The 65,999-nt window shown below is 40.4% G+C and overlaps 3 protein-coding genes across 4 annotated transcripts; 2 read left to right on the top strand and 1 right to left on the bottom strand.

Annotated features, from left to right (window-relative positions):
* Positions 1-6,197: 6,197 nt before the first annotated feature.
* LOC129104606 (glycerol kinase-like) lies at positions 6,198-25,679 on the top strand. Of its 2 annotated transcripts, XM_054615373.1 has the most exons (20): positions 6,198-6,347; positions 10,419-10,492; positions 11,680-11,786; positions 11,915-11,992; positions 14,944-15,023; positions 15,329-15,466; positions 16,055-16,164; positions 16,506-16,572; positions 18,093-18,128; positions 18,384-18,451; positions 19,385-19,427; positions 19,531-19,611; positions 19,737-19,815; positions 19,959-20,055; positions 20,902-20,986; positions 21,237-21,357; positions 22,762-22,905; positions 23,147-23,233; positions 23,402-23,476; positions 24,846-25,679. In XM_054615373.1, exons 1-19 carry the CDS (start codon positions 6,294-6,296, stop codon positions 23,473-23,475), a joined length of 1,623 nt encoding a protein of 540 aa, XP_054471348.1. In that variant the 5' UTR covers positions 6,198-6,293; the 3' UTR covers position 23,476; positions 24,846-25,679. The 2 variants fall into 2 exon arrangements, with proteins under 2 accessions (XP_054471348.1, XP_054471349.1); XM_054615374.1 differs by lacking the exon at positions 23,402-23,476.
* Positions 25,680-25,719: 40 nt separating this feature from the next.
* Positions 25,720-32,429, bottom strand: ddx18 (DEAD (Asp-Glu-Ala-Asp) box polypeptide 18). Its single transcript, XM_054615380.1, has 14 exons — positions 32,250-32,429; positions 31,635-31,811; positions 31,357-31,548; positions 29,761-29,896; positions 28,994-29,094; positions 28,346-28,545; positions 27,935-28,049; positions 27,545-27,684; positions 27,298-27,459; positions 27,056-27,208; positions 26,802-26,915; positions 26,616-26,672; positions 26,289-26,466; positions 25,720-26,159 (listed from the first exon to the last, which is right to left on the bottom strand). The coding sequence occupies exons 1-14, from the start codon at positions 32,362-32,364 to the stop codon at positions 26,014-26,016; spliced, it is 1,986 nt and encodes a 661-aa protein (XP_054471355.1). The 5' UTR covers positions 32,365-32,429; the 3' UTR covers positions 25,720-26,013.
* Positions 32,430-36,544: 4,115 nt separating this feature from the next.
* On the top strand, positions 36,545-52,790 carry LOC129104634 (actin-related protein 3-like). The gene is made up of 12 exons (XM_054615412.1): positions 36,545-36,797; positions 40,832-40,887; positions 41,200-41,324; positions 43,014-43,124; positions 43,467-43,562; positions 43,918-44,025; positions 45,064-45,207; positions 47,631-47,804; positions 47,957-48,049; positions 48,892-49,017; positions 50,409-50,492; positions 51,660-52,790. The coding sequence occupies exons 1-12, from the start codon at positions 36,754-36,756 to the stop codon at positions 51,753-51,755; spliced, it is 1,257 nt and encodes a 418-aa protein (XP_054471387.1). The 5' UTR covers positions 36,545-36,753; the 3' UTR covers positions 51,756-52,790.
* Positions 52,791-65,999: the final 13,209 nt, after the last annotated feature.

Below are 65,999 nucleotides of genomic sequence, written 5' to 3'. Positions count from 1 at the left end.
ACATTAACATTCGAGCTATGTCCTGCACTGGAAACGCAGTCGATCGTGAACCAACTGTGTGGGATATAGTCAAGACCTCCAAGCCCTTAGCTCTGACCTGTATGCACAAACAACACACGCACCGTGGTACCAATACGCATAAAATACCATTTTAGATATAATAAAGCAGTCCTGTGTTACACGAAACATTGTTCAACCCTTCTCTGAATCTATTTATTTATTCGTAAATCTTCTATATGATTGGTATAGTTTTGATACATGAAAACAGGAAAGGGGCACAGTTATTGCCTGGATTTGCCTAATGCACTTAATGAACAAAGAATAAGTACTCACATATTTGTTAATCATATCCCCATAAACATAGAGCACATCTGAATAAGTGAAAACCCTTTAGACAAGTTCAAGGTTTTCTTAGGCTCGTTCATTAAGGGAAGACACTACAGCCCGAACTGGTAGATTTCAGATTTTGGGCTGTTTTATTTCAAACTAATGGACAGAAAACACACAAAATACACATTACGGTGTTTATTTTACTACTTTGTCTATTTGTTTCTGTAGATTTCTCCTAAAGTAACAAAAGGTTACCATTAGATAATGCCGTATTTGCATATTAAAACATAACATTTCAGAAACCTTGTATAATATAATGGTCTTAATGTCAGTAATCAACTGGGGAAGTTTCATGGTGATATCTATGAGTGATTCATTTTTTACCCTTTTCTCCTGTAGTGTCTTCAAAATGTATAACATTTTACAATCTATATCTTTAAAGGCCCATTTCTCTAAATTAGTTTTTTCTCAATCTCCACTTCAGTAGTACTGGATTTAGTTTTACATTGCCATCCTGTTTTTTAAACTGTTGAATTAAAGCTCATGTAATGTTTTTATAATTTTTTTTACACCATAAAACACCATTTTTACATATATCATTCATAGCCTGATATATACAACATTTTATTTCTTAAAACATGGAGAAAATGATACATTTTTTGCCTGTTGATAGTATTTTCTGATTTATGGAGTGAAAAAATATTCAAATTTCTAAATTCTATATTCAAGAATTTAGAACCTGGCTTTATCCAGTGTTCAGATTTATATACTGTACTGTATGCAAATGAGAACATATTTAATAAGACAATGCCTCCTTGGCATATTTAATCACAAAATTTCAGAAACTTGCAATGCAAAGAGTAACTTAATGGCAAACAACTGTTGAAGTGTCCTGGCGATGTCTATTAGGAACATATTTGACCCGATTCACCTGTAGTGCCATAACATATTTGACCCGATTTACCTGCAGTGTCTCCCCTTAATGAAGAAAAGTTTCTGACCTGACTGAAGTATCTGTGTAGGAGGCAGCTGGCGAGGTAGGAGGCTCCTTTCACCAGCTTGAAGAAGTACACAAAGTTGTTGCTGTTGACTGCAGCGACTGCATCCACAGCAAACCTCACCTCTGGGGAATTGCGCACCTCGTCACGGAATTGCTGCACTTCCCTTTGTGGACATGAGGGATGAAGAAATGCAGTGAATGCAAAACAAACATGCCAAATCAAAGCTGAAGGTGTTTAAAATCATTTCAAAGTGCTAATTTCTTGAAGAAGAAAGACACAAAACTTGGCTTTAAACATAATTCAATGACATTCCCCCAACATATTTAATCATATGTGTATGTGTGATTGAATGGACTGACTGTAGGACGTCGCCTTCGTTGAGTTTCAGCAACACGTTGTACTGGCGGAACTCTGCTTCCAGGGGGGAGTAGATGAGACGCGTGGCCAGGTCCTGGTACATCTCTTTGAGGCTCTGGAGGCACTTTGCCATGTTCTCGTTGTTGATCTTGGCGTCGAAAGCCGACACGTGCTCCTCGCAGAAGTGGTGGGCGCAGTGCACGTGGAAGCGCGTGCACTTCTCAATCAGCGACACTGTTCGTGGGCAGCACAGGCGCTGCTGGGTGATGTCCTGTGGGTATGATGGAGGTCAAGGTAACGGAATATCCCATTCCTATTTATACCATTTGAAGCCTTTGAAGCAACTCACACTCAACCGTTGACCAGGTGAGGTCAGTAAAGTCCCCGAGTGTTCAGGATTTGGAATGGGGCCCAGCTCACCTGCAGCGCGCCCTTACCTTGCGGATGCCGCGGGTTCTGTTCCAGACGAAGTCATACCAGTCCCAGCAGTTGTCATGGCTCTGGTCCATGATCTGAGTCACCAGATAGTCCCAGGTCATGCTGAGCACAAGCAGGGGACGCAACTCATGGGGCAGAGGCTCTTCCTGGTCTGCCGATGAGCGACTGTATTCCTTGACGGCTGCTGAGTGATCCACCTGTTTGGGGACAAGAGGTCTCATTTTTTGTCTATAATGTCCCTTATTCCTGTCTTCAGCATACCTGTAAGCTCCCACTTGCAGAAACATATTTTGTTATTATCCTTTGAGCTACAACATATATTTATAAATTCATGATTTTATTCCACCAATGTATTAATATGCAGACGGACCAAAACAGTATAGCAAGAACCCTGTGCTGCAAAAGCTTACAGAAACATAAAGAAAGTGAAATAGTGTGGAAAATAAGTACTAAGGACGTTACCATCTTAGTCACTGGGGAGACCTCGTACATGCTCAGGTGATTCCGTGTTTCCCTCCTGTACCTCTCCTTCTCTGGACACATGTCAGGACACGTCCCCACAAACACCAGGTCCAGGTGTGTGCTCTTGGGCCGACCTGTGCGGGCAGATTGTGCGCACAGTTAGAATGTTTCTCCTGTTTTTAGCCATGCTAATAGACTGATGTTAAAAGCTGGCTTCACCTTGACGCAGGATCTTGTCTCTCTGCTCCAGGAGGCGGAACTTGTCCTCAGCGGTCTCGGCCACCTGGCCAACGAGGTCGAGGAGACAGGAGGGGGCCCGACGCTCCGACCCCTGGGTCTCTGTGTGGCTCTGTTTCTGGGGCTCAGGGTCAAACTGCAAAGACTTGGCTAATGACCAATTCTTCAACAGAGAACTGAAACATGGAAAGACACATGTAGGACAGTCACAACACTACAGTACCTAAGTCAACTATTTTAGGGTGTCCATTGGTCCAGATTTGAGAACTGGAGGTAGTTAAAACTAAAGTTAAATCTAAAACACTGTGCAATGATGACACACACTTTCATACAGGTGTGAGTGTTACCTGCTACTGAAGGCCATCATGCTGCTGACTGCAGGACCTCTGAGTGTAGGTCTAGGTCTTTCTTCTTTTGGGAAGAATGGGAATTTGTAGAATGGAAGGGGATGCCACAGACTAAACCTGCTTGGAGTAAGAAAGAGAATTACAAGTCCAAACAACTGGCAGTAAAAAAACAGTGCTCTACGCTGTCCATATTAAACTGAAAATAGCAGTGAGATAGCAGACACTATGAGTAATGAATACAATTTACTGTAGCAAAGGAAGTGTGCTGAGAGAACTAAGCTGGTTGAGGACCACACTTGGAGAATGGTTCATGCATTAACGGCCTGTTTAGGTGAAGCCACGAAACTCAAAAGAAGCAGATTTGCTTTACAGGAGGTAAGTAGCATTGATTTATCTCAAAATGAAAGAGAGCAGGCCCTCTGATGATGGTCATCATCGGCCTGCTTAGATAGACTATTTAGTTTTTTTCTACTTATGTCTTATACTTATTTATCATACATGATTTGATCGTGTTTTTTATTTATGTCTCTTGTTAGAACTATCCACTCTGCTGCTGTAATCCTGTCATTTTCCCCACTGTGGGACTAATAAAGGATTACCTTATCTTATTTTATTTAAATTTAAATGTTGGGAACGGAACGTTAGACAGGTAATTTAAATTGAGCACAAAAATCCATTTCCACAATGTTAAAAAACATTTTGCATTGAATTATGGGTACCTCTCCACAAGTGTAACCAAGAAAACGAGACAAATTCATGTTTGACAAACGTGAGTTTTTACAATTCCTTCGGACAATTCATTATGTTATTTTTTTTTACCACAAAGTCAGTTCAGCCCGGCACACTCCACCAGACAGCTGGATTATAGCCTAACTATGGAGACTATAAATCAGTGGTGACAAAACTCGTGTTCGACTCCACATAGGCCTAGATCACAAACTCTTTCATATATGAACGATTCGTTAAAATCGGTTGAGAATTGTAAATGTCATAGTACTTTTTATGCAGAAAACCCGCAGCTCCCTGTGTTTTCTGTTTGTTTACAGGCCCTAGCAACGGGCAGTCAATGCATCATCAATTCAATTCAATTCAATTCAGTTTATTTTGTATAGCCCAGAATCACAAATTACAAATTTGCCTCAGAGGGCTTTACAATCTGTACACATGTGACATCCTCTGTCCTTCCCTCACATCGGCACAGGAAAAACTCCCCTAAAAACCCCTTTAACAGGGAGAAAAAAGGAAGAAACCTATGGGAGAACGACAGAGGAGGGATCCTTCTCCCAGGATGGACAGAATGCAATAGATGTCATGTGTACAGAATGAGCAGCATAACAGAGATACAACACATTCAATGTATATGACATAAATGAATTGCCCCCTCAATTGCCCCCTAAATTGTTAAAGTTAAATCCTTGGGAATACTGCAGTTGTGCAACTTTGATATAAAATAAATCTCACCTTTCACAGTCTTGTTTCAATTCCCTGTTGATTGCTGACCAGCAGATATAGTTTATTATAAGTAAATTACTACTACTGTACATGAAATGCCTTATAAATATGATAAAGAAAGCATTAGGAGTTCAACAGTATGCCGCTTGTTTCAGTTCAATGTTTAGTAGAAATAGAATGAGAGCCAAACGGACGGTGTGTGTTGTGGTGGTACGGACTAGTTTGAGTTCTAACGAAAATTGCAATTATTGTAATTACTATGGTGACAACACACGTCAGTGGGGCGTTGACGTTTTTTTTCAAGAATTATTTTTAATTGATTTAATTGATCAAAAAGACACATGTCATATCAGAATACAGTTCACAATAACAAAACAACCGCGCTAGTGACATTAATAATAACAAACCATTAAATTCAAAATCACGAAAATAAAAAAAATAACAGGTAGGTCAATCATGTACGTAGATATTCATAAAGATAAAGACATTTTTTTACAACATTATTTTTTTTAAATACTATCTCGTTTAGATACGCAGTAAATAAATTAATCGTTTTTTGTTTTTTTAAACCATCTGTGAAATGTATTGCCAAAATAATTAAATGAATATCCACAAACTCAGTTTTCTTCCCCAAAACTGTTTATTTTCAAACGTTGGACTGGGAATACTTTGATCACTATTCTATTTTATCCAATATTGAAAAGCATCCCAAAAGCTCCTACTTCATCTGTTTATGGTTTCATGGAAGTTCAAACGTTCAAGCTTTTTTTTTAAACAGTAAACATTACATTTTCCATCTATAAGGCATTCGTGGAATATTCACTAATAATAATAATAATCAGCAGTTTTTAAAAAAAATTAATAGCATCAGTGCTTGCGGGATTGCCTTAATTGCCGTGTCGTAAAGTAAAGTAACAGGACGTTCAGAGGAGAATGTGATCTAGTCTGTATCATCAGCGACCGCTAGAGGGCTCCCGATCAAAACAATAACAAAAGACGGACTTTCATGAGGTCGTGAAGTAGCTTGGGGGGGTATCTGTTGAGTATCTGTTTTAGTATATTGAAAAAGGGATATTATATTAAGTGTAATTTTACTAAATGTATTTTGTTTTTGTTGACTCGCATTTGAGTGACAAATCCTGGCAATGATCACATGGAAACCTTTGTTAGATAACACTCTGGCTACAAGGATACAGGACTTGTATTCTAGGTCGACTTTTTAGGGTCAAGTCGACAGTGATAATCATGGGGAACTTGTTGGCTTAAGTACTTAGTGGATGTCAGATTTTGGCTTATTTTGGTTGTTTTGTTTATCTTGTATTTATTTAACTTTCATAGAATGTAGAAAAATGTGCAATGAACTATGAAATATACAATATCTATAAAGTATGGGGAAAAAAGAGTGAGATCAGGGGGGGCTACTTTAAGTGGCCCAGTCATACAGGGGGTTAGGGTCTTCTTCATTGATAAAAACGAGCCCCCAAACCCGATTGGACAAAGCGAGGACAACGCCCACTGACGAGCAGCCAATGGGAAGAACACCGGTCAGTATTCCTCATTCAGGACCCGACCGGCTCCTCCAGCGGAGTTTTCTTTGACCGGTGTTCGATAAAACGAGGAAAATATCACTTGGAAACAAAAAAAATAAAAATAAAAATAAAGTACAACGATGGATCCGCTGGTTGCTGCAATTGACCAGGGAACGAGCTCGACGAGGTTTCTGGTGAGTGACGTCACAGGTTGCCTGTAAAGTTACATTTCAAAAACTCTGTTGATGCAACTTCTGTGTTTTACTTTCCTTCGACATTTGCTGTCTTATTTCACCACACAACGTCAGCCGAGAACACATAACGAAGGCTTGGGACTGAACCCCCCCCACACACACTTTATTCCACCTTGTGTAATAATTAACGCTGCTTTAATTAGTCAGTCTACAGCTGTGGATATATCTATGCGGTATCACGTTCTGTATTAACTAGCTGCAGTTGTGTTTATTCTCTTCTCAAATAAAACTATTTTGCTGAGCGAATGACACATTACACTGTGCAATAATAGTTAAAATAGTTGTTGTTTTTTTCTCTCTGTCTGTAAATATAATATTTCAGTTATTGTTGTTTTTTCTACTGTTTTTTTTTATTGCTTATTTATAATACTTGTTTTATTTTATTTTTATTTTTCATTTTTTATTTTTTATTTTTAGCTTGTCTTCTTCTACTATGTCTCTTGTGTGCACTTTATCTATCTTATGTTAGTCTTAAATTATCCCCGCTCTTATCTTATAAATCTTATTTATCTTATCTTATCTTATCTTATCTTATCTTATCTTATCTTATCTTATCTTATGAAAGTGATCAACATAGGACCCACGTTGCTCTGTGCGCTCCTATTGGTAAACGAGCTGGTATGCATTATGATGTATGGATTTGACTTTTGGCCACTGGGTTTCAATGTGCTTAACTGTTAGCACAAAAGGCTATCTTCCTAATTTTGAGCTCAAACTATCATAACAATTCAATTCAATTCAGTTTATTTTGTATAGCCCAGAATCACAAATTACAAATTTGCCTCAGAGGGCTTTACAATCTGTACACATGTGACATCCTCTGTCCCGGAACCCTCACACAGGAAAAACTCCCCTAAACCTTTTAACAGGGAGAAAAAGGAAGAAACCTCTGGGAGAACGACAGAGGAGGGATCCTTCTCCCAGGATGGACAGAATGCAATAGATGTCATGTGTACAGAATGAACAGCATAACAGAGATACAACACATTCAATGTATATGACATAAATGATTCATATAATAAGAGTAGTAAGCAGAGTAACGAAGGGGAAAAAAATTAAGACTACTTATAATGACAACAGCAATTATTATAGTAGAATTATAATTATGAAATAGTAATGTGACTAATAATAATAATGGAAGTAGCAGTGGGAGGCACGACCACGGTCCAGGTACCACAACGATTCATGGAAACCTGCAAAGCGAGAAAGCAAAAAGGGCTTCAATAACAGCATGCAACTACATATTCATTATATCAAAACATGCAGTGCATCATTTATCTGGTTTATTAAGAGCATCACAACAGTATGCATATCATGCACGTCAACCCCTCATTGAGTTATGAAACAAAATGGCCGATCTACACAGTGCAATAGTTTCTCAAAGATTAAACAAATAGCATTGAGAAAAAAGTTCAACACTGATTGCCTTTTTAAATGTAGCACAAATGACTGTATTCTGAGGAATGAGCATGTGATTTAATGTTTGCACTGTGTGGTAAACACATCAGTGTGTGTGTAAAGACTAATTCAGCGTTGAAGTTCATGAACCCTTCAAGGCAAAATAACTGACTCATCCTTTTTTTGTGAAATTCTACTGTTGTGTGTAGTTCATACTACTCACTAACAAAGACACTCCCGTCCTTTAAATCACCCCATTCCTAGTTCTGCCTGTGCAAATACCGCAGTCATTACTTCAGAGGTTGTCAATAAACCAGCAGATTTCTCCACTTGTTGTTTTGTTTTCACTGTTTAGCAAACTGAGTCCCGATTAGTGATCCATTGTGAATAGAAGTGGGGTTCCTCAAGTAGGTCAGCCGGAAGATTCAGACCTGGCACAGAATACAGCAGTTCGGAGGTCTGTAGAGAAATAATTTCATCTTGCTGGTAGATTATCAAGGAATAGACGCAGAGGATGTTTGATGCCCGAGCAGATGTGGTACACATTTTGGTGAAATGTGACTAAATAAGACAACAGGGAGTTGCTCTTTGGCTGGTGTCTTGTACTAAATTCAAAACACGCTCCTTTTACTACAATCTCCGATCCTGTTAAATATTTAACATGAATGAGCATTGAAGAGAATCAAGATCTGTTGAGAAATGGCCTCCAAATATTCATATTTTATATTTGTAACCCAACCTTTTTCATTATGCGAGGACTATATCTCAAATTTATGTGGTCAAAACTTACAGGATGACCACAGCAAACATGTTCCACAACAGGGCTCTGTATGTTTTTTTTACCAGCTCTTTCCAAACAACCTTGAACCCTTTTGATAGGTCACTGGCTGAATGTGGACCTGGTGACACTGATGGCCCAGAAAAGGTCATTTAGACCAAAAGTTAATCTTAAATCCAGAGGGTTGTTTGCAAGGTCCCATATGCTGATAAGCGAACTCTTCTCTAATCATAGATGGTAGTGATTAAGCTCTTTCAACAATGTTGAAGTAAATCCTCAGCATAACTCCTGCATGGCCCAAGCTGTTTCTGCAGTAGATTGACTGCAAATTGAATAACCTTCCCAGACTTTATTCTATACATATTTGGTAGTGTCATACAGACGATGTTGAAAGTCAAAGTTTGCAAGTGTCCAGCAACCCTTTATTATTGGATGATTCAAGTTGATTTAGCAAGCTTGCATGCCTATCTTTTACTTCTTCACATTACAAATCAGGATCAAACCATGTAAGCTTACTTCCTATATTTATGTGCATCGGATGGCTCAATCGGGTTATTGCAGGCATGTAAAGCAATGTAAATACCATGACAACACAAAGTTAGATACAAAATGACCGTAGACGTCAATCCAAAAATGGCATCTGTCACAGTCTGTGCAGATTGTTAATTCTAATGACAGCAAAGTGTAGCTGACTGTGCGGTCTTTAGTTTGAATTTGTCCCTGTCCATGAGCAGACAAGTATCCACGTCTGACCTGAGACTATACAGAGACAAGTGGCCTATCTAGTGTTAGTAAATTGCTGAGCTGTGGACATAATCTCTCAGCCCAAATAGATAGATGGTTTGTCAGTGAAACTGTTCAGGATGAGGTCTCTTGAGTATCTGTTTTAGTATATTGAAAAAGGGATATTATATTAAGTGTAATTTTACTAAATGTATTTTGTTTTTGTTGACTCGCATTTGAGTGACAAATCCTGGCAATGATCACATGGAAACCTTTGTTAGATAACACTCTGGCTACAAGGATACAGGACTTGTATTCTAGGTCGACTTTTTAGGGTCAAGTCGACAGTGATAATCATGGGGAACTTGTTGGCTTAAGTACTTAGTGGGTGTCAGATTTTGGCTTATTTTGGTTGTTTTGTTTATCTTGGTTATTTCTGCTATGTATTTATTTAACTTTCATAGAATGTAGAAAAATGTGCAATGAACTATGAAATATACAATATCTATAAAGTATGGAAAAAAAAGAGTGAGATCAGGGGGGGCTACTTTAAGTGGCCCAGTCATACAGTCTGTCCTTTTATGATGGATTGAGAATGTTCCTGTTTGCTGTCCAACTACGTGACTTCAACAGAATGTTACCTCTTCCCTTACAGTGTCAGAGGGTTCAGCTTGTAGCCTGTTTGTATCTGTGTCCAGTCTTTGCAGCTGGGAGAGGATCAGAACGTGTTAAGAGTTTAAGGTAGAATATGGGGGGTTCATATGACCTTCAAGGTTTGTGCGTCCCGGTTTTTCATTGTGTGTTGAATTCATATAACCTAGCAATATATATATATATATAACCTACTGTCTGAACTGCTGCTCTACACAGAGGTTTATCCTATTACCTCAGTGTCGTCACGCCAGGCCTGCAGTAAATCAGCTAATAATAATCATCTCCTCCTTTCTGTATGTCAATCACTCAACGCTGTGTCACAATGTTACACTGGGAAAATAAAACTTTCTATCACTATTTCCAGTCTTGTGACACGTTTCCTTTTCTCATGGGCACTGCCCTGTATCATTTTGTTTTATTTTTATTCTTGGTCCCTCATGAATTCAATTTCTCCACAGGTGTTCAATGCAAAAACAGCTGAGCTGATGAGTCAACACCAAGTAGAGATCAAGCAGAGTTTCCCCAAGGAGGGGTGAGTGCTTTGAATCTCTATTATGTTTTTAATAATCCGTAATAATTTCCCACTGACCAAGGTGACATTGTCAACCATGTTGTTCTGTGTGACCCCTGGTCCGACCCTATAGACATTCAAGGAAACCATCAAATCCTCACATTTGAGAAGCTATAAACAGCAAATGTTTGACTATTTGCTTAAATGACTAAAACAATTATATGATTATCAAAATAGTTGTACTTTTTTTGACTGAAATGACAAATTGACATAGCATCGCAGCTCTACTTCACAATAACAAGAAATTCATAAATGTCGGCTGCCAGAAACTCTTTAAACCAACCAACAATATTCTCCTTCTAATGATTGTACAAAAAGTAAATATTGCGGAGTCAGTATTTTAGTTATTTGCTAAACATCCATTATACAGGAAATATTAAAAAATGGCAGAAAACTAGATAACTAAATTTACCAAGAAATATTAACGGGTTTCGTTTTAAACCCATGCTGAATACAAGAACTGAGTCACAGATGGTAACAGCGATGTCTACCTTCTTCCTATCACTGTTTACTGGGTTACTGAGGTTACAATGTAAGTGCTTTTTAGATGAATCTCTTACTTTGAGTCTAAGGTCCAGCTCTTATTGTTTTATATGAACAAAAGCTGGCTTGGTTGATACACATTTAGATGTTACTGTCATTTCAAATGTTGTTGATGAACACCCAGTACAATATACCAGAGGCCATATATTTATACGATGTTCCTGACCTGGCCTACAACAGACTGCACCGCCTGTTGTAGGCCAGGTCAGGAAGATTGTAGGATGTGTAAATAATAGAAAGCGCCTTTCAAATTAGGATCCTTACAAGTTAGCAAATTCTACTCTTGGCTATCTGTTTTGTTACATAAACAATGGCTTCGTGTAAATCCTGGATATTCTTGCCTCAATGCACACGTATCCTGAAGCTACCAGTGACAATTTAAGGTCATGTTGAGAGGTTACGTCAATCAGAGGAGCAGCTGTTTACTTAAACGGATTCTCAGAAAACCTTCAGAACAGTTTCCTCTATATCAGAGGTCATCAACTACATTTGTCCGAGGGGCCAGAGTTTTTCTCTGTATGTTGATGGTTTGGTGTACATCTTTGTATAAAGTACAGAACAGACATGTTTGTGTGTTTACATGGCTGTATTTGTGTTTCAATCAGCTGGGTGGAGGAGGACCCCAAAGAGATAATGCAGTCGGTGTACGAGTGCATGGAGAGGACTTGTGAGAAACTCTGCCAGCTCAACATCGACCTCTCCAACGTAAAAGGTGTGGACAATGCCTAACTGTGGGTGGAGATGTGTTAGCCACACCTACACCTGCAGCTGGATGAAAGAAACAACACAGACTGTTAACCACACCTTTTATTCACATACATGTTGTTGCTGTTTTCCCAGCGGTGGGGGTGACCAATCAGAGAGAGACCACCCTGGTTTGGGACAAAGAGACCGGAGAGCCACTCTACAACGCCATTGGTGGGTGCATTCTACATCTGAATGAAGTATCACTGCCAAATATTCTTTTTAACACATGCATTCTGCATGATTGAATGTTTACGATTAAGACCCTTTAGACACACTCTGTTACATAGTACTTCATGTGTTAAAACATAGTAATAGGGGAATTTAAATCCAATACCTTATTTACATGGCCAAGGAAAGTCCAATCAATATCTGTGAACATGAGCTTCTCTCTCTCAAAGCCAGAAACCAGAGAAGGAAGTTTAATACCTGTGATGTCATGAAGTATAAAGTGTGGAGCTGCTCCATAGGCAATGAATAGGTTTTCTTTTCTATACCCGAGGGAGCTTTATTCTATTGTAGTGTTGACAGTTGGGGAAACCATAAATGTACCATATACTCAGAACATTCCCCTGTGAGCTCTCAGTGTCATCTAGAACATCTTTCACTATTCATTGCCTCTGGAGCAGTTCCACTCTTAACACTGGATGACATCCCACGTTTGAGTTTTAGCACTCTAGTTTTATGGATTTGGGAGAGAGTTGGTCAATGTTTACTAATATTTGTGGATTGTCTTATGCCCGTGTCTTTTCATGGCCCATGTAAACCCATTGTGCCGTTAACACAGGACCGGCGGGGCCCAGAGAACCATGGCTGGCTCGCGATCTAAAGCGATATTTTGGCGTCAGGTCTATTTTTCCGGCGTGAATAAAAGATATATGATAAATGAAATATGTAAATAGTCTATGATCTATGATAACTGACTTTTGACTGGTCCCCTGTTCCTGATCCCAGTGTGAACCCGGCGTAAGACCATAGAAATAACATGTATAGACAGGCAGACACCATCCCATATTTCAACCAGCGAAATGAAGTATTTTTTGTAAAGACTCCCTTTGCTGCAGCTTCTCCGGTTACATACTTGTGAAGTGTCAGACCTAACACTCTGTACTTCTCAGCTGCAACATCTGTCATTGAGCAAATAAGGAGATGATGTCATCTGGGAAACAGCACGGCGACAGCACATGACTAGGTTGCATCAGATCATTGTGTCCCACTTCATGACTGTCCCTGCCCCACTGCAGTCACCCCACCATCCCACGTGGCAATTACACAGTGTTTGAGCTGAGCACATGCCGTCAGAAGGAGCTTTTTATTTAGATGGAATGCGAGTAATGTGTTGGGGGTGGATTGTCATTGTCAGTGTGCTCAGCAATTCCTCAAGAGACAAAACTGACCAGTTATCAAGCCTAAAGCCACCATGTGTTAAAATTGATAATGAAATCTATGGAATGAGTTTTGTGTTTGTAGGAAATTGAGACAATACCTATGAAAATCAATGCAATGTGTGTACTGTTTTTCATTCTCAGCTTTTCAAGGAGTTTACACATGCACATGTATTGTTTGTGTCAGGCTCAAATGTCTCACATGCTTTCTGAGTTTCACATCAACATGAGGAGAAGTTGTTGGGCTGTATGCATGCTGTTCAGAACCCACTGGATAACTGGTGCTTCTGGTTTCTTGAAGCTTTACAGCTGCAGGTTATAGCTTCTAGATGTAATATCGTATAAAAAGGTGAAGAAATTTAGAAAGAAAAAGTACAGATTTAGTATTGAGAGTTAAGTAAAACATCTTCTCAGATACCAAATTATTTACATTTATTCCAAACATATTTCAAATATTATGGAAACAAAAAAGAGAAGAACCAATAATATAAACGGTAATCATTACATTACATTACATTACAGTCATTTAGCAGACGCTTTTATCCAAAGCGACTTACAGGAAGTGTATTCAACATAGGTATTCAAGAGAACTACTAGTCACCAGAAGTCATAAGTGCATCTCCTTTCTTAAACAAGCATCTCAAAGCATAAACCAGAGCAAAAGTATAGTGCAGAAACAAATTAATACGAATACAATAATTGCAACAAACTAATACGAATACAATAAGTGCTACGAGGAAGGCTCAGGGTAGTGCTTCTTGAAGAGGTGAGTTTTCAGCCTGCGCCTAAAGATGGGCAGCGACTCTGCTGTCCTGACGTCAGTGGGGAGTTCATTCCACCACTGAGGGGCCAGGACAGAGAAAAGCTGTGACCGGGTCGATCGGCCGCAGGGACCTCTGAGCGAAATTACTGTATAATCATATACAGTAAGTTCTAATCAAATGTAATAAATAATTATATGTGAAAAGGCAGAGGCAGAAATAAAAAGGTCTAATGCCTTTCTATAACTTAAATAAAGAACAGTATTTATGGTATTATTTTCTTTCATTTTATATTTTTTTAACTTTCTTGAATCGGTTTAGGTTTCCACTTTACTTAATTTTTCATCTAAACCATTCCATAAGTTCCCCCCACATATTGATATACACTGGCTCTTTATAATAGTACAAACACAATGTATTTTCTAAATAAAATGTTCCCTTAGAAATTAACTTGCCTCTCTCCTGAGTTTCTGTATGTCACCAGGAAGAAGATCATTTCTTGATTTGTACATCATTTTCCTTAAATTCTACCAGATACATGAACTTCATGGTGCTTATTTGTAGTTTTCATAATGAGTGCAAAGGGCTTTGGTACATGTTACCACACAGGGATTCTGATAAGGTGATAAATCATCATCCTCATAAGGCTAACTCTAAAAATTCAAAGTTATGATAAAAGAAGGTTAATTTGAGGGGTCAGTAGATGATTAATGTGATAGAAATAAACCCCCAAAATAGGTTTATCGTTGCACTTTTGTGAAATTTTACCTCTGTACGCCTTTTAAAAATGATTAAATTCAACCATTTTTTAGAAGATAAATATCACTTTGTTAGACACGCAACCTCTGACAAGATATGGCATGTATGTTTATGGTGATTTTGGAAACACTGCTCTAGAGGCAATGCTGAAATGGTGTTGGATGTTTTTTATGTGAATGGACTAAACGTAAGTGTAATCTGTCCTCTGCTTCTTCTGTAGTCTGGCTGGACCTGCGTACACAGTCCACAGTGGAGAGTCTCATCAACAAAGCCCCGGGGCAAAACAAGAACCACCTCAAGGTGAGAGAGATGCACAAGAATTTGGATTCACTAATTCCAGCAATATGATCAGGATGAGCAGGTGTAGAAAGCTTATGCGTGGATGATTGATTAACTACTAAAGGTCTTGTATAAACGGCAGTTACTAGTGGTGCTTAACTTTAGAAGGGGACTCAGCAGTGGGGATGGTATCTCTTTGATTTGCTGATATTTGCTAACTTCTGCTAACTTCAGGTGTTTCTAAGTACAACCCATAAGGACAATTCTCTTTCTAATACCAAACAAAGGCTCTAATCTGTATTTTCTCATGTTCTCTCGCTCTCCAGCATAAGACAGGCCTTCCCATCAGCACCTACTTCAGTGCGGTGAAGCTACGTTGGCTGCTGGACAACGTGGATGAGGTGCGACAGGCAGTGCTGAGTGAGCGAGCCATGTTTGGTACGGTGGACTCCTGGATCATCTGGGTAAGAGCGGCTCAAATCCGGAGACCGGCCCTGGGTCAGATAGAGCGGCGTCTACCATTTTCAAAAAATGTTGATTGTAAAAATGACCATTCTCATTGAAAAGCACAGGAAAAGATTTTTGCGGGGATCTGTACCAAACAAATGTGTTTCCTTAAGTCAGTAGAATATGATGTGATAGCAGGGACATCTCAGCAGCGCCACAATATTGAATTTAAAATGGTGTTTTGACACACAGTATGCCTTCAACAAATATTACTCTTCCTGCGATTTGAAAATTGCAGTAAGCCATATTTCAATTTCGATAAAATTTCCAATAATTGTGTAGCCATACTAAAGTAAAAAGTACTCTTCTCTTGTTGTTACTTAGCTGCACACGATGAAGTCTATTTACAATCTGGGAAATGTTGTGATTCAAAGCGAGGCAGCACAGGAGAAGATGCTGTGTTTTTCCTGAGATGACGGAGGCTGAGAATGAATGAGGAGAATGAATGAATCATGAAATAGGTTTCCATGTTCTCTGAATCAACACCCCCTTTTTAATTTTTAACATTTGATGCACACTCAGTCCGGTGTTGGTTTTTTCATCAGTGCCTGACGGGGGGTAAGAACGGAGGGGTCCACTGCACAGACGTCTCAAACGCCAGTCGCACCATGCTCTTCAACATTCACAGCCTGGACTGGGATCCTGAGCTCTGCAGGTAATCTAACAACATGCAAGTGAACACACACAGTGGACCATTTGATGAGCATGTGAACAACTGCCTCTAACATACCAGCCTCAAGCATACACACCCTGAGTTCTACTGGGAAATACTAAATGGAAACATATGTCTGTTTGTTTGCAAGAAAACTCCAACGTGTGACTTCAAAGACTTTCAGCTTTATCTTTGTCCACCCCCTTAAGATCCCATAATACTGTACAAATACAAACCATACTGCACATCTGCTCAATTTAAACACACTCTCCTTTCCCGTCTGTTATGTTCTGAACACGATGAACCTACATCGTCATGACTGATTGCTGTTGTGCTGCTTCTAGGTACTTTGACATCCCGATGGAAATCCTCCCTGAAGTCAGAAGCTCCTCTGAAATATACGGCTGGATGGTGAGCTCACTTTTAAGTTCTCAAACTGTTTCAGTGATGCTGTTGTTGTTCTGAGATGGACCGGATTAGACCGGCCCAGCATGTATTCTTTAGCTCATTCAAGAGCTGGAAATGCAGTTAACTAACAATAATCCTAAAGTATTCCTCTGAATGGTCTCATGATGTGTTTTACAATGACCATAGAAATTGATAAGTTACAGCGAATGTGCTGATAGTGTTCACAGTGAAGTAGTTAAAGATTATCAACTCAAATATTATTATCCTTTTGAATTTACATTTGAATTTCTGCTGGACGGAATAATGATTTCAAATGAAAGACATTCACATTATGAGGATTTAAAAAAAAAAAAATCATGATCCCTTAAAGAAATTACGTTAAGAAATGGTATTGATGAGTTGATATCAGGAAAGTCAACATGTACACAAAACAAAGGTCTGCTTTTGTAAAGTAGCTCATACCTTCCAGTGCAAATTCCTTATTGTGGCCTCACTCTGATAAATGACCTGTGTGTTTGCATTGAACAGACACAGAAGCTGCGTCTCCTCTCTGTGTGTGTGTGTGTGTGTGTGTGTGTGTGTGTGTGTGTGTGTGTGTGTGTGTGTGTGTGTGTGTGTGTGTGTGTGTGTGTGTGTGTGCATGCGTTGGGGTTACTAGGCTAGCTGTGTATCTTTGTTTGCCTGCGCTCTTGTTGTATCTCTTGTGTGAAAGCTGTGTGTTGCGACATGCACCTTGCCCTACGGTCCAGAGGTTGGCAACTTGGCAGCTCTGTTTGTTTTCCTCCTTTTTATGGGTCTGATTTTTCTTTTACCTCAGAATATAGTTATTTATTGTTTCCCCACATAGTCTGAACCTTTAAAACAACACTAGAAGAGATGCCCTCATAAGGACGTGGACTTGTCATTTGGTTAGTTAGGACTCTTGCTTCACTGTACAGATTAATACTGATGTTTGCACAATTTAATGGAAAAGTCCACCAACTTACATGTACACATGTAAACCAACTTTCTGCAGAGCTGGTGTTAAATGACTACGTGCAAAGGGGTTGCAGCTGATAACTTTCCAAAGACACTAATCTGTGTGTACTGAATGGTGTCATTCTACATAATAACTTCATCAAGTCCCCATCAGCTGATTTCAAATGATCTGATTGCGATGTTCCTTATTGTGTGTTATGTATTACATCACGGTGATTGATTGCAATAAGCTGGAAATTTTCTGCACTGATAATGCACTGACTCATAAAAGTGATGTTGGGATTACGACAGCCACGTTATTCATTTATTCTTTAGTAGAGAGCATTTCATTATTCATGTTAAGGAAATAAAAATCCTATTATCTAAATCACTGTGACATAGAGGTGTTTTCCGGTTTCACATGTTTGATTCCCTACAATGTCCTGTAGCAGCTTCTTGCCTGATTCAAATGTTTTCAATGCAAACAGTGTTTTGTACCTTCAATTCACAGATATCAGTAACCTGCAGTCATTGAGTGTGTTTGTGTGTTTCTGTCTTCCAACCAGAAATCCGGCTCTCTGGCAGGAGTTCCAATCTCAGGGGTAAGTATTGTCCTGTGGGGTAACTAAGAATAGTGACATCTGTCTTTGTTTAGTGTAGTGTTGAGTTCATTTCTTTGGTCAACCTAATGTATAGCATCCTTATGAAACATGTTATATATTTAAAAAGTTATTTCAGTTGGTATATTATTGCTGGATTAAAAATATTTTTTTTCTTCAAATATGCATTATTGATCAGGCTTTATTTTTTGGTTAATGTGTGGATGCATACATGACCTGCCACCTTGTTTCTATCAGTGTCTTGGCGACCAGTCGGCTGCTCTGGTTGGTCAGATGTGCTTCCAGGAAGGCCAGGCCAAGAACACGTAAGCCATCCAGTGGTTCCTTTATTTTACCTCTCGGTTGCAGTTGAATGCTACACCGATGAAATGGTTTTGTTTTTCATTATCATTTCTGTTGGTGTTGAAACAAGATGCCGGCTGAGGTGCCAACATTACATAACATTAAAGACGGTGTAATGCATGTTAATGCCAACATTGCGTAACAATAAAGACAGTGTAATGCATGTTAATGCCAACATTGCGTAACAATAAAGACAGTGTAATGCATGTTAATGCCAACATTACATAACGGTAAAGATGTGGACGTTAAACACTGTCAGTGTTGACAACTCTTTTCAGTGGAAAGAAACTTAAGCTTGATTCAAGAGTGGCTATTTTGAAAAACATTTCATAATGTAACAATTTACATATACAAGACTTTTTCACATAGTTGAACTGAAGTGACTAAATCTTCCTTCTATTTACAATTTTTATGATGACCGTTGTAGACCGTGACTGAAGTGTGATGAATAGAAAGATCCAGATTTGTTGCTTGGTTCTCTTTTGAAATAAAGTCACCAAATCTTGCAATAGTAATAATGTAATAATAAGGTTAGTTCTGTGGAATAAACACAGCTCCAAGTCTTTAGCATTGTTCAAAAACTGGAAAGTAAAGACTGTAGAATGAGAGTAGAAGTAATTTATTACAAAGTTACTAGGTCACATGACAGTGGTGTAGTATGTATGTAAACAGCGTACATCAGAATAATTAATAATGGGATCAAGTAAGGATACATAAAATAAATCTAATTTAGTGAGACACAATTCTTTGATCAGCTTCAAACACATATTAGGCATACACAGAGAATTGTGAGTATCGTCATCTTTCTGACATGAAGTACCTTTAGAAATGAGTGACGTTATGAAATCCCCGGTTTTATTCTGTCTTACCCTTTTTCTCATCCTTGTTATGTAAAGGTATGGGACCGGCTGCTTCCTGCTCAGAAATACAGGGACAAAGGTAAGATAAGAGGAAAACATTCCATGGCATTAATATTTTGAATGACCTTCTGTCCTGGTGCTTCCTCACACACGTATAATGTGTTCCCTTGTGACTCTGTTAGCCTCTGATGTCAGACCACGGCCTGCTGACCACCGTTGCCTACAAACTGGGAAAAGACGAGCCTGCCTGCTATGCACTCGAGGTGTGTGAACACTTTGATGTGTCCATGTATGAACTATGTTTTGTTTGGATATCAGCCTCCTCAGTGCAGTAATGTCCTGCTGCTGTGATGTGATGTGGGTCCCATGCTTTTCCGTCTTCTCCCAGGGTTCGGTGGCCATCGCTGGAGCCGTGGTGCGGTGGCTGAAGGACAACCTGGGCATCGTGCAGTCTTCCTCAGAGATTGGTACTTGCACCGTAGCGTCTTAACTTATCTAAAGTGAAATTCATTTTCATTCAAAATCTAAATGGCTTTTTTCATAATGTCATTTAGATAAAAAAAGATATTTGAGTTTGACTTATAACTCTTCCTCCTGTTTTTTTTCTCAGAGAAGCTAGCAGCTGCAGCCGGCACGTCTTACGGCTGTTACTTTGTGCCGGCCTTCTCCGGCCTCTATGCCCCGTACTGGGAGCCCAGTGCAAGAGGGTGAGCCAGTCAGCTGTTCAAACACATGTCTGAACTAACAACTGTAATTTGACCCCGAAATGAGGAGAAAAGTTCTGGCGGCCGATTTTTGTTTTTGTTGACTAAAATCATGTTTTCTTACAGGCAAATTTTATTTTCTCAATGCAGTCTAAACACAAGGTGCTAGTGTTGTCAAAAATATTGAAGCATCGTTAAAAATCTAAAATTGTATGACCTCAATTTTCCCACGAGCTATCCAAAATGGTATGAAATATCAATATTTTTCAAGGTATTGAATCAAAGTTAGAAATTCCAGTATTCTGACAACACTGTAGAGTACTTATACTGTGTTAGTAGGTCATTTGACATCACTGTTATGTCTTTCTTTTGCCTAGAAATGTATTTAAATCAGTGCTAATCTGCCAATGTTAGTACTCTTTAGAACATGAGGTAGGGATGCCTCTTCAGGCCACGCTGGGTATTACAGCAACAACACCTATATTATGATGGGAAAAAAATAACAAAATATGGCAAAACTTGTTTTTTCACCTGTTTCACAGACACAAAGTAAAGAATTCATAAAGATTTTCCTGGCAAAAGCTTTCTTGTGAGATACACAAAGAAGTAAAAAGTAATTCAGATCCAACTTTATTTTTCTCACTTGCCTCTCAGGGCTTCTGTAGTTACTTGTTTGATTCTAGAAAGTTAGTTTTCTGGTAAAGTCTCTTAGTTTCTTCCCCAGAGACACTTCAGTCATATGAAAGCATGAAAAAACACCTTAGCTGACCCATTTGTAGTTCAACAGACTGCCTTAATAACAACACTATAGTTTGTATATTTCATCCATTTAATCTGTTTGTGTTCCAGCATCATCTGTGGGCTCACTCAGTTCACCAACAGGAACCACTTGGCTTTTGCTGCCCTCGAGGCCGTCTGCTTTCAGACCAGAGAGGTGAGCAGCGTCTCCTCCCTGCTCCATCACCTCCTTTATTTCTGGTTGTTGTTCTTCTTACTATGAGGACGGCACAACAACGGGAAATTGTACAGTGATACTAGTACACCAGTGGCGTGTAATCCTTTAATAGAAATAAAAATGTTCTACTATATTTCAGCAATAGTTATGTTAGGTGTAAAAGACCCTGATTGTGTTTAAGCTAGCGTCATTATGTGTGTGTGTGTGTGTGTGTGTGTGTGTGTGTCAGATCCTTGATGCTATGAACCAGGACAGCGGCGTCCCTCTGACGCAGCTGCGGGTGGATGGAGGCATGACCTCCAACAGGTTACTGATGCAGCTACAGGCCGACATCCTCTGCATCCCCGTAGGTAAGAGGACTCTCCTAACACACTCATACATACGCATACAATCAATGTCGGTTACTTTAGAGACAGTCACATTCATGCTACGATGCAATCCAAAACGCAGGTCATTTAAATGCAGATCAAATAAAAAGTCACATTTTGAAATTTGAAAGAAAAAGATTTGAGTTAGACCTTGGTAGCCTGCTCTCTGTTACAAGCTAGCAGCTCGAGGCTACATTAGTGGCTACTAGCACACCTGAACCTCTGACTGAGCTGCACACAGCAACTTGCATTGTGGGTAAAGTAGGCGCCAGGGTTTGACAAGGATGACGAGGTGTTTGTAATCGCATACTAACAAACTAGTCCTACTAAGTATGATGTAAATTATGACTGTGGTGACACACACAGCATAGTATGTATGCACTGATGTATACTTGATTAGCAAGAACTTGAGAGTATGAGACGCGAGACAAACTCAACCGCCCCACAATGCACTGAGGCTCTTTAGACTGTCCAATGGTAGACTGCGAGGCAGACGGTTAAAATAAGTATCCTGTTGGTTAAAACAATTACAAATATGACAAATATTGAACATCAATCATTTTAATTTGCCTTTAATCATCCTGAAAAACATTGAATTGATTAACGTTTGTGATAAACAATTTCCATTCAACGTTGGCTCGGACTGGTTCAATACAGTCATGTGATGCAGAGAGGACTTATTGCAGGAGTGTACTTCAGTGTCTGCTGGTAATGGTACAGCAGACTGACTATATAGTTCATTTAGTAGGCAGTATGCAGAACTTACAGATTGAGTATGTAGGAGGAAGTACATTACACGACCTGCTGCATCGATTCTGATCCGTTTCTTAACTGTCCACAATGTGCAAAGATAAATCAGTGGCGCCCTCTGAAACAATATTGTAGCAGTGTGAACAGCTTCACTGAAGTCGTCTCTCCTACTTCAAACAATACCTGTTATGCCAAATCAAGTAACCATTGACTAAACCTGGACTTTGAACCTCTCTGTCCTCCTGACTTTAGCCCCATTTAACAGACACGACACACACAAATGTTGACTTTGATGTCCTAGAGTACATCGAATGAACTGGTGTTTGGGTGAACACAGGAACACCATCATGTGTACCCATTAACTCTAGTAAAACTGAATGACATTACAACAGCCAAAACTTCTGGGTACCAGGATACATCTGTTACCTGCCAAGTTAAAATACATGAACTTAGACATTTAAACATTGTCCCTCCCTGACTATCTGTCACATGACTACATTATTTGCATTTCAGAGACTTTAAATGATAATATTAGCTAGTTGGACATTTATAATGTTAGGACTAGGGAATGTACCTAATGCTTCTGCTTGTGTGTGCGTGTGTTTGTGTGTGTTTGTGTGGCTCGTGTTGGTCCAGTGCAACCGACCATGTCAGAGACCACGGCTCTTGGCACAGCCATGGCGGCGGGGTCGGCGGAGGGGGTGGGCGTGTGGAGCCTGAGCCCCAGTCATCTACCGCACGTCACCACTGAGAAATACGAGCCTCAGATCAACCCTGAGGGTAAGAGAGAGAGAGAAACCTGAGGAAGTGTGTGTGTGATGCCCTTTAGAGCTGATAATTCGCATGTGATTCTCTTAAAAGGTTGGATACTGTAACACCTCCTTTGCTGCCATCTAGTGGATGTCATGACACTGGGTATTTGAGAAATCGAGGAAAAAGTGCTGAAAAAAGGGGCTCTGTATTCCCCCAATGACCCGTCTCTCTGTCTGTCTGTCTGTCCGTATGTCCTCTTCACAAACAGAGAGCGAGTTCCGCTTTGCTCGATGGAAGAAGGCGGTCCAGAGATCCATGAACTGGGAGACCACAGAGCCTTGCTGTAATGCCAACGGTAAAAAAATATTTGTCTTGTTAATGAAAAGTATGACTGAATTCTATAAATCTGTGCCATACGGGAATTGTTTCTAAATTGTGTTTTTGTAGCATAATGTTTCCTGAATCTGGAGTGGTCTGACTGTGATCTGTCTTAGACATTCTCTTTCTTATTCACTGACAACAGGTTTAGGAAAGAAGATGAACGGCGCCCCCTGGGGGGCTCCGCCCACCCCTCCCCCAAGCAGAGCAGGCCCCTAAGGTCCGACGTTTGCCGCATGCGGTGTGACAGTTTGAAGTGCTACAGTGCTAACTTCTTCATGTTGTGATGGGGTTGACTGTGGCATGGTCACACTACTGGGCATTACTAACACGGTGTGTTGAAGGGCTGGACCGACACAGAGGTTTCATATCCAGCAGACATGATTTTAGATCAGATAACAACACCTCAACCTTCCTATGATGAATGATGTTTTTTTTTACTGCTTTTGAAGGAAGAATGATCATTGGACAGTGTAAAAGGGCCATTGTAGATAAAATAAGAGGGGGGGTATATATTTTGAGGAAAAAACCTAAAGATTAAAGTTTTACTTAGTTTTTCTTGGTCAAGGAACCACATCGCTTTATATATCAAGGTTTGATCAAGCTCATCACACCACAGACACAATGATTGGCATTTTATTCCTGCAGTAGATGACCTGATCAATATTCTCTGCAGTAGCATTTAGCAATAAGGAAAGACTTCAGAGACTTTTCTGTGAATTGGGCCTATTCAGAAGAATACAACAAACTGGTTTGAGCTTTTTTTTGTAAATTTGTAAATATTATTTAATTCTCTTTTGCTCTTTCTCTGGCTCCGTAAATATATATTTTTTTACCAACAATGGCACTAATGAGCCGTCGTAGTGATCCACCTTAGCTGCTGAATTTTAAATAATTATGTAAATACATTTTAATTGCACCTATACTTGGAGGAATCTCCATCAAATCAGTTGTGGCTGACTTGATTGTGAAATGAATCCACTCTGTATCGGTCCAGCTCTTCAGTTCATGTTGAATGGGTGTGCATGTTTCTGTATTTATTATTTTTTACTGCTGACAAAACGGCTCGTTGCTCTGTCATTAGTGGAGCTGCAGTTTAAGGTTACAAACAGATTTGAGCTGGACGGCAGTTTACTCTTAATCTAGCTTCTTTTTCCTAAACAAATCACCTTAACACCTCTAGAGGTCATTGTATCTGAGATTTGATGTGATTTTAAATGTTTTGATTAACATTCAACCTAGTGAGAAAAAAAAAAGAGTAATATTCTACTGACAATTCCACAGATCATAATCCTGCATCCTCTGAAACCTCATTACTTCATAATTCATCCAGATTAGTTTCAGTCCAGCTGAATCCATACTGGTTTATAAAGGGGCGTTTTGCTCCAGTTAAGCATGCAGCTGCATTCCAAACCTAACTGGGATGTGTTCTAGATAGTCCCATGCTAAGTGACAGAGCAGCAGCCCCTGAGGGTTTACACAAACCATTTTCCTAGAACTAACCGCTTGGACTCTAGACCGTGTGTTCAACCAAAAAAAGAGAATCTGCATTGAGTTCTTCCTGAGAGTGATCTTTTCTCCCCTCGCAGATCCACAGCTGTAACTGGTTCAAGACCTATCATGGGAATATGGAAACGTACGATGGAGCAAGACTGGAAGAGGAAAGGACTCTCAGTGCATGAAGGAATTGACGGGTGCAGGATGTGACGCGTAGCCTGCCAGTAGTTTTGTACCCGACGGCTGTGACGAGACTGAGAACATTTCATCAACCTCAAGGGCCATCTGGAGAGAAGAGCACAGCACCACCTGTGGAGCTTTTCAACTCTGGAACCAATTTCTGATGACATTTCTGTCCTCATCCACTTTCTTAAACTATGGATTTGCCTTATTCAACTTGAACAGTAAGGATTAGGGAGACTCAGCTGTTGGTAGTCTGAAATACTGTACTACTATTTGTACCTCATCACTGTAACAAATGGGGATTCTGTAGTGTTTTAAAAATTGTTTTGTACAGTGTTGATGTGATTGTACCTCTTTCTTAACTTTGGGATGTATGAGATTACTAGGACTAATTCAGTTTTTGAAAAAGGTTCCTGTACAACCTCCATGTTAAAGTCATGTCATTCAGATCTGACGTAGGCTGACTGTTATTGCTTGCAGCACTTTAGATATCACCCTGCCTATGGAGAGGATGAGTTTTTAAAGGGAAAATGATTTGAACCTTTTTAAGATCATTACTTACATCTGGTTACTGTATTCATTTAAGGACTGATTGTCTGCTCTACTTTGTAATGTGTATGTATCTAAACTCAGATCCTCTTTGTCTTGCTGTCAGATGCACAGCGGGAGTCCTTCAGCTCTTCATGAATGTGTAGATGCTGTAATAATGTGATGTGTAATAAAAAGTGTACATATCAAGTTCATAAGCAAAGTCTCTACATAATATGAATGAAGCAAACTTGATGAAAGTCAATAGATTTAATATTCCAGGTAGGTGACATGAAATAATGTTAGAAAAGTGAGTCCACAGTGGAACACAGGAGGAATGCAGCGGCCTCTCCAACACACAACATCCACAATGAGTCTCTACTTTTACAAAATACTCTCCCACGTCTGATGGGACAGCTGGGCCTACATGATGCCAGGGACACGTGTCCCTGACTCTGTTCAAAGCAGGAAGTTCATGTAATAAAAAGGGCAGTTCTTCAAATACACAGGAGAGGAATCAGTCCAGGAGGGGGTTCACTTGAAGGGGGTTCAGCGTGAGAACTGCCTCCGGTCGCCCTTTCCTTTGCTGACGTGCTTGAAGATTTTGGCTTTGTGGGCGGTATTGGACTTCTGGTAACCAAATCCACCTCCCCCGCCTCGCTTCTGTATCTTCCCCCCTTTACTGCTGTGAACGTCTGGAGAAGAGCCGAGTTAAGGAGAACTAAATAGTTTTTTTCATAATCATACATTTCTACTTGACATGAGGAAAACAGATGACAGACAAACAAAGCGTTGTTAAATGTAATGGTCGCAGAAAAGGATACTGAGGTCGACGAATGGAGGAACTTTGAAGCCAAACGACTGGGCCACCATGGGGAGGTTCAGGGTGTTGACGCTGTAGATCTGTTTGAGCGAGTGGGAGTCGTACGCCCTCACATAGGACTTGTAGGCTTCTTGGGCTGACTTGTGGAGATAGTAGTTCTTCTCAATCAGCTTCTCCATCTTAGGAACAAGAGGCAGGTTTGAAATATCACCCGAGCACTCAGCCCACATTTCACTTTTATATCTATGGAAAACTAAACAAGCATTTAAAGACATGTAGAAGCTGCTGAGACGTCTTCATCACGTCTATTAAATAGTGCATGTCTCACCTGGGACTGGATATCAGAGATTTTACTCCAAGAAAAGTCAAACTCGCTCAATGGGACCTGGACAGAAAAAAGGAGCAGAGTAAATAGAGGTCAACACCATATAAGGACGTGGCACATGTCCACATTAGTGAAGGCTTGCTAGGACAACTGGGTTTCTAAATGAACGGAAGGGTTTGAGGTGGTTACCTTGGCCTGTTTCAGGAAGCGCAGGAAGCCGAGCTCCTCTGGCCGGAGGATGAGCAGCGCGTGTCCTCTGCCGTTGATGCCTCTGGCGGTCCTGCCCACCCTGTGGATGTACTCCTGCGGACGCAAAGTCGACGTTTAAAGGAGTCCTAATCAGTGACCCAAAAGGTCAAGTCGTCCCAGTGCTCATGAGCCAAGCTGCTGATTTCACCAGTTTTTAAATTGTCGTGGTAAATATGTATTAGTAATTTAAGTACCTTGGGGTCATCTGTGGGGTCGTACTGGACGATCCAGTCCACCTCGGGGATGTCCAGGCCTCGGGCTGCCACGTCAGTACACAGCAGGATGCCCGAGTCGGCGTTGCAGAACTGGAAAAAGGTGGTGGTACGTTTGGTCTGCTTCTGTTTGCCCTGGAAATGAGAATGAGGAGAAGAGATGGATGAGGATGAGGGATCTGAACCGGCTTAAATGAGGCCAGGAGGTCGGCGACTCGTCTTACATGGATGGCCATGACGGGCAGGTCGATGTAGTTGAGTAGCTCGTAGTGGAACTTCACAGACATACAGGAGGAGAAGAAGACCATGAGCTTCTTCTTGCGGTTTTTCTTCAGGAAGGTGAAGAGCAGCAGGAAGCGCTTCTCCGACGGACACACCACGTAACCCTGAAACACGAGACCGATAACTTTACAACTCGTCGGCGTGCCAAGGGGCTTAACGTCCATGTTGCAAGAGCGGAGCAGACCGTACCTGCTCCAGGCCGTCAACAGTGGCGTTGTCCTTGTTGTCGTCCACGCCGACGTAGAGGGGCTCCTTCTTCAGGGAGATGCGAGCCAAGTCCTCCACCTTACGGGTCTGAGTGGCTGAAAACAGCATGGTCTGTCTCTTCTCTGGAGAGAACAAGGCAGACAAACAGGGACTCAGAGGGAGCAGGAAGGATCAGAGTGGTTTTGTTGTGGACTTCAACCAGCCTGTGAAAGCGTTATTTTTGCTTTATGGAATAAAGGTCATCATATCTCTGCCTATGCATTTTTACCATTGTTTTAAATATTCCAAATCCACCAAACTTCATAAAAGTATTCCTTTAACTAATCCCTGCCATCAAAGAGAGACGACAGCTCTGTCACAACAGATACGTACTTGGCAGCAGCTTGATGATCTGCTTCAGTTCCTCCTCGAAGCCCACCTCTAGGATTCGGTCGGCCTCGTCGATGATCAGACACTGCAGGTTCTTGTACATGAACCCAGCCGTGTTCTGAAGAAAACATTTTTTTTAAATATTATTATCCAAGTATAGAAAACAAGCCAGAGCTGCGGAACACAAGGTATTTATAGTAGGAACACCTCAATATAACAACGATCGTATGTTTGATGAATGCGTCAGTACCACCGCAGTCATCAAACATACGATCGTTGTTATATTGAGGTGTTCCTACTATAAATACCTTGTGTATTGTCATTGTGTATAAATGATAATGACCCGTTTCATAAGCCATCATCTTGATAAAGTACTCTGTAAGTGTCATGGTTTTCCCTCAGGACCCTGCTCACCTGGAGGTGGTCCAGCAGACGGCCGGGTGTGGCCACCAGGATGTTGACCCCGTTGGCCAGTTTCTGGGCCTCAGCTGATCGATTGCTGCCGCCCATGATCAGGCCAAAGGTGTGCACGTGGTGCGCCATCAGCTCCTTCATCACGCCGTACGTCTGCATTGCCAACTCGCGTGTGGGGGAAAGAATCACGACGCCGGTGCCTGGGAGGAAGAGGAGGACATTAGTGAAGGGCGTCCCCTCAACTACCATGCTATGGTTTGATGTGTTAGGTAAGAGCAGTGTTTCCCTGTGTGTTGAAATATACGGTAGGCGATGTATTCTTGAAACATTTGTTATATTTGTAAAAATTCTCTTTACATCCAACAGCAAAAAAAATTAAAATAAATTTGGTAAATGTGGATGTTGCAGGATGGTAATAAGCCAATCATCTGATGTGGGCCTGTCTACCAAAACTCATTCTGCACAAGCTATAACAGTAGCCATGTTCGTTGTTAAGGTTTATCATGATCATTTTTTGGGGGGGATTTGCGTCTTTCTTGCTAGATTTAGCTATTTTAGAAGCTACTGCTGCTAGCTACTTTCATTTGCAACACTGGCCTGAAGCCACAAAACGTTGCGGGGGAGAGGAGACATTAACAGGAGTCTTACCGTTCCTGGGCATGAACTTGAGTTTGTAGATGAGCTCTATAGACGGGATGAGGAAGGCCAAGGTTTTACCACTACCTGTCTTAGCAGCAGCCAGAACATCCCTAAAGAGAAGCAAAGCAAACAGAAACACTGCTTCACTATCCACATAGTCACAGCTGGATTCTGGTCTAAAGTGGATCAGGCTTTTTCCCTGAAATAAGCTGACCTCAAAGGCTTAAACCGGCCCTATTATGCAATTTTCTGGGTGCATATTTTTATCTCAAGTTACAGTATCAACATGTTTTCATGCGTTAATGCTCATAATCCTCCTTGTTTTTCTCATCCTGTCTGTCCTGCAGCACCTCTTCTCACCCTCTCTCTGAAATGATCCGTTGTAGCGCTTGCTCCTCCCTCCAGAAAGCAAAGTCTGCCCTGATTGGTCAGCTAGCCCGCTCTGTTGTGATTGGTTAACAGTTCACAAGTCTTCTTCCAGAGCTTCAGCTCCATCTCTCTCTTTTGTTGTTTGAGGGCCAAACTAGCAGGAAGGAGTTTTACGTCACTTCCGTAACATTATGACCTCATGAAGTTACGGAAGTCGTTTCAGGCAGCTCAGGAGCTTCTGAGGGGGAGGGTAAACTCCTTTTAGGAGTGGACTTTTTTACACTCTACGGACCTTTTACATGAATTTTTTTTTATATAACACACTAAAGGAGAGGGTAAAAGAGGAAAAGCATAATAGGGCCACTTTAAAGACTTAAACCCAGTCTAACATTCCATCAGTTACTTACCTCCCCTCCAGCAGGGGGCGGATACTTTTGTGCTGGATCTCCGTCATGTGCTCAAAGCCCATCTCCTTCACCGCTTTCAGCGTGCTCTCGCTCACCAGGTCAACGAGAGAGGTGAAGGATGTGTCCTCAAATGCTCCTGAATACCAATAACACAATTCATAAGTGGAATGCTCCCCAAAAAGGTAATTCAATTTTTTAAAAAGTCAAGATGAGGCATAAGAAAACAGCATGTAAGAGAAAGAAGGCTAGATGATCATCCATCTAAAAACTAAACTAACAAATCCAACATGTCCTTGCAGTTACTCTTGTCAGGAGAATCACTGGTGACTCCTCCCAAAGACAACCACAACAGTCTCTGTATGCCTTAGTTGACACCCGTTTCGTGATGGAAACACTGAACGGGCAACACATAAAGGCAAAGCACTGAATTATGTGTTTCGCTGCAGGTGAATGTGTGTGTGTGTGTGTGTGTGTGTGTGTGTGTGTGTGTGTGTGTGTGTGTGTGTGTGTGTGTGTAAACTGAACAGTAGAGAGCTTTAAAGTTAGGTACAATCTTTTCTGGTTGATAAATGAAGCGGCAGGTCCCTGAAGCCCACAGAGCACTACAGTGACCTGGTTAGCTAAACACAGTGCTGAATGTTTCCTGCTCATATATGCCTAATCAGGTAATAAGTTAGGTTATGTGTAAGAATATATAAGGTTAAATGTATCACTGTGACGACAGCGTGGCAATTTAAAAAGAAAGATCAGCACTAATAATTCAATATCAAGTGTGATCATATCCTTTAGCTCATGTGATATTTGAGTTTGGTTTTAGGAAAAGCAATAGAAGGGAAGAGACAAAGAAGGTTTATACGGGTAGCTCAGAGACGCTGATGATGCCAGCCCTGCTTCAAGAAAGACTAAGTTACTAAAAGGTACGTGTAAATAAAAAAGTACCTCCAGCTAACTGTGTTTAAATTGTGTGAATAATTAGTCAAACTTAAGTATCAACTTGTCAGTGTTCAGATTAGTTCGACACGATGATCACGCTGGAATGAGCATAAGAATCATAGGGATGAATCAGACTCAATTACTTACAGACCTATTTGCTGTGATGCTTTATGTAAAGCATATATTCATGCTAGCAGTGGGCATAAATCAAAGTCTGAATATTTTTATATGTACACACACACCGCATGGTTAGGAAATAATGTCATTTTTATAAAATGAACAGAATTTTTTTTGCAGCTCTTCACGTGTTTTTTTTTGGTGCATAAGAGATTTAAATTCAGTCATAAATGTATAACAGCGATCCTAAAGGACACACATTTACTATTACAACTGCCTTCGTCTTTACGATCAATCAATTCAGACAGTTTAATCAACCTATTGATGTCAGAACGTTTAGAGAAAATAATTCTAACAAACTTTTTTAACTGCTGAACTTTTTAGGGCGGACCTTTAATTAATAAAAAATGTAGACAGATTAAATAATGTGCTTTCTCTCTACAGAGCCTGTCCAGATGCGCCATGCCCTTATTGTATTCTGGAGTCAGCTGAGGGAACTTCATCCTTTCAGGGCTGTAGTAAGAGAACACGCATTTTCTTCAATACCTGTTAAACCAGATGGTAATTCAGGCTGTTCTTCCTCTTCATCATCATCGCCATCATCTCCCTCCTCTTCGTCATCTTCTCCCTCCTCTGGTTCATCATTTTTCTTTTCCCCATCGGCTAAAGCGTCTCCTTCCTCCTCCTCAGCTTCTTCTTCTTCGCCAGCTTCTTTCACTGTTTTGGTCTTCTTCTCAACTGAAACGAGAATTACGACATGTTAGTTAGCCTACACAGAAACGGAGTTCATCAATATCAGGGTTGCAAACTCCTGTAGCTGTTACCTGGTGATTCCGCAGTGTCAGCCAGCTTCCGTTTCTTCTTTGTCGTCTTCTTCTTCAGAGGAGGAGTCTCCTCTGCTGTGGTCCCATCCAGTGGCACCACTATCTGTTTCTTCTGGTTTTTCTTGGAAGCACTTTCTGGTTTCTCACAGCTGTTGTCTTCCAGTCCGTTGGAGTTTACTGTCAAACACATTGCGAAAAAAAAACACGAAACGTTATTTTGGCCGATCAGTCAGATGATGACAGAACTGTCAGCATGCGTCAGTTTAAAGCCAATACTTTGGGGCCTTCCGGTACTATGTAACGTCAACATCTCTGAAGGAGAACTTTGGCAATCTGAACGTGTTACAATGCTAGCTAGCTAGCTAGCATTTTAGCGACGCTTGTAAATCACAATAATCTGCAACAAATTATAGAGCCAAACTCAAACAGTTATCTAATGTTACAAATGAACGTAAACTGACGTGTTTTAACCTTTTTACGTGTTACCGGTTTGACGACAACTCCTATTAAAAATCCGGCTAATACAGCTAGCTTAGCAGGTGAGGCCGGTCGTTGCTTCAGAAACACAGAAAACCAGCAACAACAACCGAATACTATCTGATCCAGCGGACATACCTGTCTCTACTTCTTCTTCTTCTTCTTTCTGCGTCCGAAGTAATTTTCGCTCTTTGTTCTTATCATTTCTTTTCTGAATTTTCTTGCGGAGAAGTTTCATCTGTAGGTCCGCCATGTCAACGGCGCACAACACACGTGTGTATGTGAGAGTGGTGTTCAGGACCCTTCAGGGCACCAGTCTGCGTTGCCTGAGTAAAAATGCAAAGGACCTCGTCGAACAGGCATATATCAAATTCCCCGAGAACACAAATAAAATGTAGAATCGATAGCAGTAAAAAAATAAATGTAGTGGCAGCTGACATTAGTGTATTTTAGAAGTACAGCTCTTTTCCAATATCTTTTTAATCATGCTGTAATTTGCACTGTATGGCTTCTACCAAAATACTGTTGGTGAATGTGTTGGGTTAAGTCATTTTGTTTCCAAAGAATACACCTATACAGACCCATAAAGTGTTTAAAACAATGCATTTTATTGCTTAAGCATGAACCTTTCCACTGATATTTGTTTTAAATTGTGGGGCAATATGCAGCTAATAAGGACATTGACTATGTAGTGGTACCTGTCAGGTGACTGTCAACATACTGTGCACCAGTCACCTCAACACAGGCTTGTTTTTAAAATGATAATGATTGTTAAATAATTTGATGACTAAATGAAAATTGCTGAAGGTAAATCATTTCCACAAATAAATTTACAAATCATTAACATTTTGGATAGTATGCTTCAATTTAACATCTGAATCATATTTAGCAGATACCCTCCACTGTAACTGACAGTTTTTATTACAAGCTTACCTGGTCAATACTCCCTTCGGTCTCCAGCTCTTCCTCGTCCTCATCCCGGTCATCAAACTTGTCCTCCTGCAAAAAAAGTGAAAGCACATATATGAAAAAAAATGTTTTGCAATCAAGATCTGCAGGTAAACATATTTTCTACCACATTAGTTTTAACTTACCAGGTATGAATCACCGCGCCTACTATATAAGACCTCTAGAAATCAAGTTTCTCTCGCAGCATCTTCTGCTGGGCAGTGCTGACCCTCTCTGGATGCCACAGTACCCTCCTGTACTGAGTCCGGAGCGATCTGGTTCTTCTCTCGACATCAGACACTGCAAGGAGAAAATATGATGAATAATGACACAGCAGCAATTTAGTAGGAAGAAGTAAGGATGAACTGTGACACTGTAGGGTAAACCCATATGGTGGGTGACTCTAATTGGACCATTATTTACTAAATGAACATCATGCTGTATTGAAGAAGACTTGAAACTACAGATTGCAATCGATTATCAAGGTCAAGTATTCTATAAAAGATTAGTTGCCAGACCAAATCATTCACTTATGTTATTATAATGCAGACAACTGTGTTTTCCTGCCTTCTACAAGCTGAATAAAAGTGCAAACCAACAAGAGGGTTTTGAAGGATGTAGAAAAACAGCCCCCAACACTAGACTTCCCCTATGGAGTCTGTCCACAGCGTCACCCTTAGATTTGCTCCTGAAAAAGTTGCGTTACCATTTCTTGGAATGCTGTGCAGGTAAATTAAGTTACTCAGAACAAGTTACAATGCGTACTGCCTCTGCTATTATTTACATTTTTTATTAATGTTACTTCAGGACTCTGACTGGCCGCTCTGTATTACAACAAAATGCTTGCCGCACACAAGCAACATCATCGGCTTGACACTGGCTCTTCAAGCTGAAATTCCAGAAGGCCAGGAAGGGAGAATGCAGAGCAACAAGTGAAGACTGCCCCGACATTCCGAAAGTGCTGCATTCCTCTGTTTTTCTACAGAACAGATTTGTCATTTGGTATATAATAGTGCACTTAAATCTCGTTAAACACTCTAAATGAAAGAAATACAGTAAAAGCACACATATATTATGAGAAAATATAAATATTATATTAGGTTTGGCGTGTAGAATAAATAGAAAAATTATATAAATTTGTAACAAAACTTTCTGTCCTTGTTCAGACACCAGCACACAAAGATGTGTTTGTTATATATTGCACAGGTTATGGTGACGGCAAAGTCTTTGTGGACCCAGCACCATACACGGAGGAGGTATTGAAGATCCCCATCCCAGTGGACCTTTATGCACAGTATGAGAGGCCGGGCAAGGAGGAGGTCATGTATTCGTATCAGTTTGTTGCACTTATTGTATTCGTATTAGTTTGTTTCTGCACTATACTTTTGCTCTGGTTTATGCTTTAAGATGCTTGTTTAAGAAAGGAGATGCACTTATGACTTCTGGTGACTAGTAGTTCTCTTGAATACCTATGTTGAATACACTTCCTGTAAGTCGCTTTGGATAAAAGCGTCTGCTAAATGACTGTAATGTAATGTAATGTAATGTAATATGTATTGGATATATCAAAAATGATCTCGTTCTGAGAGAGAGTCAGGTCCACTGAGCACCTTAAACTTAAACAAACATTGTTATATATTGTTTAAAAAGTAAAAAATAATTAAATTAATAATCAAATAATAAGTACTAATAACATCAGTTTTAATATCCATTTAAATGACGTTTTGGAGCAGGAAGAGTTTATAATATGGATCCATGAAATATCATAACAGATTGTTATTTCATTTTCTCTTAGATCTTTATTGAAGTTTGAAAACAACACGTATACATACAGTACATCTTCCATGTCAGAATAGGACGAGGATTTATTATCAATAAATTAACCACAAAGAATTTGTGAAATTAGATAAGATAAGATAAGATAATCCTTTATTAGTCCCGCAGCGGGGAAATTTGCAGACTTACAACAGCATAGAGTAAAGTGCACACAAGAGACATAGTAGAAGAAGACAAGCTAAAAATAAAAAATAAAAAATGAAAAATAAAATTTAAAGTATTATAAATAAGCAATAAAAAAATAAAAAATAAATAAAATAAAAACAGTAGAAAAAACAACAATAACTGAAATATTATATTTACAGACAGAGAAAAAAACAACAACTATTTTAACTATTATAAACGTCTGGCGTTTTTATAATAACGTCTATTTTAGCAAACACACACATATACACACTGACAAGTAAAAAGGGCAGCATACGAATAACTGTACACGAAATATACAAGATTGTCACATTAGCCTCCACCCGTTCATGTAAAGTTTACATGAACGGATGGAGGCTAATGTGACATTAGCCTCCATGTCATGGCTAATGTTTTTTGTTTTTTTGCACAGTTCTGAAAACATTCAATGTTTAATATAGGCATGTAAAGTCAAAAAGGCTACACAACTGGGACACTTTTCTTTACACAGTTCAGTGACATGTCTTGTTTATTTTGGCTACAAAGATGATGTGATGTCTTTAGAAAGCTAAGAAAATCCTTGTTTCAATAGTATATGAAACTCAAAATGCCCTTTGTTATTAATGTGACTGAAAATGAGTCAAATGTTTCACATTTTGTTTATCATTTTGGAAATTCTATTTGAATAAATGATATTTTTGAAAGCTAACCTCACCTTTTAATTGCCAAATAATAACATACACTCTTACCAGCGGTCAAAACAATGCCATTTACTGCTTTTTATATAGAAATAAAATGTATATTATGCATAATTGAGTTCGGCATTTTGGCCCGGCCCTCCAAAATATTTTCAGTTGCTCATTTGACCCCCTGGGAAAAATAATTGCCCACCCCTGGCATAGAGTAAAGTGCACACAAGAGACATAGTAGAAGAAGACAAGCTAAAAATAAAAAATAAAAAATGAAAAATAAAATTTAAAGTATTATAAATAAGCAATAAAAAAAACAAAAAAAAAAAAAGTAGAAAAAACAACAATAACTGAAATATTATATTTACAGACAGAGAAAAAAACAACAACTATTTTTAAATATTTTTAACTATTATAAACGTCTGGCGTTTTTATAATATTTTCAAGATTGTCACGTCTATTTTAGCAAACACACACATAAAGTGCACACAAGAGACATAGTAGAAGAAGACAAGCTAAAAATAAAAAATAAAAAATGAAAAATAAAATTTAAAGTATTATAAATAAGCAATAAAAAAAAAAAAATAAAAAAAAAAAAAACAGTAGAAAAAACAACAATAACTGAAATATTATATTTACAGACAGAGAAAAAAACAACAACTATTTTAACTATTTTAAACGTCTGGCGTTTTTATAATAACGTCTATTTTAGCAAACACACACATATACACACTGACAAGTAAAGAGGGCAGCATACGAATAACTGTACACGAAATACACAAGACTGTCACATTAGCCTCCATCCGTTCATGTAAACGGACGCCGTCCTCTCTCGGTGATTGGCAGCCCTGCTTCGCTCTCTACCCGGCCTCCGCCATCTTGGCTCCTCTCCCTTCCTGCCAGAGAAGCCGAGTGCGGAAGTGGAAACGGCACTGTGCGGGCTGAGGGTTCCGCCTGTGGACGGCTTTACTGTATCCTCCAGCCGACACAGCCTGCTATCACATCGCATTTTAACCTTCTGAAACGACAGAGACTCGAGGGGAGAGATGGCTGGACGGTTGCCGGCGTGTGTTGTCGACTGCGGCACAGGGTAAGATGTTCAAACCCAACACGGAGGGTGCTGAGTCCGGTCCACGACTGTCACTGTCAGCTGTGTGTGTGTGGGTGTGTGTGTGTCCATCTCTGAGTATATATACTGTACGCTAGCCAGCGGAGCTAATATGCTAACGAACAGCTAAGCGAACTGGTATTTACGGAAGCCCAGTCGGGTCGTTTGAGCTGCTCTGTCGTGTCACCGTTCATCCCTCACCTCCGTGTCCCCACCACTCGTTCGCTAGGCTCAACAATGAGCAGTATTCCTCACTATATGCTGTGTTTCTTCCTCCTGTCGAAGGGGGAGAGTCCAGCTAGTGAAACGTTATGATGTCGGCGCTCCGGAACCAGACTGAGGAAGGTCTTCCCTCACAGCTGCTTTCATTCATTTGGAGCTGAATGGGCCTCACTGGCCGATATAGACCAACGTTATGTGTTCATTTTATAATACGTTTCCACCAAACATTTCCGTTTAAGACTTGTGACTTTAGCTCCAGCAATGAAAAGAAAATATGTTCTGCTCGTTAGTCTGGATTTGAGCAGGCGCACTACTACTTCCTATCCAGCCTACACTTCCTCATTCACGCTTTTTAGTCCATATATGGAGGTTTCTGGGCATCCGAGCATGCTGTTTTGATTAACTTCTCTAATTTATTTTTCTTTGTAAGGCTACCGATTGTTTTCCTACACGAATTGCCTCAATTGCATTGACCTAATAATAATCTGCTTTAGCAACAAATGTTGCTTTAATTCTGACGGACAGAATAATAGGTGACTAGATGATCTCTCAGCTCCTCCTGCAGTGTGCATACCTCCTTCCCTGCTTTGGGTATTTGGTAGATTCTCACTTCTGATGTGTAATTTCCTTATATGATTGAGGTTTAAACCATGTTAGACATTCAAAAGATATTCTTGAGTCGTTATCGTTTTATTTCTGTATCCTCATGAACCAACATGTGTCCTTTTCTGACACTGTACTATGCAGATGTGATTCTCTTAGTGAGGATGAAAAAAGTCTTAAGGCCAATGCAGATTTTTTCCAAATAGCAGTACCCAGCATAATAGCTATGCTCAGTCAGTTTTGGGGGGTCTTGAAGTAGTTTGCATTGCTTGCATGTAGAGACTTGACCTAACGCACTTCTCATTGCATACCTCTCCACTCACCCACCACCCCCTCCTTCCTTTAGGCTGTTCACCAGTGTGCTGCTTCTGATCTGCACCGCCACAGCAAAAGAAAGTGCAACTGAGACTAAGCTTGGCCTGAGTTAGTTTATACTCATCAAGCAGATGGCCTCTACTTTCTTGCCAAGCCCTTACAGTCATAACACATATGTTCCAATATCCATGACGACACGATTTACTTTTTATTATTTTTTTATCTCCAGAAATAACACTTGGTCATTTAGTCACCAGTTTAGGTTTGAGATTTGCTTCACGATTAGTCGTTTTAAAGTGGAAATGTTGACACGCTACGGCTTTGCAGCTTAGCCAAAGAGTGCCAGTTGTGGGCAGATGTTGTAAAGTGCCCAGAGAGTTCAACAGCTGTCTCCCAGTCCTGCTCATGGTGTCCAAACCAGTGACAACTCCCTATCCTTTGACACATCAATCTTCTCAGCAGGCTGGCTGCTATTATTAGAGGGAGACTACTTGTCAATGCGGTGAAAGAACCACAGTCACATCCAGACTTGGGTATGGTGTTGGTTAGGATGTCATTAGCTTGGTCACATCAAGGCCTCCATGGCAAAGACGGACATTCCTCATCTGGAATAGTAGTTCCTAATCTGTCCTAAGCAAACAGTTTAAATTCCATAACGTGAGGCTTCAATCATTAATGAGCCTTGTTCTACTAGTTAGGAATGAGATTACAAGGTCAAATTATAGAGAACAGATGCCAAAAAGAAGATGCTCCATTGAGCTAAAGATAAAGTGTAAAAAAAAAAAAGAATAAGTGACCAAAGGTGGTTTACTCCAGTAGCTCAGCTGCTTGTATGCTCAGCTCCAGATGTGCCTTGCGATGATGTCCACTGTCAGACATGCGCTGCACTGAAAGCATGTTGAGGCAGGTCCTGGTAGACAAGCTGGGACTGCTTTGTGGTATGAAGGTGTTCAGAGCACTGCTGCTGTTACATTCTGTTGCCGTTAGCCCATGTTGATGTTACTCACATGATGTGGTTTTGTTGTGTCACTGAATGGCAATCCATACTTTTTTGGAATAAAGTGACTTAAGAGTTTGTCAAAGTGGTACTGGCATTCTATCAAAGAGCAGAGTAGTGGCAGTGACCAAACTCCTGCAGACATGCCTCTGTCAAGCCCAGAGACGTGAGATGAGACAGTTAAGTCTCTAGTGAGAGAAGTTCTCCCATATTGGCAGTATGAGCTTAGACCTCAGAGATGGACAAATAGAAATAAACTGTGCCATTATTTCTAGTAATACTGCACATTGAGGAGCTGCCAGCGATTTCTCCCAGTTTTCTACTGTACAATCTACTTCATGTTCCCATTGTGTTCTTTCATGGCTCTACCTTAGAAAATCAACATTGGCAGCGCTGGTAGTTTTTCAGTATGCTGGCCAGGTAGGGGAAGTTGCCAGATAAGATTATATAACTTTATTGACGCAACACCCTGTTTTCAGCTCCAGACAAACCAAAAGGCACTCAGGTGAAGCAAACAAACGGTTAGTGGTGCTAGCTGTCACCTGTAGTGTGTCAGTTCATGTCAGAGATAGTAATCAAGGCACCTATATCATTTAGAAGTATGACATTAAAATTGCATAATTTTAGCATTATTTTTTGTTAATTTAGCAACACTTTTGTGCTGTTGGGTGATATGGCATAAGGGCCGGCCTGTAATGTTTTGTTTTTTTTAAGTTTTCAGGTAGGATATTAAAAACCATGAGAAGTACTGCAACGTCAAAAAGGCTCATTGTGATGTGTCTAATCTCATATTTCTGCTTCCTGCCTAAAGTTATTCAACACAAATGTTTGTTGTGCAAAAGGAAAAAAAAAAAATGATTTTCATCAGGGAAAAAATAAAACCTTTAGTTTGTGGACAGCACAGGAAATGAACAGATTACATAAACTGGTTAAATGTTTTATCAAAAAGAGGTGAAGTTGGTTCTTATGAAGATGAACAAACCAAAGACATAGCTAAGTCACATTAAAGCCTACTTGAGACCAAAGTTTGCTCCTAACATTCCCAGGTCATTTCTTCTAAAGACCGCTGATGGGGCCCTATTTAAAGTTGAATTCCAAGGAGCCACTATTATGACCAGGATGTGGCCTTTCATGCCCACAGAGCTTTGGCGGCCGCTAGGACTCGGCAGTGTCCTCTATCAGTCTCTTGGGCCCTGTGTGCAGGAAGTATGGGAGTCCTGTCTGGGCCCTAACCCAGTCGGGACTACATCTGGTTAGCATGTGCCCCACAAAAAAACAACTGTTGCACAGAGGAGAGACATAGAAGGCTGTGAAGTGTAGAGTCTTTGATGCAAAGGCTGAAGGTGTCTCAACTCAACGTATGAGCATAGACGTTGAAATGTTGGTTTTGTAAGTAAAATGATTTTTAGAAACCTCTTTCATCATCATTTATTCATACAGCTTCCTTCTTTGGTTAAGGCTTTGCTTGCTATTTTAGCCAAAAGAGAAGAAGGCAATGACGAACGCAGCAGTGTTGAGGTCACCGCCAGTTTATATTAAGCTCGGTCAGTTTATGCAGAAGTTAATTTATTTTCCCCCTAGACAAATATGAATAGCCTTTAGTTTCCCAATACTACATGAATGGCTCTTTTAATGGCTTCCCATTAGCAATCCCCAGAGCGGCCGCTGCTTTTGGCAGCCAACCAACCCGCCACAGGACAGTGATGGCATTGATCAAAACGATAGCGCAGTACTAGGAGATGGATGAAGCCAAAAATAGTCTTTTAGTGTAGTAAACTTTCACGCATACTAATGGCGTGGCAGCAATGTTAGCAGATGGTCGGGTTCGTCCAGAACATGTAGCCTCTCTGTAATGAAACGTCATGCTTCTCTCTTGCAGTTACACCAAACTGGGTTATGCAGGGAACACAGAGCCGCAGTTCATCGTTCCATCATGTGAGTATTTCACCAAGCGTTGAATTCCCCTCACACTCTGACACTAACAATTACCATGATGCATCTTAGAACAGAGGGACATGTTTGTCTTCTTCCTGTTGGTTGAGATTGTCCCTGTAACACATGCCATGGTTCAAAATCTCTTTCACATTCAATGTTCAAGTTTAAGTTTCTGTATGATTTGTAAAATAACTGTTAAATGTTTGATAGTTCTTGACCATTTTAACTTAAATAGTATTGAAATCTACACTCTTTTGTGAGAGAGTTTGTCCTTTCTATTGCTCTCTATTGAATTCTCTGTTTTCTTGACAGGTATTGCCATCAAAGAGTCGGCCAAGGTGGGAGACCAGGCCCAGCGGAGGATGATGAAGGGGGTGGATGACTTGGATTTCTACATCGGAGATGAAGCAGTAGACAAGCCCTCATATTCCACTAAGGTACGCGACCCTGACTGCTCATAAACACCCACAAGAAGAGGCTGGCAAAGCAAATGTTTGATGTTTTTCAGTTTCTTCAGAGAAGCAGTGTATTCATCGTACCTGTGATTCGTAAACAAGAAGCAGGTTAAAGGGGAGACCAGCCAGCCATTTTGCTGAAATGTTTTTCTTTTACTCAAACCAGAGACTTTCATGGTGAAACACAGTGTGGGAATCCACTCTGTAAACTCTTGAAACATCTATACCTTAATGTGGAATGACCAATGACCACATGTGTTTTTCCAGCAATAAAAGGATGTTGATCATTGATTTGTGTGAAATAACATTGTAGAAACCACCGGGTGAGTTGGACTTGCTGGATACACAACTGTATGGAATCACATAGAGATCAGATGAAGATACTGTGTCTTCGATAACTCCAAATTTAGTACATGTTCTATGACTTTGCTGACACAGCTATTATTATTATTATTATTATTATTATTATTATTATTATTATTATAAAAACTATTACATTCTATTTTTCCTGGTCATCTGCAACTCCACGTGTATTATGTAAAAAAAAATACAGCATCAACACACATTAGTTCAGATGTCCTTGAGGCAGTAGGCCTCTCACAGTAGTCTCATCATAGCAGCAGAAATCATCAGCGATGGCTCTGCTCCCTTTCCCTGTCCCAGTAAGCCAGTTAACCAGCGTGCACTTCACCAGAACGGTGTCCTACTTCGGGACCACATACTTATTCTGAGCTGGTTTTCAGTTGACTGTGTTCACACGAGTAAAGTGACAAAATGCAGTACACGTATGTGTACAAATTTGCACCATTCTCATACAGCGTACAAAGGAACAGAGATCAGACATGGGAAAAAATAGATCTAATTGAACATTTTGTTGTCTTTCTGATGAGTTTTAATGGCAGCTACTTTTATTGTGTCATTTCCTGTTTCTTTAAATGGTTAAGGATTTTTTTTTCATTGTACATTAACTGCAGAAACAGCATTCCAAAAGATAAGTTTATATACTGTGTGCAGTCGGTATGTAGTATGTTACTAGTGTCACCTGTGAAAGAGTTTCAGAGTCTAGTTTTATTCTTGATTAAGCATAATTGAACAAAACTGGACATGGTTCAATCACTCCACCTCCATCTCCAAATGTCGTAAATGATGGCATCTGACATAACAGCTGCATGATGTCATTTTGTATTCTAGACATTGTTGTTGCAGGCTTAACCTGCAAACAGAGAAGACTCTGTACTATGTGGATGGACCTGTTGCCAGATTTCATTATGAAAGTGCTGTTATGTCTCCAGAAATGAAGAATTAAAGTCTGCCTGGTAACTTCTAATAAGGGCATTGCTCACATACATGATAAATGAGCATAAACAAACTTATCTGTAGGATTGCAGTACAGATATTCAGCTTCAGTAAAACATAGCTTGCTAAAGAAATCATATAGAAACAATGATTTATGAATACATGATGAATACAATCATAGGCAAACTAAATAAATTGTATATTGGTGAACAATATTATTGTTTCTTCAAAGCAAAGTTTGTCGTTAAAGCACCCATATTTTACTGTGTATGCGCTGCAGTGCTTCTGCTTTGCATCTTATATTTATGCTTAATTTTTTTGCTGCCATTGTATCTCAACGCTGTGTTCTAATTAGCTGGACCCTTGTGCCAACAGTGGCCGATCCGTCACGGGATTGTGGAGGACTGGGACCTTATGGAGCGCTTCATGGAGCAGATCATCTTCAAGTATCTGAGGGCTGAGCCCGAGGACCACTACTTCCTCCTGGTAAGAGGCTTAAGACGTGTGGTTGGCCCAAAAACAGGTTGATGGACGTTTAAAAGAAAATCTGCCTTCCTCTCAGTGTGAAATTAACATTTGGGCTCATGGTCAAAATGTTGCCACAAATAACAGTTCTCTGCCAAAACTGCACTTGTTGTTCTCACGTAAGCTTCTTCCCACCCCATGACAAAAAACTGTATTTTAACTTAATGTTACTCTAGTATGCTAGTTGCATCCAGGCTTTGATTGTTACATATTTTAATACAATCCCTGCTTTTAACCATACTTTGTCACAGAATAACTGTCGTGTGTGTGTGTTTTTGTGTGTGATTTCTTCTCTGTCTGCAGACAGAGCCTCCTCTGAACACACCAGAAAACCGAGAGTACACAGCCGAGATCATGTTTGAGTCCTTCAATGTGCCGGGGCTGTACATCGCTGTGCAGGTGAGCTATGGCGGGTCATCGAGTATGTGTAATAGATACGCTTCATACACTTCAGATGATTCTCTCTTCTGATTTATAATTCTGTAATCCTAATTTGCACTCGAACATCAGTACTGCTTCCTTATGTGACCATGACAGTGTGGTGTAGTAGGGCACAGGGATGTGTGTTACATGTGAACACTCAGTCAGGATGTTATCAGCGTGACATTTCTCTCTCTCTCTCTCTCTGTCTGTCTGTCTGTCTGTCTGTCTGTCTGTCTGTCTGTCTGTCTGTCTGTCTGTCTGTCTGTCTGTCTGTCTGTCTGTCTGTCTGTCTGTCTGTCTGTCTGTCTGTCTGTCTGTCTGTGTGTGTCAGGCTGTGCTTGCTCTAGCAGCCTCCTGGACGTCCAGACAGGTGGGAGAGAGGACGCTGACGGGCACCGTCATCGACAGCGGAGACGGCGTCACCCACGTCATCCCTGTGGTAAGTCTCCAGATCAACAGGGAACACTCACTCTCTCATAAAGACACGGCTCCATCCATCGCTCGCCCTCTCAGGCCTCGTCGTTCTTCCACATTGACATGTGTGGCCACGAGAGCCATATGTCACCGCCACCATTGCATTTTCATAGAAGTTTGATATTTGTGTTTATTTATTACATGTGAAAAAAATCACAATGATTAGGGGGGGACTATTTGTAAACATCTGTTACCTCAGTGGCCTTACTGATTTAAATTCAGAGTCAACGCAAGTTTTTCTTTTGCTCTGTTCAGAATATTGAAGGGCATAACATTCAGAAATACTATTCTATCATTATTTAAGAAAGTGAGTTTGAATGAGGTGCGTTTTACAATAGTCTGCCGCTCACACATTTCCCAGCTCAAACTGCTGCCACAAAAGAGCCAAACTGAAAGTGTTGCACGTTTTACTGTAGCTGGTAGTAATGTTACTACCACATATTATATATTTTTTGAGTCAAGACAATAGTCCAATGAATTATTGGATTATTTATAATTAAAGGACTTTTCAAAAATCATGGCCTATCACTTGTTCATAAGAGCTTTCTCATTTAATTTGATGTTCGTTCCCTTTACTTTACACTGTTAAAAAAGGAGGACTCATTAAACCATGCTGAGGGGCAGCAGTCAGTGTGTAAGAACGGTGTGTATGTTGAGGTTCCACACACTACGTGGACAACACTGAGACATTTTCCGCTTGTCTACTTGCTCAGTAACAGGATAGTGTTGAGGTTTTAAAGTAGGCCAAAGTGGCTGGAGGGAATTACTCAGTTTTAGGAAATGTGCTTGCAGAATACATTCAGAGGCTGGTTGACTGAGTCAGCATGTCTGCAGCCGCTGCTGAACACGCTTAAAAACCAATCCAAACACAAGTCCACGGGGATACGGAGGCCTCGCAGCACTGATGGAGGAATGTCAACCTACACTGTACTGACTTGTGGCGTGTATGACATGACCTCTGTGGCCTCGTCTCTGTCTTAACTTCCTCCCCTGTCTCTCTCAGGCTGAAGGCTATGTAATCGGCAGCTGCATAAAGCACATCCCCATCGCAGGGCGAGACATCACCTACTTCACCCAGCAGCTGCTGAGGGAGAGGGAGGTGGGCATCCCACCGGAGCAGTCGCTGGAGACGGCCAAGGCAGTCAAGGTTGGTCCTCAGCTACTTTCCTCATTATCTAATGGCTTCTCTGTTGTGTGGAGCCTCTGGACAGGATGCACGGACTCACCGTCCTATAATATTATACTGATCTCATATGAGAGAAATATCATTAAGTAGCCACAACAGAACATAGGTTAGTATATGACATAATAAATTCACACTCAAAGTGGATGAGAAAACGGTATACAATACTGATAATATAGCCATTATAGTGACATACTTTCTTAAAATAATGACCAAGTACTGCAAAATACAGAGAAACCTTCTAAAATGAATTACTTAGTACCTCATACTAATGACTTAATAATGACTTAGTACCTCATAATAATGACTTAGTACCTCTTAATAATGACTTAGTACCTCATAATAATGACTTAGTACCTCTTAATAATGACTTAGTACCTCTTAATAATGACTTAGTACCTCATAATAATGACTTAGTACCTCACAATAATGACTTAGTACCTCATATTAATGACTTAGTACCTCTTAATAATGACTTAGTACCTCATAATAATGACTTAGTACCTCTTAATAATGACTTAGTACCTCATAATAATGACTTAGTACCTCATAATAATGACTTAGTACCACTTAATAATGACTTAGTGACTCATTATAATAACTTTGTACCTCATCATAATGACTTGGTACCTCATAATAATGACTTGGTACCTCATAAAATGTACTTAGTATCTTAAAACAATGACAAACTTTCTTAAAATAATGTTTCTCAAAACAACGACAACTTTTCTTAAAACAATGATGATGTGGTCTTTCAGTCTTGTTTTTTTTTACCATATAAATAGTGATGAACTATGGGTTTCTGTACCCTTGTTTTGAAAAAGGAAATGGACATATGAAATGTGTTTTTTTTCTGCTTAAGGACACCAGGTGGCACTGTTGGCCTTCCTGTTACATGAAGCTGGTGTCCTTCAAACCCCCCCCCCCTTGCTTTTGTTCTGTTAGTTTGGGAAACGGTGCTCATTATTAGAAACTAAACAAACTAAGATCAACCACAGCCCTAGATGATTTTATTCTCCATTTGCACGGATCACAAATAGATATGATTTCATGTTAATTCTGTTTGCCTTCTCTTATTGTCGCTCCTTCCGTCAGTCCCAACATTTTATTGATTCACCTTAATTCCTCCATGTTTATTAAATAGCTTGTTATCCAAGACTTTGTCCTCAATGTCAAAGAGCATCATTCATTACCGCCGAGACAATGTGAATGTGAATTCAAATAATTAGCATTAGCATGGGGGGGAATACGAGTCGTACATATTGCCAATCATGTCTGGAAACGTTCACTCCACAACTGTCTGCCTCGCAGTATGGACCACTTTCACTGCTAATCAAACTAATGGCATCTCCTCCCAACACTGTATAATGTTATGTTCCACTCATTCACCGTCACTATTACACAAGCAAAATCAATTACACTGCAAAGTTTTCAAATTGAATGTGTTTTTATAACTTTAAAAATAGCAGTAGAATACACCAGTATAGTAGACAACATTATTATTTCTTCATAGAAGCAGAAGAGGACATTTGCATGATGACTTAGCTGGATGATTCAAAGTGATGATATAGATGCTTTAAAAACCATCAATGATGTGTGCGCAGTAGGGGAATAGCTTAGAAATAGACATGCTCACTAATTAGAAATAAAGCAACTTGCTGCAAATCAGTAAAATCACTGTTTAGAGGTGAATTTGCGCAATATTTCCTTTTCTTTTTATTTTGGATCAGATGCTTACTTTCATAGACATATGTCAACTCTAGCGCAGTAAAACGACACATATTTCAGCAGATAGTAGCAGTGTTAACGCTAACACAGACCACTTATTTGGCTCCATAAGTAGTGGGAGATGTGTGTGTGTCCAAACTCCATCAGCTGGTAGCATAGGTTGAAACCACCGAGGTTATTCCTGCAGTTTGAAGCACTCGTTCAGGTTATTATATCCGTCACATGAGCTTGTATAGAAATCCTCCCGAATCCTTTAAAATATACCAGATGCTGCGAGATGCTGCGTCACTGCAAACACTCATATTACAGGTGCATGAGGATCACACTATCAATGTGATGGGTTTGCTATCCACAGCCATCAGTCTGCCTCCTCCATCAGCTGTCAAACGTTGGTGCTCTTCATTAAACAGAACGATACACACAGTAACAGTGTGAGCTGTCTAACCTTAAAACAAGAGTTTGTTCTTTCCAGCTCTTTCATAAAGTCCGGGACTCAGACTTGATCGCTAATTATCCACTCTGAGCGACTAGTTTCCATTTTCCTCCTATTACTTTTTGATTTGGGCAGTTTAATACATAAAAACAAATTGTATGTTGATCTTCTCATAAAAAATGCTCTCAATCATTCCTGTCTGTGCCCCCCCACCCCACCCCACCAGGAGCGGTTCAGCTACGTGTGCCCAGATCTAGTCAAAGAATTCAGCAAGTACGACACAGACGCCTCTAAGTGGATCAAGCAGTACACCGGCATCAACTCCGTCAGTAAGAAGGAGTTCACCATCGACGTGGGCTACGAGCGCTTCCTGGGGCCCGAGATCTTCTTCCACCCAGAGGTCAGTGCAGTGTGGATCAGCTGAACCCTCATAATGTGTGTGTTTCCCTTTACGGCAGCTGTTTCCACAAAAACACAGCCTCTGAGCTCCAGTTAGCTTTTGAACGTTCACTGCACAGCATAACGTGTCTTCCTTGTTTACCCACCATCCAGTTCGCCAACCCCGACTTCACCCAGCCCATCTCTGAGGTGGTGGACGAGGTCATTCAGAACTGCCCTATTGATGTCAGACGTCCTCTCTATAAGGTAAGCTCACACTCACCTCCATGACGGCACACTTGTTTGTGCTCGTTGTCAGAGCTCTGCACTCTGCAGTACACTGCAATACTCTGCACCATTCGATAAGACCCGCTTTGACTTCAGCTGAAATGATTATGTCATTTCTTACATGACATTCAGACCCGTCAGTGAACTATTTTTGACACACAGGGAAGAATTCCAGTGTTTTCTTGTATTCATATCTAAGCAGAATATAAGGGTTACAACCAACAGTCTTGAACCCATTAACCACCTTAAATACATGCAGGTTTATTAAACAAGGGAACCCCTGCTGATGATAGGTGATATACTCCTTCTGCATTGCCAGTATGCCGTTCAGTTGCACTGGCCTTTTATTTTTTTATTTTCATCCTTGTGTGTGACCTTGGCCGTTACTGGAGGCAGGTTTAGTAAACAGTGAAAATGTTACAGTCATTTGTCCCGGCATTGAAGGCCGATTTTAACCTTTCCCACTGAAGACAAAAGCCAGATCTTTGTGGGTGTTAGTGTGTTTTTGGTTCAGTGGGAGAGGAACTTTGCTATATTATAATTTCTAGGGTAGATTCTAATATTTCTTCTTGTATTCAAATTATGGGTAAGGGCTGGAGTCTTGACTCATACCAATGATATTTAGTGACAGTGGCCAGGCTGCTGTACATTCTTCCTGACTGAGTAGAGACTGAAATGATGAAAAGGAGTGTGTGCGGTTCACACGTCAGCGTGTTTATCAGCTGTCCCAGACTGGCTGTCCAATAGCCGGCTGCAGGCGCCATGCACCGGGTGCTTCTTATTCCACAGCTCTGTAATCCCCATCACCTTGTCCCCCACAGAACGTTGTCCTGTCAGGAGGCTCCACCATGTTCAGGGACTTTGGCCGCCGTCTGCAGAGAGACTTAAAGAGATCGGTTGACGCCCGACTGAAGATGAGCGAGGAGCTGAGCGGAGGCAAGCTCAAGGTGAGAGCACACTTTCATTTATACGCAGCAGAGATCGATACTGGCCGACAAAACACAATTACTGCCTGAGGAGTGAAACTGAGAAAGAAATGTCCTTCCTTACTACAATTATTGTTGGCCCAGATGTGTATTGAATGTAGATTAGTTGATTTCCATTGCAAATGTATTAAGTATAAACCCAGGAGGGGTCTTCAAATGGAATGCCATTGAAATGTTTCACCTCCAGTGAAGACGTTAGTCCCTCCTGCCTCTTTACTTGGTCAAGCTGTGAAGGCAGTATCTGTGATTCATCTCAGTGAGAATGTCATCCAGCCTGAGGCGGAGCTCACTGGTGTCTGTAAATCCTCCTCAGTCCTGGAGAGGCAGATGGTGAATGTAGCTAAACCGAGTCCAATGGAAACAATGCTGAGTCTACCAAGTCATGTGAGCAGGGAAGAAAACAGATACCTCATCTGTCCCAAAACCTCCTATTACATGGATGAAAACACACCTCAGGGATTTATGCTATGCCACCATTGTGTATGTAAAATCATACATGTGCATTTTATGTTTTTACATTTTAAGTGTGACATTTTAAAATGTACTCACACATGTCCAAGTGGTTCCAGTAGAGCTAGTTTTTTTAAGGTGAAGCATACGCTTGCAATGTTGAACTGCGTTACCTGATGTTGAATTTCTCATCTTAAGATGTCGACCTTGTTGCCCAGAGAATCGTTTTATTCTTATTCTTATTCTTATTATTTACCTTTATTTAACCAGATCATTCGATAGAGAACCAGTTCTCATTTACAATGACGACCTGGCAAAAGAGGCAGCAAGCAGGAAGCGAGTCGATACAAGACGAAATAAAACATAGATACATCTCAAACAATCTCATCCAAAATAACAAAATCACAACGTGTACAGTAAATAAAATAAAAGTGTTCCAATTGAAGAAAATTCCGAAGCAGGTGCCGTGATCTATTATAAAAATGGATGATAAAAAAAAAATCAATGAATATATAATATTGCTGCTGTTTGCATTCCTCCTGATGTAAGTTTAAAAAAATGCACTTCGGTTTTGTTTGTCATGCTTTTCTTCTGGGCTACCACTGCGTGTCGTTGTGCGTCCCTGTGTTTCGTAATGAATCCTGGATATATATTATATTATGATATTATATCTTCAAACTGAAGGAGCTGTTGTAATTGTAAGTTATGTATTGTGCAGACAGATTTTTCTCTGCTGTAAAGAAGATATGTTTATGATATGTTTGAAATGTGCCCAGTTGTAAGCTTCCTAATGTCATGTCTTTAGAAGGCCCTTCCATTTCCTCCTCCCCCCCTCTGTCCCGTTATCTCTGCATCCCCCAGTGTAACTGATCCCCAGCTCTCTCTCTGTCCTCCCTCCACAGCCCAAACCAATCGATGTCCAAGTCATCACTCACCACATGCAGAGATATGCAGTGTGGTTTGGTGGATCAATGTTAGCATCCACTGTAAGTATTTCAAACATGCACCCGCACTACTTCATCAACATTAGTCACACATCGTGACAGGAGGATGATGTCTCCTTTTAGATTCACAGACATTATGGCTGTCATCTGGTGTGACACTGAAGGGCTTGCACTACTTCTGTTCCGTATTTCCTGTGTAATTAATATTTGTCCCACTGAGTGGAAGTGAATACTGTGGGTGGTTGTGACATTTCTTTTTTCAAGTCTTTTTTTTTCCCTCGATGAGATATTTGTGTGAGCGAAGCTGATCATTTGTACCAGTATGAAATATGACTGGGCAGAGGTCTTTGACAGTTGATTCACAAAAGGCTAATTGTTCCCTGATAGGAATGATTGTTCACGGGTTTCTCAGTTAAAGGACTTTATGCTCTATATCAACAGCTCCCAAAATAGTATTCTTTCTAGAAATCTAGTTCTTCATCATCATTACCATTTGAGTGGTTTCATTTAAACATTTATTCTACTAAAATACATTGGCAGTAAATATGCAGTCCAACTTAAATCATCATTATTATTATTTTAGTATTTAATCACAGAGCTTGAATTCTTGTTTGTTGCGCCACCAATGGGGTGCTAAAGATTACGGTGTTGAGAAAATTGAAACACAATCTGAAGATTAAGTTTTTACGTTCTGGATGAATTCAGCAGATGTGCCACTGTGCTTTTATTTATCCACGGCAACAGTGGCCTCAGAAACAAAGTTGAAATTTAAAACACAAACCTAGAGGATGGTGATATTATCCAGGAGAGTCCTGTGTTTCTATGTGAAAGTTGTAGTATTTGACATTCTGAGCATTTCTAGAACCTTCACGCGACTCTCAACGCGGTGGTCATGAAGGAAAAAAAACATACAATTAACATTTCACTTGGACCTTTAAGCTTTCACATTTGCTTTCCAAAAACAACATCTATCTGATAGAAGATCTTTCTGAGAGGATGGGTTTTTTTCCTGGCAGCAACACCAGCAGTTTGTTTAAAATATGCTTTTTTTTAAAAACATCACGCCTGAACAAAGAAAACAACACCACCTGCAGGAAAATAAATATGCAAATATATGCAACTTTTGTAAATATGTGTTTAGTGTTTTTTTTAATGTTCTTATGTAGGCCTATGCTTGTACTCACCATCATTTATGTGGTGCTTCCACAGCCGGAGTTCTACCAGGTCTGCCACACCAAAAAGGACTACGAAGAGATCGGGCCGAGCATCTGTCGCCACAACCCCGTCTTTGGAGTCATGTCTTAACTCTGGACCTCCCAAAGTCTCACAGCGGCGGGCGGGGGTGAGGGGGTGAGGTTAGGCTGTGTAAAGGATGGGCTCAGGAGGCGGGGGACGGTGGTGCTTCTGTGCTTTTTCATTACTTGTTCAGCTATGGATGTGTGGGACGAGAAGGCGATCCAGAATATAAAAAAGGAAAAACAAAAGAGACCAGACGCAGACCGGCTGGAAATTTATTGTGAATGTTCCTTTTTTTTTTTTTCTTCTTTATTTTATTTTGTCAAAATGAGGGAAAATGGTTTGTAAGCCAAAACGGTTTTAAGAACATTTCTAGGTCTGTTGAGCAACATGCAGTGAGCGATGATGATGATGATGATGATAAAGATGATGATGATTAAATGATGGTGTTGGTGGAGGCCTAGCATGATGAGAAAAACGTTGATAGTTCATTCCTGACACCAGAACATATTATTTATGTTTATTAAAAACACGAGTCCAGACGAGATCCGATGACTCGGATCATTGACGAGTTTCGAACATATTATTGTCTCCTTTTATTTTTTCCACATTATTTTCCTCCAGCTTCAAATGCACATGTCTGTGTATCACGGTAAGAGCTTGTTTATATTTCATACGAAAAAGTTTTTTATATGTAAAACTTGGGAAATCAGGGGTATAAAATAAAAAAAATAATGGATACCAGTATCAGCAAGAGACTGTTTTAAGCCACGATGCAGCTTTGATACGCAGTATTTTCTTTAGTCTGAGTAGGTGTTCTCTTATCACTCCCCACATGTGTCATCGCTGTCTCCCCTTTAATCCTTCATACAGTACATTTAATTCACGACAATGTCAGGATTCCACCTCTGTGAAGCAGGGAAACGAAAGAGAGAGGACTCACCGAGTATTAAGATGGAACTGAATGAGAGCGACTGTCAGACCAGTATTGTTAGACTAGAAGTTTTTTTTATTTTTATAATTAAATACCAAATTGTTAAAAGAATGGGATTTGTGTATTTAATGCCTTGCAACATTCCAATAAAGGCTCCAATTTGTTTCTAAGTACCGGAGTCTTTTGTCCTTACTTCTTAATTAATTTTTGCTTAACGGTTGTTTTGTTGGGGCTGCATTCACTGATAAATGTCACTGTTTATTCATTCTGTTATATGAATATGTACAATAGAGGGGCTGAACAGTCAAAAAGGGGGAATGTCTAATGAAACATGCTGCAAGGCTGTAGCACTGACCAAGAAAGAAACCATCTGATCACAGGGCGGATACACACTTTATGTTTCACCAGTGGAAACAGTTTGGGTGGAGGTCTGCCCTCTCTGAGTGTCCTTCCAGTTTAAAATCTGAAATCGTGTTTGGTTTAAGATGTAGTTCCTGTTGTGACTGCTAGGTGACACTAACACCACGTGGGAATACCAGTCACAGGAAGCGCCGGGGTGAAAACTATTAATCTCTTCTCATCACGAGTTTTTTGATCTCCAGGAGTTTCAGGCCTTCCTAACCTGGTTTAGTCCTGGGATCGTTCAGGAACACTTGTTTACTCTGAGAGCTGGTCCAGCTGAGTGAGAGGTTGGCAGATTTGTATGACATCTGAACACATTGACCTTGATTCAGCACACTTTCCAAACAACTGAGCACAAACACCAATCCTTGTGACACTAACACTGACAATGATCACATAATTCCCAGAATGGAAAAGGACATTAACCTGTCCTCAGAACTTTTCTCTGTGGAAGGAGTCACATTAATAGTTATGTACCTGAAGAAATACAAGCAGCCTCTGAAATCTACAATAGGCTCTCCCACCATGTTTGACGCCACAGCGTCTCAGTGAACCCGTTGGTGATGTGGATGATATGGAAACATCCCTGCCAGTAATTTCAACCTGGATGTATGATAATATAACTGATGTGACCTGGAAACCCAACAGCCTGCTTCCCCTGGTCCACAGAGTGGCTTCTTCTTTTTGCATTAAAGACAAACATTTCTGGACTGGACTAATCATACAAATGCACTGTATAAAAAGGGTCAGAGCAGACTCTATCTGCTGAGGAGACTGAGGTCCTTTGGAGTGCAGGGAGCACTCCTGAGGACCTTTTTCAACTCTGTGGTGGCATCAGCCATTTTTTATGCAGTGGTCTGCTGGAGCAGCAGCATCTCAGCAGCCGACAAGAAGAGACTGAATAAACTTGTCAGGAAGGCCAGCAGTGTGCTGGGGTGTCCACTGGATACGGTGGAGGTGGTGGGAGACAGGAGGATGATGGCCAAGCTGTCATCCCTGATGAACAACACCTCTCACCCCATGCAGGACACCCTGGCAGCTCTGTGCAGCTCCTTCAGCCACCGGCTGCTTCACCCCCGGTGGTGAAGGAGAGGTACCGCAGGTTCTTCCTTCCTGCTGCTGTCGGGTTGCACAACCAGCTCTGCTCCCAGTAGACCACATGACACATGACAATAAAAACCTGTGCAATACATTACACATTACACTGTGCAATAATAGTTAAAATAGTTTTTTCTGTCTGTAAATATAATATTTCAGTTATTGTTGATTTTCTACTGTTTTTTATTGCTTATTTATAATACTTGGTTTTTTTTTATTTTCATTTTTTATTTTTATCTTGTCTTTCTTCTACTATGTCTCTTGTATGCACTTTACTCTATGCTGCTGTAAGCCTGCAAATTTCCCCGCTGCGGGACTAATAAAGGATTATCTTATCTTATCTTATCTTATCTCCAGGTGCTCTGCTTGGGTGCATGCTGCATCCCGTGTCTCCAGACCCGTACTCACCTACCCATGAAACACCTCTCCGTCTGACAAAACTTTCTAATAAAACAAATAGAAAGACGTGTGGTTCGTATTTACATTTGCGATTATGCAGATAACAACTAATAATTTAATTGTTGATTTAGCAGCCTATTTTAGGAGGCAGGCAGTAAACCATCAAATTGCACATACCTGTGACATTAAGGGTTAAGGACACAAAGAATTTTAGGAGCTAGCATTAGAGTTAGAAAATAAAAGTGGTGGAATGGACTTTTTTATACCACCTTTCCAGTCTTCCAACCACTCAAAGCGCTTTACACTGCATGTCATCATTCACCCATTCAAACACTGATGGCAGAGGCTGCCATATAAACTGCCACCTTCACATCAGATTGTTATCTTAATGCACATTCACACACACACAAACACACACACACACACACCGATGGCAGACCCTTTTGCAGCAATTTGGGGTTCAGTAATAAGTATCTTGCCCAAGGACACCTGGATATGAGGACTAGAGGAGGCAGGGCATCGGACCAAAGACCTTCCGATTAGTAGACGACCTGTTTAACTCCATAGTTGGTTATTATGGATAGAAGAAACTGGCTAAACGTAAAAGGAAATTCAAACAACAGAAATAAAGATGCTTTTTTTTAAGATGGCAGAAAAAATGTTGTCTCAGTTTTGACTAAGTAGTTCATGTTTGTTGGCTCTGTGGGATAACGGTAATAGAAGTGGGATTATTAAGAGAAAACATAAAGAAGGGAATAAAACCTTCTAAAATACCTTTACGTATCGATGGTAAACACCAAATACTGCCACATATTGTTGCCAGTTCAGTGCTTTGAGAAAACTCTTACACAACTGCTGCCAAACTTGTTGTTTACCAGACTGCACAGCCTTGTGGTTCATGTAGAATTTCAAATGTGAAAGTGTGCCGCTGAGATAGTGTGTGTCAGACAGGCCGGAAGAATCCCAGAGAAAAACACACGCAATGAGCAGAAAACAACAGGGGGGGATATATTGCAAAGTGTTGCAATATTCAAGAGCAACAGCTGTCAGATGGCTCCACAGGATGGACACGTTACATCGACTTCAGCCAATGGGCCTCAACCAGGATTTGGATATATGGTGTAGGATCTATGGTGTAGGATCTATGGTGTAGGATCTATGGTTGAGGATCTATAGTGTAGGCTCTATATTGGAGGATCTATAGTGTAGGATCTATGGTGTAGGATCTATGGTGTAGGATCTATAGTGGAGGATCTATGGTGTAGGATATATGGTGTAGGATCTATAGTGGAGGATCTATGGTGTAGGATATATGGTGTAGGATCTATAGTGGAGGATCTATAGTGGAGGATCTATGGTGTAGGATATATGGTGTAGGATCTATAGTGGAGGATCTATAGTGGAGGATCTATGGTGTAGGATATATGGTGTAGGATCTATAGTGGAGGATCTATAGTGGAGGATCTATGGTGTAGGATATATGGTGTAGGATCTATAGTGGAGGATCTATGGTGTAGGATCTATGGTGTAGGATCTATGGTGGAGGATCTATGGTGTAGGATATCTATGGTGTAGGATCTATAGTGGAGGATCTATGGTGTAGGATATATGGTGTAGGATCTATAGTGGAGGATCTATGGTGTAGGATCTATGGTGTAGGATCTATAGTGGAGGATCTATGGTGTAGGACGGCCCCTGCCTGATAGCCCTCAATAGCCCCTTGTTCTATTCTTGTTCTTCACTTGTTGTGAGATGTTCTCCATTTACCATGTGATGAGATTATATGATATTACTATAGGGTGCTTCCTGATTATATATGTGTTTTGTCTATATACACCGTGTTATGTAAGTCTGGCATCCACTTCTACCCTCTCAGTACTCCATTCAGCACTTTAAGTCTGCAGTTCCCAGGAGGCGGAGCCTCTACCACCAGGTGTGCACAGGTGGTTCACGTACATTGATTGGAATGGGATTTGTTTGTTTCTTCCCCTGTCGTTCCATTTGAACTCTGTATGCTCTGATGAAGGTCCTTTAGACTGACAGCTCAGATTATGTGTTCTCTGCATAGATCTAAGTGTGTGGATATCTATTCTATCAGTTTGAACTTTTTCATTCTAACAGCATTAATTAAGATCAAGCCAGGGGAAGCCGTGGTTATCCTGCAGATTGATACACAGTAAAAAGAAGAGTACAACGTGATATAAAAGTAAAACAGTAAAACAACACTAGAGATATCTAGAAAATAATGATAACTCCCTCTATATATCTGCTGTCTAAATGGGAGCAAATCGGCCCGGTTCAAAAATGGTGAGGAAAGCCTTCCCAGATTAATGGAGCCTGTTATGGCAGCAGATTAATACCCATGGATTTGGAATGAAATATTCATCAATCCCATATGGATGTAATGTTCAACCATGCAAAGAGGAAGCACAGATTCCAACACACACACACTCTGCTCAGGTATTACTCGCTGTATTCTTTACATAGATGATAGTTGTTTGCTGCTATACAAATGTTCAGAATTTGTCTGCAGGTGATCACTTGTTACTGAGTCAAACAGTACAACACAACACCAGGTGGAAATCTGCATTTAAATAATGTTGTCCTCCTGTCAGGAAGTCCATTTGGAAAAAAAAAAGAAATGCTAGCATGGGGACAATTGTTTTTGTGTGACGTCAGGCTTTTCATTTAAAATGTTCTCTTTAGAGGTGATAGTTCCATGTTCAGGAGAATTAAATGAACTACACTCTATTTTCTATGTTGTCACATCATACCATAACATTTTAATATCCCTGATATCTCTATTCTAAGAAAACTACATGCATGAAGTTCTTTATTTGTTCCAACAGGTGTCACTCTGCATCTCTCTTCCCTCTGACCTGCTATGGCTTTTGTACCTTAAGATGAACATGCAACCTGGAAAATAAATCATGTGGGTCTTTAAGCCGCATGGTATGCAGCGAGATGCTCACAATGCTCAGTGACTGTGAAGGCATCCGCTGAGCGTCTTCATATGTTTTCAAAAGCTCCTCTCTTTTTTTGTAGCAGTGTGGGTGAAAGGTCTCAGGAGGGGAGGAATTAATGCCCCCCCGACCAGGACCGTGTGCAAAATGATGTGCAGGCACCATCCACAGAGAGGCTAAATACTGATACGTCAAAGCGGTCCGATCAATTCGACAGAGCATTTCCTTTTAGAATCTAAATTGCCATCGCTTTCACTCTACACAGCCAATGTCCACTTCCATTAGAGGGCTAATGACACATATATACTGCAGTGATTGCTGGTCAATGTGCTCTGTAGAAGAAAGTAATATCTTTTTATCTTCAATGACAGGCCAGAAAATCAGACGTTGGCTCACTTGAGTGAGCGCCAATCAAAGGATGAAGGCTGCCGCACTTTGTGATGTTGGCTGCTGTAATATCGAGAGGTACAGCAATCTACAGACAGCTGGTTGTACTGCCTTTTTTTTAAAACAGAGGATGTGCCATATATCTTGCAACTGATGTGTTTTAAATTTCTTACTTTTCATATGATATATGTGTGGCAATGAATAACATACTATTTTTTTATTACATATTTAGCAAAATCCAGTTTGTTTGGTCCAAAACAACCAAGGTGTGAGTGTAATTGGAAAGGTCCAATTATTTGAAAGAAAAGGAACAGTGACAAGCTTTCAGTATCTCGCATGTCAACCAATTCCTAAATATGTGCAGCTAATCTAATGATGCTAACCAAAAAGTCACAATAGAAGTGGAAGTGTTTTTCCAGAAATCTGTACTTTTTGCTTACTTTTTATTTTAAAAGTACATCATTCTGAGGCAGGTAAGGGCTGACGCTTGAATAGCTTGCTTTACATGAGAGGAGGTTACTAAATATTGTATCTTTGATAATGCTTAACTTTACAGGTGTGTTTTGTAATAGCCTTATATATAACTATCACACTACACTACACTATTAGGAACCTATGGAGAAACGAAGACAGGGTTCTGAGAGCGTTATATTACTTTAGTCAGTTGTATTGATTTTATAATCAGTTGTTGACTTGCAGAACTAATTAATTGGTAGTGCACTAATTGAACACTGTCTCTGTTTCCCCACAATTAGTATTTAATTACATAAGAAATAGGAAATCAGTAGGAAATCAGTAGAAAATGAATGGTTTTGTGAGGTTTTGATTTTGATTTTACATGAACAGTACAGGAAGGCTGCACAGTGGTGTAGTGGTTAGCACTGTCTCCTCACAACAAGAGGGGCCCGGGTTCCATTCCCGGGCTAGACAACCTTCTGTGTGGAGTTTGCATGTTCTCCCTGTGTCAGCGTGGGTTCTCTCTGGGTTCTCCGGCTTCCTCCCACAGTCCAAAGACATGCAGCTTAGGTTAATTGAAGGCTCTAAATTGCCCGTGGATGTGAGTGTGAATGGTTGTCCGTCTATATATATCAGCCATGCGACAGGGTGTACAGCTGAGATCGGCTCCAGCACCCCTGCGACCCTTAACTGGAGAAGCAGGTTACAGAAAATGAATGAATGAATGAACAGTACAGTTCATCTAAAGATCTTGACAGGAAAAGTGGCAGCAGTGGAAACATGGTCTGTTGTTTTTTCTATTTCACAAATGCACACCTTTATTGTTGTTGTTTGTTGACCATCATCTCCTTATATATACATATATATATACTGTATATATAAATCACTAATAATAGAGAAAAATGCCATTTCCTTGTGAAATAAAATAATACAACAAACAAACTGTTATCTACTGATTAACAATTTTCCATATAAAGTGTAATCATGCAATTTAGTTAGACTAATTTCAAAGTGAGAACCCTCCCTTCATGAAAAATCACTCACAACTTAATGCCATATGCCACATACACAGGGCTCTATTTCAGCACACATTCAATCTTGATGCGTAGGCTTAATGGATTTTAGTAGACCGTGCTGAAAAATCTTTCTGCCCAGTAGATTGTTTCCAGAGAGCTGTTGCCAGTGGTTCTCGCTGTTGTCAGTATTCAGAACTCTAAATGCTAATTATTATTTGTAATGTCTAGTAATGAACAGGCAGAATGTAGCAAGGCTTTCATTGTGCTCATCAATACGGTCTTTTAAATATTTGATGGTCATGTTATGGAGCAAATGGAATTCGAACTATTGCTGTGTTATTCAGTTGGTTACCAAAGCAAAAGTTTCACATTCTATTCTAATTTGTGTCTTGCTAGGGTAAGATGAGAAGATCGATACCAGTCTCTGTGGTATTATTTATCCGTTTAATAATAAGCTACCACCAGTAGCCGCTTAGCTTAGTCTGGTGCAAAGACTATAAGCCAGGGGAAAGGACTAGCCTGACCAGGCCACCAATCTACCCTTTATAACATCAAACTCACTTTTCAATTTTTTTGTTCTTACACATCAAGTATACTGTGTTAAATATTGAGCTTTAGAGGTGCTAGTAAAGGGTGCGATCAGGATATTCTTTTTTTTCTTAGAGACACTCTCTCATTCTCTCTCAGCGGCCCCTTTATACAGAGATACCTCAGTACTGCTGCAGAAGACCCCTCATTACCAGTGGACTTCATTGTGTGGATTCTGGTAAAGGTCTTTTGAGTCGCCCAGTACCACATTCCATAAAAGCAGTACATTGCCCAGCCTCCATCTCCTGCTATACTTCCTCCTTAGTCTCTGACGAGATCTTCAACCTCCATCTGTTTCTCTTTACCCTGTCTGGCTCCATAGCTAACCCTTGCTGCTCTGCTGCATTAGCGGTCAGTGCTATTTCCCTATTGAGCATTCTGAGACACCAGATCCCTGCTTATCAAAAAAGAATCTATCCTTGAGTGAAATTAGTGACTATGAAATAGAATGTATATTCTCTCTCTGTTGGGTTGACAAGCCTGCAAAATCTATCAATCCAGTCCTTCATCAATAGTTTAAATGCCATTCATACTTTTATTTTAAAACAAGGCATCAATAATATGATTTTATATCGTGATTGTTTTTTGGTATTACATATACTAAAGAGCTTTCTTTAGAGCGGAATCCTTTGCACTCTTTGGCTTTCATCCATTACTGTAATATTGACTATATCAGTGAATGCAGAAATCATAATTAAACATTGACTTTACATTAACTACGGACAGGAGAGAGTCCTTATTTAGATTTCAAAGGCTTTGCAGGATGGTATACGTCAAATGAATGTTGTCACATCAGAAAGGCCCTGCTTTTGGCTTACTTAATGTTGATTTTTTCCTTCAGTGAACTACAAAGGGCACGGTCAAGCTGAAGAGTGGAAGGTGGACATCAAGGTTGTTGGATTTTTTTTCTTTTCTTTTTTTATCATTTGGGGGCTGAACTTGGAGGAGTCAGGAAAGATAGAGTCAGGGGAGAAGAGTGGAGATAAAAGCGGCGGAAGTCTGAGGGTTGTATAGAAGTGGATAAGATAGAGTCCAGGAGGACGTATCAAGGAGACAGGCAGAGATGTGGATGTTGATAGGAGTTTGAAGGAGGGATGGATCCTCTCCTTTTGCAGCTGAGAGCAATCAGGAGATGAGGAGAAAAGAGACGGCTCAGAGCAAGTCTGTCATATTCTCCTCATGGATGCCTCTTTCATCTCTGTCAAGATTATCTCCTTGTGAAAGTTGCAGATAATGCTAATGCGAGGCGCTCTAGAAAAACAAGATAAGCACAGATTCAGCTTGGTATAATGAATCTTAATGTGACCCCTAATGTGACCGCTGCGGTTCTAACCAACCCAAAAACACAGCATAAAAAGAGAGTAATACTGTGAATGCAGAATAAATGGGGAATCTAGATCACCATTAAGTCTGCATTCACACCATCAGTGGTACTGCAGCTCTTCATGGTTTGCACTATTACTTATAACAGTTAATTATTCTCCACAACGTGTGCGCAATCGGCCAGGTAATATCTTTGGCAGAGAGAAGGCATTAGCATAAGGACGTTAACATGTCTGGCTAGCGATGGTAGATAGGGCGGAGGAGGTTTCTGAATGTCTCCAGGAGGTAGAGTGTCCGCCCTGCCCAGCTGGCAAATGGACACATTTAGGACATAGAGGAGCAGATGGTCAAGCTGACCCAAGTGAGCAATTCCAAAAGCTGAAGCTGTGTTTTCCAAACAAAGGACATTATGGGATGTCAAATTTTGACAGTACCCTGCCAAATAGGATTATTTGTCACAGAAATATACATTATCTGACTCTAATAAAATCCTGTCAAAAACATTACCGGCAGATCGGGTGTTATCCAAAGTTTGGTTTGATTGTCAACAAATCTCATGAAAAGACCAAAACAAGCAATGCATTCGCCTGTTTCTTAGTGCTGGCACTCCGCCTTAAGCCTCAAGCCTTGGTTCCACATATCGGAAAATCTACATAAATCTATATTCCAGACTGTTCTCCCCAACAAAGTGCCCGTACACCTTGTGCAAGCAGCTTGTGACAACCACAGAATTTATATAAGAAGTGCACGTAGTTATCGTGACATCCCCCATTGATTTGTGGACTGCCTCTTGGAGCCCTGAGTTCAGCGATTTCACTGATTGAGACCATAAACTCAAGTTTATAAGGTTTAATGAGCTAATAAAGCAAGTGAAAAGTAGAGTCATTTTCTCATAGACTTCTATACAATCAGACTTCTTTTTGCAACCAGAGGAGTCGCACCCTTTTAATGTAGTGGCCAAGCAGTTGAATTTCATTTTCCGGGGCCATAACGTGAGGAGCCCAAAATACATTTTTCCCCACAAGCTTACATTGGGAAAGTCTGTAACAAACCTCAGTTAGATCATTAGGTCCTAAATGTTGTAAAATGCGCTCATAGTCAAATCCAGAGTTATTGTCCCCCATTCATGTGATTGACAACGAGGCTGAACGGAGGGCTGGGAGGTCTGGTTAAAATAATTCTCTACTGGCCCCATATGAGGATATACCGGAAGATTCGGGTATTCACATCTGAATTCTATTCTTTTAAACTAAACTTATTTTTCTTCATACTGCCATGCCGGTCTAACCTTTTTACATCTCAACACATGTGAAAAAAGAGCTTGGAAATAGCACTCACTTTTGGATCAGTACGGTACAAAAAACATGGACTGGGAGCAGCGCGGCCCGGCTGCCGCTCACAGAGATATGTCCCTGGGGTCCAGAGGTTTGAATCCAAAACAGTATCGAAAAACGTGTTGAAGACTAATGTGACACTGGTGAGGGTAATGAAACCGACCTTTTTTGACCAAAGTAGCAGTGAATGCAGCTTTACAAAACAGGTAACAAATAAATAGTATGCAATGCAATTCAAAAATGTTTAAATGCAACGCCATCATGGAAAAGCAGTTGAACGTTTGAAGTAACACACTGCTCCCAAAGTGGGTCATAACCTGTTGAATGTTAATTAGTAGCATTTTTCGGCAATGAAGAGGTCGGGCAGTCGGCACTTTGATATACAGGGTTTTAAAGTCACATCAGACAGCTATCACAGCGCCAATTAGGCCAAATCAGCTGCCCAAAGTGCTCATTGATCATTGGCCAAAGACAATGAAGAACCGTTAAAATGTTAAGGTTAACACACTCAAAAGCCATGTTGACCAATTCCAGACAGGAGCACAGCAACAACGGCACATAAGTATGTATAGAACTAAAGTGGTTACTGAGCAGTTCAATGAAACATGGCTAGGCCTGACAGAAGCATGTTGTTGCTCTTTTGTTGCATCTGGCAGATCAAAGTTGTTGCAACAACAACAAAAGCCTTTGACCCAGGTGACAGGTGTGATAAATAACCCTGTCTGTGACCCTGGGGATTCCTTTGAGGATGCTGCTTACAGCTAATAAGGTGTGAGGCGAGCTGCAGTGATGCTGGCAGGGCAGCAGGATTTTAAAGCCCTGTGTGTCTCACAGACTTGTGCACGATTCTGAAACAAGTGTCAAAGGTTCAGAGGCTCGTATTGTGACCAAAGAGACGAGAGCAAGACAGCAGGACTGATGAGCAATCTTCTCTAAGAAAGGCTTGCGGAGGGGTTGTGAGTGGTTGATATGTGCTTGGGTGAGAACGAAAAGCTGTGCCGCTCAACCTCTGTGTTACATGGAGAAAACCCAGCTGTCTTAAGTGCTGAAACGATTTGTCAATAACCATTAGTTGATCAAGAGAAAAGTTTGATAATGGATTAATTGTACAACCCTGTTTCAAGAAAGCATGCCAACCATTAGCTGGATCAGCTCCTTAAATTGCTTTAGGTTTAAGAATATTGGTCATCAAAGGGCATTTGTAGCCTAAACCTAACCTGATGGGAACAAGTTGAAATTATCCTTAGAGCAATTATGTTTCCCCTAAATTGGATTTGTCAAAGCTATTTAGGAGTAAATAAATGTTATTTGTAGGAGACTGGGCTATAAAGCCATAGTTTTTACTCACTCTAAATGAAAATACTAAAACACGTCGATATGTGGAATCTATAGGACTGTCAAGCTTTTTGCTTATCTCAGTACAAAAAGAGTCTTTTAAGCTTCGGAGTGTGTTGGAGAAACAGCATTATCTCTCTGCCTTTGTCTCAATCGGATAACTTTTAACATTGAGAGCTGGATGCTTTTGTTCTGATTGCTGATGCAATTTGAGGAAGCTCATGGAACCTTTGTTGGACAGGACACATCCACTGGACCACTGTGGGCAGACATTGTACAATTTCAGTGTGCTGACACGATTTTGGATGGAAGCAACATCTTGATGCTATAAAGAGCGAATGTGTATGTACGCAAAGTAGAACATAAACAGAGAAAGTCAACGTAGAGGAACTCGTACAAATGCTTACACACATTCATGCTCTAGTTGTGTGCCTGTTGTCAACCATGCACACACACAAGAATGGCATTAATGGAACAGGAAGAGTGTGATTGATGTGAGTGTTAAACGTGTTACCTCCAGTAACCCATATCTTGAAAGTCATGGGAAATTGAACACGGTTCGCCCGCCTTGTTCCATCCAAACAGGTCAGGATGGACTGCCCTTTTCCTATTCAGGTCTAATCTCAACTTTTCTCCACGTGTACCATGGTAGATGAGAACATCGAACAAGGTCTGAGTAGTGTTCAGATAAAAGGAGATTGCTCACAGTTTGAAGAATTGCTTTTTGCTGAAAGTGATGTCATTTCAATGCCAGAATTTGAAGGCACTGACTATGCTATACATATACATTTGAATGTGTTATAGTGGTGGGGACCAAAACAGAGCAAAAATGTGAGTGTGTTCTTGGACTTAAATGTATTGGATGGCCAGTAATTTATCTTCAAATCAATGCTAATGTTGCTATATCTGCTGGATATGCAAAATAGGCAGCTACCAACATAAAAGCCATTATAACCTTTAGTGGAGATTACAAACCAAAGTTGAGAAAAAAAAGATCTAGCCCATAATGCTACCATGGTGATTGAAACCTTACACCTCTCCCAAAGCAGCGCCTCCTATGCAATCATGTCACTCAGTCTTCTAACCTTTTCATGAGACACCTCTACACAGGGTTGGGATTTCATACATTCTCTTGTTATTTATTTGTGCCTTGATTGATATGAACACATTTTTGGGGTAAGTCAAGTGATGTGTGAGGACCTGTTCTTTTTACTTGTCTAATATTACATATTAGGTTTTAGAGGTTATGAGCTTGAAAACACTGGCCTGTGTGAGGCATATCACCTTATACAATTTTTAACATCTGTGTTACTTCCCCCGGAGACACAAAAGAACAAACTACTATTCCAATAGATTCTTTGACTCAAAGCATACGGCTGCTGTATTTTTCTCGGATTATACCCAAGTTGTTCAGAGTTAGACTAAAAATATATTTATTAAATTCATTAAAAGGTCACCTCTGATTGTTTCTTCCAATAACGATAAGTGGAGAAACGATTTCCCCACAGCTGCCATTTCATAGTAATTGATCCTTGGTGACCTCAGTAATCTTGTTAAAGCTGCTGGTCATTTTGCATTTTTCAAACAAAAAAGACAGTCTTCATCTCACCATCCAATTTTCTCATGGTCCGTCAGCGAAATGTGAATGAACTGTTATGGCCTGAGGGGGTGGATTGAATCCCGTCACAAGGGGCAGACCAGTAAGACATGGCGGTTTGAGAAAGAAGGGACAATCAATTGTGGCTTCTTGCCAGAGATATGGGCTGTTTATTCAAAGAGAGAGGGGAAATAAGATAGGTCTCGAGATAGGCTGGAGGAGACACAAAACACTCTGAGCTAATCAGATTTTACCCCCATTTCCATTCGTGGGACCTCTTTCCTGAGAGAGGCTTTAAGCTGGTGGCTTTTACCCAACTCTGCAATGTGACTTTGTCATCTTACATATTGACTTAAACAAAGGCAGATCTTAAATAGATTCAGGTTAATCTATCAATCTGTTAGGGGTAATACCACACAATGTGTATGTTCTAATTGTAATGGATGAGCATCGTTTTGTGACAACCTGGATGTGATACCAG

This window comes from Anoplopoma fimbria, chromosome 16 (genome assembly GCF_027596085.1).
Source record: "Anoplopoma fimbria isolate UVic2021 breed Golden Eagle Sablefish chromosome 16, Afim_UVic_2022, whole genome shotgun sequence".
Lineage (NCBI taxonomy): Eukaryota > Metazoa > Chordata > Actinopteri > Perciformes > Anoplopomatidae > Anoplopoma > Anoplopoma fimbria.
Note: the sequence above shows the minus strand (reverse complement) of the source record. Positions and strands in the feature narration are given on the sequence as shown.

Coding starts and splice junctions, on each gene's coding strand:
- LOC129104606 (XM_054615373.1), top strand. CDS start 6,294: ATGGATCCGCTGGTTGCTGCAATTGACCAGGGAACGAGCTCGACGAGG. Junction 10,493..11,679: donor CAGAGTTTCCCCAAGGAGGG/GTGAGTGCTTTG, acceptor TGTTTCAATCAG/CTGGGTGGAGGAGGACCCCA. Junction 15,467..16,054: donor TGGACTCCTGGATCATCTGG/GTAAGAGCGGCT, acceptor TTTTTTCATCAG/TGCCTGACGGGGGGTAAGAA.
- ddx18 (XM_054615380.1), bottom strand. CDS start 32,364: ATGGCGGACCTACAGATGAAACTTCTCCGCAAGAAAATTCAGAAAAGA. Junction 27,685..27,934: donor GATCATCAAGCTGCTGCCAA/GTACGTATCTGT, acceptor TGTTCTCTCCAG/AGAAGAGACAGACCATGCTG. Junction 26,160..26,288: donor TCCTCCATTCGTCGACCTCA/GTATCCTTTTCT, acceptor GCTCTTCTCCAG/ACGTTCACAGCAGTAAAGGG.
- LOC129104634 (XM_054615412.1), top strand. CDS start 36,754: ATGGCTGGACGGTTGCCGGCGTGTGTTGTCGACTGCGGCACAGG. Junction 44,026..45,063: donor TCACCCACGTCATCCCTGTG/GTAAGTCTCCAG, acceptor TGTCTCTCTCAG/GCTGAAGGCTATGTAATCGG. Junction 50,493..51,659: donor GATCAATGTTAGCATCCACT/GTAAGTATTTCA, acceptor GTGCTTCCACAG/CCGGAGTTCTACCAGGTCTG.